The sequence below is a fragment of the Thalassophryne amazonica genome, chromosome 7, assembly GCF_902500255.1.
Source record: "Thalassophryne amazonica chromosome 7, fThaAma1.1, whole genome shotgun sequence".
Lineage (NCBI taxonomy): Eukaryota > Metazoa > Chordata > Actinopteri > Batrachoidiformes > Batrachoididae > Thalassophryne > Thalassophryne amazonica.
This window is the reverse complement of record NC_047109.1, coordinates 86,045,194-86,117,282: the sequence shown is the minus strand read 5'-3', so window position 1 is coordinate 86,117,282 and position 72,089 is coordinate 86,045,194. Positions and strand designations below refer to the sequence as shown.

At 42.0% G+C, this 72,089-nt stretch overlaps 1 protein-coding gene across 2 annotated transcripts; it reads right to left on the bottom strand.

Moving 5' to 3' along the window:
* Positions 1–17,077: 17,077 nt before the first annotated feature.
* Positions 17,078–47,163, bottom strand: steap4 (STEAP family member 4). 2 transcript variants are annotated; one of them, XM_034174923.1, is made up of 11 exons: positions 46,976–47,163; positions 46,662–46,885; positions 43,209–43,316; positions 43,046–43,116; positions 42,832–42,919; positions 32,374–32,652; positions 32,140–32,234; positions 31,941–32,051; positions 25,388–25,430; positions 25,071–25,235; positions 17,078–17,945 (listed from the first exon to the last, which is right to left on the bottom strand). In XM_034174923.1, the coding sequence occupies exons 2-11, from the start codon at positions 46,860–46,862 to the stop codon at positions 17,688–17,690; spliced, it is 1,419 nt and encodes a 472-aa protein (XP_034030814.1). In that variant the 5' UTR covers positions 46,863–46,885; positions 46,976–47,163; the 3' UTR covers positions 17,078–17,687. The 2 variants fall into 2 exon arrangements, with proteins under 2 accessions (XP_034030814.1, XP_034030815.1); XM_034174924.1 differs by having other exon boundaries at positions 46,662–46,882.
* Between the last annotated feature and the right edge of the window lie 24,926 nt (positions 47,164–72,089).

Here is a 72,089-nt window from a genome sequence, read left to right as displayed (position 1 = left end):
AGAGAGAGAGAGATTCCAAGTTAGAAGGAGAGACAGCTCTCTTAAGCGTGTGAGTATTTTTCCTCATGCAGTAGTTTGCCTACAGTGGCCAAAATATATCAAAGGTGAACACCTGGTAACCGGGTCTACAGTGGGACTTGGTTGGTCTCAGCCCCAAAAAAAACAGCATGGTGTCATTTCCATGTGGGCTTACCACCCGCAAGGGGAATGTAAAGAGTCTGGTGCTCTGTGTTACGAGTAGTGGACAGGGACAAATGCCCACATGGACTGACAGACAAAAAAGGGTGAAAACAAAATGTTAATGGTAGGGGGGAAAAGAGAAAAGCGACGGGGAGCACATAAAGATGAAAGTAAGAGAGACACCTGCTCACTGGCCATGTGCCTGCTTCTTTGCCAGGGGTAGATGAATAGCAGAGAAACCACCACAGTGTTCTCAGGAAAACAAACCTGAAAAAACTTGGTAAAACACACACACAAAAAAAACAGAGGATAATGGCAGAGGTGAGTAAACCTGTAAAAACCCCAACATGCCATGTTTTGCAACTCAAACTATGTTTTGCTAGTACTTCTTGTCTTACTGTCTGGCTGTAGAGAGAAACCGAATGATCCGCACAGCCACAGCGCTCCGATACAAAAAAAATGTATTTAACAAAGGATAAATGTAGCGTTTTGGGCAACAGCCCTTCATCAGGGTTTGGTCTGACGAATGGCTATTGCCCAAAACGCTACATTTATCCTTTGTTAAATAAAATTTTTTTGTATCGGAGCGCTGTGGCTGTGCGGATCATTCGGTTTCTCTCTTTGGTATATATTTTTTTGGGCCTGCACGCCTTTTTATGTGTTTTGGATGTGCGTGTCTTTATTGCATTACTGTCTGGCTGTGACACATGGACATTAACCACCATGATAAACCAATGAATGATGTTGCCATTTCATTGTCTCTGAGGTGTGCAGCTGAATTTAATTTGAGTCCACTGAGTATGGATGGATGGATGGATGAGATTTATTGTCATTGTCATTACAAGTGCAACAACAACGAGATTATGTCCACACTCAGATTGCCACAGACAAGATACAACAATTAATCCACAATTATTACTTGTTTACCGTAATAATGGCACACATCGGAATTAAGACAACACATAAACATTTGACATTGTTTATGTGCACTAAACTTGAAACAGTCCATTTTCCAAATTGAGGCGATGTGAGTGTGTGGTAACAACAGCAACACGTAGTTGCGCCGCTGCCAGCTTTGGGGGAACGGGGACCTACCGCTGTTAAAACTGCACAGCCCCCGGAGGGGGAAAGGAGTGGCGTGAGCGGGGGCCAGGATGGGGTCTGTATGATAAACACAGAGAACTTGATGTTACCAGACAAAAATGTAATCTTATGACATTACCTTTTAATATGAGTACTCCTTATTGGAATGATCAGAAAGATCATTTAGGTGATAAAGGTCAATGTATTTTAGGGCCCCTTTGTTGGGAAAGTGTAGTGACACGGACCCACAACAGGGGGGCGTAAATGAACGGACAATGAAAATGCTAAAATATAACAATTTAATGTTGTGAAATGTGCACAACGGAATACAGATGCTGCTTTTAAGTAACAATTAAATAACAGGTGACGTGTGGGCAGGCTCGAGGATAGGAGATGCCTGTCCAGAGAAGAGCCGGGCCCCACACGATTTCCACTGCCAACAGAGACCTGCAACACACCGGAGCCGCCAAGTCCTGAGTCCCCAGGTGGCCACTGCCTCCAGCTGTCAGATCTGGTACTGCTGGCAGGAAGACAAAAAGGTTATGTGGGTGTGTGAACACCCAGCAACAGTCAACAAACTCACAGTTCCTTTCTGAGGGAAAAGTCCTCCACTCCCAGGTAGCAGGAAAACACAGTTCGTGCAGTGCCTACTGTAATACTTAAGAAATTTAGGAGTGGAATCGCCAACTCCTCCAAATTCCTACAAACCAGCTCCAAGCTGAAAGTGACACAAGGTTACGACTGCAAAACGTTCAGAAGCAATGATGTGCGTATGGCACAGAAAACGGCTGAGAGGTTACCTGTCGGGTAAGCTGATTTCTCGGCAGGGAAGTGGAGTCGCTGTCGGGCTTTTATGGGTGGATGATGATGAGGATGACGAGTGACAGCTGTCACAGTCAGTGTTCCAGGGAGGCGGCTGCGCCCTCTGGTGCCTGAAGCCTGCTTTCAGGCAGGGTGCCCTCTGGTGTTGGGCCAGCAGTACCTCCTCTTCAGCGGCCCACACAACAGGACCCCCCCCCCAACGGGCGCCTGCTGGCGCCCGACCAGGCTTGTTGGGGTGGCGGTTGTAGAAGTCGGCCAGGAGGGCTGGGTCCAGGATGAAGCTCCTCTTCACCCAGGAGCGCTCTTCGGGTCCGTAACCCTCCCAGTCCACCAGATACTGGAACCCCCGGCCCTTTCGACGGACGTCCAGGAGCCTGCGAACCATCCATGCAGGCTCCCCGTCGATGATCCGGGCAGGAGGCGGCGCCGGTCCGGGGGTGCAGAGGGATGAAGTGTGGTGAGGTTTGATCCATGACACGTGGAAAACTGGGTGGATCCGCAGTGAAGCTGGCAGCTTCAGCTTCACTGCGGCTGGACTGAGGACTTTCTGGATAGGGAAGGGTCCGATGAACCAGTCTTTCAACTTCTGGGATTCCACTTGAAGGGGTATGTCCTTTGTTGATAGCCACACCACCTGCCCAGGCTGGTATGCAGGGGCCGGGGAACGCCGGCGGTCTGCATGGGCCTTGGCCCTCATCCGGGCCTTCAGCAGGGCAGAGCGGGCAGTGTGCCACACCCGACGGCACCTCCTCAGGTGGGCCTGGACTGAGGGAACCCCGACTCTCCCTCCACGAGTGGGAACAATGGGGGCTGGTACCCCAAATACACCTCAAACGGGGAGAGGCCGGTAGCCGATGATACTTGGCTATTGTGAGCGTACTCGATCCAGGCCAGATGGTTGCTCCAGGCCATCGGGTGCGCGGAGGTCACGCAGCGGAGAGCCTGCTCCATTTCCTGGTTCACCCGCTCTGCCTGTCCGTCGGTCTGGGGATGATACCCAGACGAGAGGCTCACGGTGGCCCCCAGTTCACTACAGAAACTCCTCCAGACTTGCGAAGAGAACTGGGGACCATGGTGGGAGACAATGTCAGTAGGAATCCCATGCAGACGCACGACATGGTGGACCAGGAGGTCTGCTGTCTCCTGGGCCGTCTGGAGCTTCGGGAGGGCCACGAAGTGGGTCGCCTTGGAGAACCGGTCCACTATCGTGAAGATGGTCGTTATGCCCTGGGACGGCGGGAGGCCTGTGATGAAGTCCAGGCCGATGTGGGACCAGGTGTGATGAGGCACAGGCAGCGGCTGGAGGAGTCCTTGTCCTTTTTTATGATCAGCCTTGCCCCTGGCACAGATGGTACAGGCCTGGACATACTCCCGGACGTCGGCTTCCATAGACGCCCATCAGAAGCGCTGCCGGACCACTGCCACGGTTCTTCGCACCCCTGGGTGGCAGGAGAGCTTAGAACCGTGACAGAAGTCTAGGACTGCAGCCCTGGCTTCTGGTGGGACGTACAGTCTGTTCTGGGGTCCAGTCTCCGGGTCCGGGTTCCGTGCCAGGGCCTTCCGGACGGTCTTCTCCACGTCCCAGGTGAGGGTGGCCATGACAGTGGACTCGAGGATGATGGTGTCTGGTGGATCTGACAGCTCTGTTCTGACTTCCTCCTCGCATCCGGGACAGTGCATCGGATCGTTGGTTCTTGGTCCCGGGGCGGTACGTGATCTGGAAGTCAAAACGACCGAAGAACAGAGACCAGCAGGCTTGCCTGGGGTTCAGACGCTTGGCGGTCCGGATGTATTCCAGGTTCAGATGGTCCATGAAAACCGCAAATGGTACCGCAGCTCCCTCCAACAGGTGTCTCCACTCCTCAAGGGCCTCTTTCACCGCCAGAAGTTCCCGATTGCCGACGTCATAGTTCCTTTCAGCCGGGGTCAACCTGCGGGAAAAATAGGCGCAAGGGTGGAGGACCTTGTCGGACTCCCCACTCTGTGACAGCATGGCTCCTATTCCTGAGTCAGAGGCATCCACTTCAACAATAAACTGGAAGTTGGGATCGGGCTGCACCAGAACTGGTGCAGTCGAGAACCGGTGTTTCAACTCCCTAAACGCGGCTTCACACCGATCCGACCAGGTGAAGGGGACTTTAGTGGAGGTTAGGGCCGTCAGGGGGCTAACTACCTGGCTATAGTCCTTTATGAACCTCCGATAGAAATTTGCAAAGCCAAGGAACTGCTGCAATTTCCTACGGCTTGTTGGTTGGGGCCAATCTCTCACCACCGCAACCTTGGCGGGATCAGGGGCGACGGAGTTGGAGGAGATTATGAACCCCAGGAAGGACAAAGAAGTGTGGTGGAACTCACACTTCTCGCCCTTCACAAACAACTGGCTCTCCAATAACCGCTGCAGGACCTGACGTACATGCATGACATGGGTCTCAGGATCCGGAGAGAGGATGAGAATATCGTCTAGGTATACAAAGATGAACCGATGCAGGAAGTCCCGCAAGACGTCATTAACCAAGGCTTGGAACGTCGCGGGCGCATTTGTGAGGCCGAACGGCATGACCAGGTACTCAGAGTGACCTAATGGGGTATTGAATGCCATCTTCCACTCGTCTCCCTTCCAGATCCGAACCAGGTGATACGCATTTCTAAGATCCAACTTTGTGAAAATTTGGGCTCCATGCAAGGGCGTGAACACTGAATCTAACAGAGGTAACGGGTATCAGTTGCGAACCGTGATTTCGTTCAGCCCTCTGTAGTCAATGCATGGACGGAGTCCGCCGTCTTTCTTGCCCACAAAAAAGAAACCAGCACCCATTGGGGAGGTGGAGTTCCGGGTCAGCCCGGCAGCTAAAGAGTCCCGGATGTAGGTCTCCATTGATTCGCACTCAGGACATGAGAGGTTGTACAGCCTGCTGGACAGGTACTCGACGCCAGGGATCAAATCAATGGCACAATCGTACGGATGGTGCAGGGGCAGCGTGAGTGCCAGATCTTTGCTGAAGATGTCAGCAAGATCGTGGTACTTGGCTGGCACCGTTGCAAGATTGGGGGGACTTGAACCTCCTCTTTAGCGGTCACACCGGGTGGAACCGAGGATCCTAAACACTCCCGGTGGCAGTTTTCGCTCCATTGAGTCACAACCCCAGACGGCCAATCAATCCGGCGATTGTGTTTTATTATCCATGGATAACCCAAAATTACTCGGGAGGTAGAAGGTGTTAGAAAAAACACAATCTCCTCCCTGTGATTTCCAGACACAACCAATGTTACGGGCTGTGTCTGGTGTGTGATTTGTGGAAGAGGGGTGCCATCTAGTGCCCGTACCTTCAATGGTGAAGGGAGGGCCACTAGAGGGAGCCCTAATTCCTTTGCCCATCTGCTGTCCAGCAGATTCCCTTCCGACCCCGTGTCTACAAGTGCTGGGGTCTGAAGGGTTAAATCCCCACTCAGGATCATGACTGGGATTCGTTCAGATTTGCGTGCACTCCCCGCGTGCATGTTGTAATCCACCCTTAGCCCAGTCTCTAAGGGCGAGTGTTGTTGTTTTGACCGTTTGGGGCAGTTTTTCTGTGTGTGCTCGTTTGAGCTGCAGTGAAAACACTCCCCATGGGCCAGCCTCCTTTGTCTCTGATCTGATTTTCTTTTGGCCCTCCTCGTTTCCCTAGCAACGTCAGCAGGGGGAGCTGTCGTCACGTGGAGTGCCCTGACTCTGGAGCGTGGGGAAGACGGCTCCCTTTCGGACCTGGAAGGAAGAGGGACGGCTCGTGCCTGACCACGCCCTTCGTCTTGCTCCCATCGGCGTTCTGCTAATTGGTTGTCCAACCGTATTACCAGGTCGATAAGCCTGTCTAAATCCCGCAGCTCGTCCATTGCCACGAGGTGCTCCTTAAGGACCAGAGACAGTCCGTTTACAAAGGTGGTGTGGACCGCAACAGTATTCCAGCCGGCTCTCGCTGCCGCGATGCGGAAGTGGACTGCATACTCCGCTGCGCTCCGACACCCCTGTCTTATCGACAGCAGCACACTTTTTTTTTGCCAGCTTGCACTCGACCGAGACGGACGCACTTTTCTCTTCTCCCTCCCTCCTTATCTTTCCTGCTTCTGTGGCGTGTTGTCTGTGAGGCTGCAGCTTTGCTCTTCTGGAAAACGACAAAAATGGATCTTTTAAAGTGGTCTCTGAACGCAATTGACACTATTTTTTCTACAAGACATTCGGGGGCAGAGGACCAGACCTGTCCTGCCGGGAGGAGATGGCAGGTCATGTGCCATTACATGCTTTCTGTGGAGGACGTCGAAGATGTGTACATGTTCGGCTTGGTGGTGATCGGCTTTTTGCTGTATGGAGCGGGCACTATGCTGGTTTACCGGAAAATCAAGAAAGTGGAAGCAGCTTTGATTGGTCCTTCCAGGCTGCCCTACATGATTGATTCGATTGGGAAGGCAGTGGCTGCGCAGCGTTGGAAAACATCTCATATAGAATTGCAGCCCTGGAAACCTGCTCTGACCGTCTGTGAAGACCACATTCTACATTCAGATGCATTGAGAGCCACTCTGTTCTCAGAAGAAGATCAACACTTACGCCTCGCTCCCTGGTCTTCCCCCCTCCCCTCAGCTTCTCCAGCTCTGAGGTTGACTGTGACTGCTCAGGACTGTTAGGGTTGCCCCTCCCCCTCCAGGATTGTCGGACAAGGCCGTTGACAGCACCAAACAGGCTGCCTCCGGAGTGTTCTGATAAACTGGACCTTTTCAAATCTCGGTTGTCGTCCCGTGTCCTTGTTTTTCTCTGTGTGATTATTGTTTTTCTGTGCTGATGGGGATTTTTTTCCTCATTGCCGCTGTGTAATGCAGCGGCTATGAGGTTTTTTTTTTCTCCTTTTCCCTCGTGTTTTGCTTTCATATATATGTTTATGTACCGGGCCGGCCTATGTGTTGTGTGTTGTGTGTGTGTTGTTTGTTATGGGTCGGTGTTGGTTTGCTCAGCCCTGCTGTTGACCTAAGGCAGGGATGTACATCTGGAGCTGGTCCCCGGGCGCCTAATGGCAACTTCTGCTCCTACTGGCAATTAGGATGGGTTAAATGCAGTAGACACATTTCATTGTGCAGGGAACATGTTCTTCTGTGCATATGACAATAAAATTCCTTTGAATCCTTGAATCCTTGAATCCTTGAAGCGGTCTCGCCTCTATTAGGGTGATCGAACACCTGTCTGAAGTCCCTCACAAACTCAGTGTATGCTGATAGAAGCCTTGAGTTCTGTTCTCAAAGGGCTGTAGCCCAGGCGCGTGCCTCACCTCAAAGCAAATTTATAACATAAGCCACCCGGCTGGAATCTGACGCGTACATGACGGGATGCTGTGCAAAGATGAGCGAACACTGCATCAAGAAGTCTGCGCACGTCTCGACACAACCTCCGTACGGTTCTGGAGGGCTTATGTATGCTTCAGGGGACGGGGGGTTCGTTCCACGACCACTGGAATGTCTGTATTCAGCACCAGGTCAGCAGGAAGAGGTGCTGCAGCTGCGCTCTGCGCGCGCGCTTCCACCTGCGCGGTGAGAGCCTCCATCCTCCGATTGAGTATAACTCTGCTCGGTTACTAAATCCAACCAAGCAGTGAAGGTGGTTAAGATCTGCTGCAGCTCACCTAACATGCCTCCTGCTGGCGCCTGTGCACCTTGCGTTTCCATTGATTGTCCAAACGATGGTTGACGCCCCTCGGGATCCATGACGTGTGGCCGAGAAATCCTGTTGGGAAAGTGTAGTGACATGGACCCACAACAGGGGGGCGTAAATGAACGGACAATGAAAATGCCAAAATATAACAATTTAATGTTGTGAAATGTGCGGAATACAGATGCTGCTTTTAAGTAACAGTCAATTAAATAACAGGTGACGTGTGGGTAGGCTCGAGGATAGGAGACGCCTGTCCAGAGAAGAGCCGGGCCCCACACGATTTCCACTGCCAACAGAGACCTGCAACACACCGGAGCCACCAAGTCCTGAGTCCCCAGGTGGCCACTGCCTTCAGCTGTCAGATCTGGTACTGCTGGCAGGAAGACTAACAGGTTATGTGGGTGTGTGAACACCCAGCAACAGTCAGCAAACTCACAGTTCCTTTCTGAGGGAAAAGTCCTCCACTCCCAGGTAGCAGGAAAACACAGTTCGTGCAGTGCCTACTGTAACACTTAAGAAATTTAGGAGTGGAATTGCCAACTCCTCCACATTCCTACAAACCAGCTCCAAGCTGAAAGTGACAGAAGGTTACGACTGCAAAACGTTCAGAAGCAATGATGTGCGTACGGCACAGAAAATGGCTGAGAGGTTACCTGTCGGGTAAGCTGATTTCTCAGCAGGGAAGTGGAGTCGCTGTCCAGCTTTTATGGGTGGATGATGATGAGGATGACGAGTGACAGCTGTCACAGTCAGTGTTCAAGGGAGGCGGCTGTGCCCTCTGGTGCCTGAAGCCCGCTTTCAGGCAGGGCGCCCGCTGGTGTTGGGCCAGCAGTACCTCATCTTCAGCGGCCCACACAACACCCTTCACACATAGTGCGAATTTGGTCAATTTGCGCATAAAGTGTGCATAAAGCAGGAATCATGCAAAGCGTGTAGAATGGTAGCTGCTTCCAACGGCTCGTACACCTGGTGCTACAACTATTTGCGCACAGCAGTGGCTGAAAGACATTAACTGAAATGCACGAACATATAATACCGCTTGCATGGCACTTAGAAAATTTGTGGCCATATTCATACTATCATAATGAAAACAGTCAGCAGATGATCACTGTCGAGGTGGATGTGAAATTTGATTAAGTGCCCCCATGACTGTGAAGTTGCCGAGTGCACATGTGGCATGCTAGAGTGTCAGCTCCACCCACAACACGTATGCCTGTGTTTTTCACACTCCCCCCCCCCCCCCAAACACATCTGTGGATGTGGTTCGCGATGAGGCCTCTTTCGTCTGATCACAGAGTGACATCTTGGTCTGTGCACTGACAGGACAGGGGGCGTGGCTTCCTGCCCACAGCTGTTGAGACATCGGTTCTGGACATCACAGCTGCAGCACACGTCCCATGTTTTGACGGACATGCGCGTGTGTGTGCTTGTGTGGAAATACATAAAAACATATATCGCTTTTGCGATGGGAGGAGAAACAGACAGTCAGTCTGTTTGGACACACAGCAGGCGATCTGAATGTCACATCTGAGAGGACACGTGTCGGCCATGAGGGCTGTGAGCGGCACGCCGCAGGACCAGAACAAGCCAACAGTAGAACAAATACGCCACTTTCAGTCACATATCAGCAGAAATACACATTACCAAATGCTGTTTGGTCAGTTATCACAGCACTTTTTTTTTTTAGCAAATACGTTTATCTGCTTGTTGATTTTAGCCATTTCACACTCCTATTAGAAGGCAGTGATTATAGTGCAGTGGTAATGTTTCTGTCTGGTAATTAGGGTGTGCAGGTTCAAATCCTGTGGCATTTTTTTTCTTTTTATTTAACCAGGAATATTTAACCATTGGCTTCTGTATTGCATCCCCTTTTATGTATACATATTTGAACACCCTGCGATTTTGCAACTTCTCCCACTTAGAAATCATGGAGGGGTCTGAAATTTTCATTTTAGGTGCATATCCACTGTGAGAGACATAATCTAAAAAGAAATATTCCGGAAATCACAGTGTATGATTTTTTAAATAATTTATTTGTAAGTTACTGCGGCAAATAAGTATTTGAACACCTGTGAAAATCAGTGTTAATGTTTGGTATAGTAGCCTTTGTTTGTTTGTATTACAGAGGTCAAACATTTCCTGTCATTCTTGACCAAGTTTTCACACACTGCAACAGGGATTTTGGTCCACTCCTCCATACAGATCTTCTCCAAATCTTTTAGGTTTGGCGTTTCAGCTCCCTCCAAAGATTTTCTATTGAGTTCAGGTCTGGAGACTGGCCAGGTCACTCCAGGACCTTGAAATGCTTCTTACGGAGCCCCTCCTTAGTTGCCCTGGCTGTGTGTTTGGGGTCATTGTCATGCTGGAAGACCCAGCCATGACCCATCTTCAGTGCTTTTACTGAGGGAAGGAAGTTGTTTGCCAAAGTCTTGCAATACAAGACCCCATACATCCTCCCTTCAATACGGTGCAGTCGTCCTGTACCCTTTGCAGAAGAGCACCCCCAGAGTATGATGTTTCCACCACATGCTACACGGTTGGGATGGTTTTCTTGGGGTTGTTCTCATCCTCTAAACATGGTAAGTGGAGTTGATTCCAAAAAGCTCTATTCTGGTCTCATCTGACCACAGGACCTTCTCCCATGCCTCCTCTGGATCATCCAGATGGTCACTGGTGAACTTCAAACGGGCCTTGACATGTGCTGGCTTGAGCAGGGAGACCTTGCTGCCCTGCAGGATTTTAAACCATGACAGCATCATGTGTTACTAATGTAATCTTTGTGACTGTGGTCCCAGCTCTCTTCAGGTCATTGACCAGGTCCTCCTGTGTAGTTCTGAGCTTTCTCAGAATCATCCTTACCCCACAAAGTGAGATCTTGCATGGAATCCCAGACCGAGGGAGATTGACAGTCATCTTGTGTTTCTTCCAGTTTCTAATAAATAATCATAACAGTTGTTGTCTTCTACCAAGCTGCTTGCCTGTTGTCCTGTAGTCCATCCCAGCCTTGTGCAGGTCTACAGTTTTGTCCCTGGTATCCTTAGACAGCTCTTTGGTCTTGGCTATGGTGGACAGGTTGGAGTGTGACTGAGTGTGTGAACAGGTGTCTTTTATACATGTAACAAGTTCAAACAGGTGAAATTAATACTGGTAAAGAGTGCAGAATAAGAGGCTTCTTAAAGAAAAATTAACAGGTCTGTGTGAGCCAGAATTCTTGCTGGTTGGTAGGTGTTCAAATACTTATTTGCAGCAGTAACATACAAATAAATTAAAAAATCATACATTGTGATTTCCGGAATTTTTTTTTTTTTAGATTATGTCTCTCACAGTGGACCTAAAATGAAAATTTCAGACCCCTCCATGATTTCTAAGTGGGAGAACTTGCAAAGGTGTTCGCAGGGTGTTCAAATACTTATTTTCCTCATTGTACATAATATATATATATTATTATTATTATTATTATTATTATTATTATTATTATTATTATTATTATTATTATTATATATTATATTAACCCAGTGATATTCACTAATTATACATCTGGTTTTTATAGTACAGAAGCTTGAATCTTCGACTGGACTGGGTTGCTTGATGCAAGGACATTTCGCTTCAAATCACAGAAGCTTCCTCAGCTAAAATTCTTGCTCTGGTAGTCTGACTTCTGTCTTGACTCTTGTAGAGAAGAATAAACAGAAGCCACAAAAGCTGGAGTTTTAAACCTAACCAGAACCCTCCTACCGAGAGGCCGACTGCTATAGGCTAGTGACTAAACAATAGCTCTAATTAGCACCTATTGTGCTCTGGTTAGCACCCTCCTAATGACAGGGCAGCTGTCCCTCCTAACGATGGGACTGACGCCTCTCCTGACAACTCTCCTGATGACGTGAATGACTCATTACCATGAACAAAAGTGAAACTGCTTTGACCTGAGTACCCCATTGTAAACAGGGGACAAAGCGTGTCTCAGTCCCCTCCCCGGTTAAGGCTGCGTTTCAACTGTTTCACATAGAATGCCTCCTTGACCCCTCTCTCAAACCATTTCTTCTCTCTGGCTAAGATTTTAACTTCCTTGTCCTCAAATGTGTGGTTAGTGTCTTTAACGTGGAGATGAACTGCAGACTGAGGTCCACTGGCACCCTCTCTGCGGTGCTGGTATCTGATAGAAGACACTACATTGCTCTGTTTGTAACTAGGGATCCTGTCCTCAGGGTGAACTAATTTCTGTCTCAAGGTGTTATGTATCGTATGTATTGGAGTCACTGAGCCAGTTGTTGATCTTGGCCTCGTAGTCCATTGTGTTCAGGAATACATATGAACGTATGAAGAGAGACCCCACGAGCAGCTATAACAAGAAAATCATTAGCTACCTCCAAAACCTGGAGAAAGAGGGACTCATCGACAGCAGGTATACTACAGACTGTATCCTGGGGATGCCACTCCATGCATCTATGGACTGCCCAAAATCCACAAACACAGAAACAGCTGGTTTTTATTATATTTTCCTCCACATCAGTGGTGCGATGTGGTACACCTCATCCCACTGTGTTCCTGCTCGAAAGACACTGTCGTGTGTATGAACTGTTGCACCAGCATCATGCCCACCTGCCCGTCGGCACCCGTGAGTCACCCTGAATTGCATGTTTTCGCACTATCTGAAGGAGCCCTTAGGTGCATTCAAAACAGAATTAGATTCTGCTTAATGTGGTTTGAAACAACCATTTTATACATTATACTCAGTAATCATCAAAAAAAATATTATTTCATTTGAGACTTTAATAAAATAGAATAAAACATCATTTTTTTTTATTTTTGTTGTAATATAGGACTTTTGTTATAGGACATTTCAAATTTAATTGTCATAAACAAAGCAAAACAAAATATATCGATGATTTTTACCAGTGTGAATTATACAATGACAATTAGGAGTCCTCACCAAAGTTTAGTTAGATAATGTTAATATTGCTTACCAAACACACCTAAAGTTAGCTGGTTAATGTTACGTAACTTAAATTGTGACTAAAAGCAAACATTACAAACTAGCTAAAGTTGAAATTCATCTTTAGATACATGATAGGAGTATAAACAAGCTCTGGATTAACCTGAACCACCTACAGTGTCCCTTTGCTTGTGCTACACGCTGGACCAAAGCCGAAGGGACTTACTTAAAGTTAAGAAGGACACAAAATAGAAATGTTTTGAACCCCCAAAGCTATTGTTAGTATCTTTTGTTGGGGGGGGGGGGTCCACATTTCCCACTGTAATCTCTCTAAATCGAAACATGAATTTAACACAAAGTGGTGCAACATTCAGTGACATTATTTACTCTACACAGCCTGTTTAAGCACAAAGCCTGATGTTGGCTGCAATAAGACAATTAAAAGCTTTAAAGCAGTTTCCCAAAAAATTTTGACATTTGAAAACCAATTTAAAGTACCCTGATTTTAAAAACAGCTGAAAGTTTTGTTCAGATCATGTATGACTGAGGTGATTTATATGTCTATAACAACAAATCTATCAGTTTATGGAAAGATTTGTACTTTGCAAACAATACACTATAACTATCTTGTTCAAGTTCTGCTCTTTACCCATTTATGGGATGGCCAGAGGTTAGGTGGGGTTAATGCACTGTCAAGATGACAACATCCAGAGCGGCTCCATTTGAGCTCCAAAAATGTATGGATGATGATACAATGGGACTGTTCAGCATATCTGCAATCTACGGTGCCTGATATTGTGGGAAATGATGCTGAGCAATAAAAATGTTACAAATTCCAAATGAGTTGATCTTAGGTAATTCTTAATTCACAAGCTACAAAAATTGCATCTTTTTTACTGTAATTTTATTTTTGATAAATTTTCATGCGTCATCACTACTATCCACCCTCAATAGGCCAGTTTGGGGAAACGTAGTCTTTCATGATTTTACTAACAATGTGAGGGTTTATGTTCTTTTACCGCTGTACTCCTACCCATATAAACCTCCAAATCCAGGTTCCTCCAGTTGAAAACATTTCCTTGGGTGAAGATGGCATCATTCATGTAATTCTGGATTTCACAGTGTGAAAGAACGTAGTTCCACATGTGGACATCAGAGATCATTCCAACAAAGCACTGCTTTGTGTCGTACCCCCACCATATCTGTCCTGCTCCTGTTGATGTAACATCAATACATTTAAAATCATTTTACCTGCAAAAAGTCAAGTGGCAGAATTTGCAAAAAGAAAAAAGTGTTTAAAAATAAAAGAAGTACCTGTCCTAAGATACTCATTGTCAATCCAGTAATTTTTCTTCCCGCAATGCTAAATTTCTTGATGGGGTTGAGGGATTGAAGGGTTTCCATTGAACCATAGCTGCATTTTGAACCATAAGTTCCATTTGGGCAGGCAGGGTCCCCCATCTCTGATCTTCTTGTACAAAAATGGTGTCAATAGTGTTCAGAGACCAACTGATTAATTCCGTGGTCAGTCCAATATAGTTTGAAGAATTCACAGTCTGGTGAAGTAGGGACTTTGAAGGTTGGAGCAGAGATAGAGGAGAGAGGGGAGATGCGACCACCCTCGCCGGAGTCCCAAGCTGAAGTGTTGGTGCACAGCCAATTTCAGATCTCTCCAGAGATGTTCAATCAAATTCATGTCTGGACTCTGGCTGTACCACTCAGGGACATTCAAAGAGTTGTCCTGAAGCCACTCCTTTGATATCTTGGCTGTGTGCTTAGGGTCATTGTCCTGCTCAAGATGAACCACCACCCCTGTCTGGGGTCAAGAGTGCTCTGGAGCAGGTTTTCATCCAGGATGTCTCTGTACATTGCTTCATTCATCTTTCCTTCAATCATGACTAGTCTCCCAGTTCCTGACACAGATAAACATCCCCACAGCATGATCCTGCCACCACTATGGTTCACTGCAGGGATGGTGTGTGGTTTCCTCCAAACATGACACCTGGCAGTCACCCCAAAGAGTTCAATCTTTATCTTAGACAGATGCCTTTTGGCATACTCCAGGCTGGCTGCCATGTGCCTATTACGATGGCCCATACAGGCCTGATTGGTGGATTGCTGCAGAGATGGTTGTTCTTCTGGAAGGTTCTCTCCTCTCCACAGAGGAATGCTGGAGCTTTGACAGAGTGACCATTGGGTTCTTGATCACCTCTCTGACTAAGGCCCTTCTCCCCCTATCACTCAGTTTAGATGGATGGCCAGCTGTAGGAAGAGTCCTTGTGTGTCTGAACGTCTTCTATTTATTGATGATGGAGGCTACTGTGCTCATTGAGACCTTCAAAGCAGCAGGAATTTTTCTGTACCCTTCCCCAGATTTGTGCTTTGAGATAATCCTGTCTCAGAGGTCTACAGACAATTCCTTTGTCTTCATGCTTGGTTTGTGCTTTGACTTGCACTGTCAACTGTGGGACTCTATATGTAGACAGATGTGTGTCTTTCCAAATCATGTCCAATCAATTGAATTTACCCCAGGTCGACTCGAGTTACTCTGTTGAAACACCTCAAGGATGATCAATGGAAACAGGATCCACCTGAGCTCAATCTGAAGCATCATAGCAAAGGCTGTGAATACTTATGTGCACGTGATTTCTTTGTTTTTTTTATTTGTCATAAACACAGTAAAATCACCAGTGTTGAATTAACACTGACAGTGAACATATGGTCCTGGGACCATATGTACACTGACAGTGTTACACTGGTGATTTTACTGTACACCCGCCTAAGGAAGCCCATTTCAGCCACTTGTACCTGTGATCTAGTTTTTTCAGTCATGACCCAACCCTCATGACCAGGTGAGAGTAGGAACGAAATTGGACCAGTAGATTGAGAGCTTCTCCTTTTGGCTCAGCCCCCTTTTCATCACAACACTACAGTAGAGCGAATGCAACTTCGCCCCTGCTGTGCTGTTTCTCCAGCCAATCTCATGCTCCATTGTTCCCTCATTTGTGACCAAACCCTGAGGTACATGAACTCCTTCACTTGGGGCAAGACCGCATTCCCTACCCGGAGTAGGCAATCCATAGGTTTCCTGCTGAGAACCATGGCCTCAGATTTAGAGGTGCTGATCCTCACCCCAGCTGCTTCACACTCTGCTGTGAACCGATCCAGTGAGTGTTGGAGGTTACAGGCCGATGAAGGCAACAGGACCACATCATCTGCAAAAAGCAGTGATAAGACCCCGAGCCCATCAAACTGGAAACCCTCCTCCCCCCAATGACGCCTCGATATCCTGTCCATGAATATCACAATCAGAGATTGGATGGCCCAGAGAGCTTGGATGGCCCTGAGAAGTAACCCCCTCACTCCATACTCCCACAGCACCTCCCACAGTATCTCCCGGGGTATGCCTTCTCCAAGTTCTCCAAGTCCACAAAGCACATGTAGACTGGATGGGCATACTCTCAGGCCCCCTCCAAGATCCTTGTGAGAGTGAAGAGCTGCTAGACTCATAAACAATGCCAGAGTCCCCCACTTACTCTGCCTCCCTCCCCCACTATCATAAAGTACAGACTGGTCATCCCTGCACTGAAAGGTACTGTACATCTTTACTCCAATCACCTGTTTTTGCACCGTCCCATTCTATTACATTTTATTTATATAACAGTGAATATAGTTTGTCTGTTTGACTGGTAATGCAATCATCGGGAGACATACGTGTCATATGAGTGATTGCTCTTTAAATCTGGGACATTACTGACCTTTGGCAAAAAACATTTGTATGAAAGCACCTGTGTTTATCATTATGAGTTTTCTACACATTAATTCTCTTTCTACATGTACACATAAACAGACAAACAGGGCAAGAACATATTTCTTTAAAAACAATTATTTTGTATTCTGCAGCATTTTGCAATATTAGGTCAAAAATTAAAGGAATTGATGAAAATTCCATTAAACATAAACCATAGCATAAATTATAGATGAAAAAGTAACAAAACACAAGGTTGCTGATAGAAGCATACAGTGTTCAGATCAGAGTCAGACGTCAGGGTAGGAGAAAATACATGATACTGAAGTATTGTAGTGTAACAGGCTGAAAACATGTTACATGAAAGAAATAAAGAGCTGAATGAAATGCATTCTGCACTTAACAAAAATATAAATGTAAAATAAAAAACCCTATAATTTTCATTCCTATTTTTCCATACATTCAAGGAAAAGTTCTATGAGTTCTACTGTACATGCAAAAGTCTTATTTCTCAAAATGTTACCCTCTCTCCCCCCCTCCCTCCCTCCCCCTCTCTCTCTCCCTCTCTCTCTATCTCTATATATATATATATATATATATATATATATATATATATATATAACTGTTAAAATGCATGCTATGACCCTGTCATACCTTGAAATAGCCAGCATATGCCGACTTCTGAAAAATTTGACGAATATGCTGGATACTTTGCATAAGTAGTGTGGACTTTACCTTTGCCAAGAATGTTGTTGTTGTTGTTGACTATTTTCTGTTAAAATGATTGAGAACAGAAAACAGAACACACAATTCAAAAACAACTCTTTCACAGATTATTGCAGTGGGTTGATGCCCCTTTTTAGCGGCCCCCTTGTCTGAGGATGCGCCTAGGCTAAGAAAGATTTTTGGATGACAGCTGGTGAAGGACGAGAACCTCATTTTTTCTTTTGTTCTTGTTTTGCATGTGTGAAAATTCTTTGTTGCAATTTGTTGATTTGATCATTGATTAATGTTAGAATGGCCTAAGCAGCAGTTCACCCCTCTGAGCCTGGTCTGCTTGAGGTTTCTTCATCAAAAAATGCCACAGGGAGTTTTTCCTCACCACTATTGTCTCCATGCTTGCTCTGTGAAGCACTTAGGGGACGACTTGTGTTGTTACTTGGCACTATATAAATGAAGTGAACTGAATTGAAACAATGTGAATGCCTTGTCTCTGTGTCTGATTATCTGGGTGTGCAGTTGTTTCTGTCCTATGTGAGGAGTGGTTTATTCCCGTCGTCTCCTGGCTCAGTCCTCTCCCAGCCTTGTCGAATGCGGGTGAGACTCCGGTCCACGCAGGGTATAAGGAGCAGCAGCTTGAGCAGCAGTACCACAGACGGCACCACCAAAGACAGCATGAAGCCCGGAGGAGTGAACCATCTGTAGGTCGACGGATTTAGGAACCTGTCCCAGCCATACAGGTAGGTGTGCAAGGTGCACAACAGCAGTGTCACATGACCCAACTTGGACTAGAAAAGAGGAAAATGAAAAAAACACAAGCAGAATGGTGACAATATGAAAATACTCAAAAGCAACTGTGCATCCACGGAAACAACCTACTGAATTGTCCTTGCTTCTATACCATGAATATCTGTGCAAAGCTGATGCAACATTTTTACAAAGTTTTGTGAAAACTGGTTTATTCGTTGCTAAGCAATCCTGCCAACAATGAAAAACACGTTCTCCTTGGTAGAGATAATAGCTGTGTAATGGCTTTTTGGTGCAAGTTAATGTGACAGACGTTACAGAGACACATTTTGACCTCCACGAGCACTGCATGCACACGAACATGCTTCTGAATTACAACCTTTGTTGATATGTAAATGCATAGTTACACAGATGCTCATTTACTGATGACTTATATATATGAAAAAACTTTCAGATTGTGGCCAGAAATAATAGATAACCTGAAATTTACATCTGATGAATAACTTAACATTCAAAACGCTGCTCTAATTTGGGGCTGGAATATAGGAGCGGCTGTGCAGAATGAGAAGAAGAGCTTCACATGACCCAGTTGCATTCATGAATGAGTTTATTTCCATGTAGTGAGGCTGAGTTTGTCTTTAAATGGTAGGAGATTAAATAAATTGCAGTGGCAGCAGCTGTAAAACAATTAAAATAAGATACTGACTTTGAATATGACCATCAAGAATGCTGTTGCAGTCAGTCAGCCAGCAGGTTCTCTCAAAAAAACATAAAGGAATTCCAATCAAATCTGGTTGTAACCTTGGGACAAAGAAGAGTGGACAATATTTTGGTGTCAGTCCAGATCAAGGGGTGGATCTTGCCTTTGCCTTGATGATTCCTTATAACTTTGATCTTTAATCTTTGATCATTATTTTATTCTGTAGTCTGGGTTACTGATTATTTCAGACATCAGAATTAAATGTCAGTAGTGTTCCTTGATTCTGCTTCCTTTCATCCTGATTAAAGGATCAAAGTAAAACAGCCAGCCAGACAGAAACATCACAATGAAGCCATTACCTCCTTGGTAAGATCAACGCTCAGAATCAAAGAAGAGTAGTGAAGACCAAGAGTCAGGATCAAATTTTAGCAATTCCGAGCTGTGGTCAGTATTGCAGATATGTGACCAAAATCGACAGTCATGATCATAGCTTGATCAGGATCAAAGGTCAGTGATGAAAGTCAAAGGTGAGTAGTCGGAAACAAATACCGAGTTCAAGGTCAAAGGGAGGTTAAAAAGAGTCATCAGGAGATGACATATGCCCCCGGTCCCTCCAAATCAGTAATACAAAGTGTCGGGGGATCACCCACATACAACCGTATGCTAGATATGTTTGAAATTGGTAAACTGGTTCTTGAGATACTGCACTAACAAGAGTGGCAATGACAATATGATGACGGTCCCGCTGCGACCTTGAAATTTACCCCAAGGTCACTGTAATTGACTGATGTCGGGGGGTCACCCCACTACACGCTTATGCTAAATATGAATGAAATTGGGCAACTGGTTCTTGGCGTGTCATGCTAACAAGTGAAAACAGATGGGTGGACAGATGGACAGATGGACATGCTGATTGCTATAACCCCCTGTGTTTCATGCTGGGGAATAGAAAAAGATGAGGAACAGTGGGGAGAGAGGTGTAACCAAAGGTACAATATGTTAGATGTGGGAAGAGTTGTACTTTCTACATTCTAGTTAAAATACGTATGCTACAAACCTGCTAAAGTAGAATCGCTCCCATCATAGACTACATTTACATGCCGTGAATATTCGGGTTAAGGTCAATATTCCAGTTTCTGAATCATTAGGAATAACCCGTTTACATTCTTAAACAGACAGAGTTACTCCTGTATACATGGTCATTGGTATCATTTGGAATATCCCCATCTAAACAGTGACGCACGTCTTCCACCGGTGCTTGATTTGGTCTGGCGTTCGTGCAAATCCTGCTTCGTGTAAAACCCCTCAATACACACTTTTCTCAAACAGGCATTAACATTTTCTCACGTTTCTTTCCTGTGTAAACACTCTCTTTTTCTTTTGGGCGAGAAGATTATAAACAGACACACGCAGAACACAATGCGCGTGCTGTCCCTTCGCTCACTGCCTCCGGGGGTACGGATGTGGGACCCGCAAAGAATCCAAGTCATGACCACAGAGCTCTGCGGCTGCGATATACCGAGACCCCATGGCGCTGTGGATTTTTTCGCAAGAAATCTATCCTTGCGGGCTGCCTCCATATCAAAACAGCAAGCGTAGTCTCTGGACCTGTTGCCAGAGTTGGCGCAGCTCCGCACAGCAGACAGGGGGGCGGTGTGAGTGGCCCACTGCGGCGTTTACCGAGCCCGCAGACTCAGTAAGCGCATTGGAGGCAGAGCAATCGTGGTAATGCTGACTGGTGCCGCGACCGGCCCGCCTGATAAGGACGCAGAACACAATACGCTGTTTACATCAGCTTATGTGGTGTCTGGTGGGTTGCGCGCGCCGCACTCATAGTTGCCGTACTGAAAAGATCAAGATTCCTTGCAGACAGGACATGCGCAGAACACAAAATAATGTTCCTTTCTATGGGGATATCCCGATGCGCGTTTATATGACCTGATATTCGGGTTAGAAAAGGAGTAACCCAGGGGTCTTATTCAGGTTTTTAAAAACCCGAATATGAGTATATGGGCAATTCTATGGTAACGGAATTACCATCTGAGCTAATCTGTCATGGTTAGATGCCATATGTCCAGATTTTGCTGCAGTTGTAATTCCGTTGCCATTGAATTGCCCATATTCGGGTTTTTGCGGGTGTTTATATGGCCGTGCGCAACCGGGTTATTGCTAATATTCTGGTTATGAAAGAGATATTGGCTGCATGTAAACGTAGTCACTGATGAAATAACGGCTACACATAAGTCTCTAATGACTGATCAGGATCAAAGGTTAGCAACACAAATTAAGCGAAAATCCAAGATGAGTCATTGGTAACAAAGGCTGATGATCAAAGACAGGTAAAAGAGGTTCAAAGAAAAGGTCGACAGGCATAAATAGGAATGTTGGATCATGAGCTGTGTTCTCTGAGTGTCCCAGTTTGTACAGTGCATTTGGAAGCAGTTATCAGTGAAATGCATCCGTAGGATTCATACGTACCCTGCACACTGAAATATAAGTTTATATTTTAGGAATACATGTTGTCAGCAATACATACAGTGATATGTGAGGGTTCACACAGTCAAGTAAGGGTGCTTTTTTTAAAACTTCATATGACTTTGTAGTATGACTCCTTTGGCCTTGATCAAACTGGCAGCCCAAATGTGATTTTTTAGCATAGCATAGCATAGCATAAATAAAAAAAAATAAATAAATAAAATACATGAAATCACATTTTTCCCCATATCTGATTCAGACCACATACAGAGGTGGATTTCTACAGATACTTTTGAGATTTCATCATGAAGTCACTTATATCTGTCAATCACAAATATTTTACTGAGCAACATGAGCTTTTGAACAAAACTCTGACGACATTGGTAGCAGAGATATTATGATAAATGTGTTTTTAAGCTGTCTGCCTGTCCCAAAAATGGATCATCTGGACACATTAACACAAATAATATTTCCATATTTATAAATATATAATATTTTATAAATATCACAATATTCTCTCTCTCTCACACACACACACGCACACACACAGGTGCAATTACAACACCCTGTGGGCGTGTAGGGTAACAAACATGCCAAAACAGAAACGGTCTCTTCATAGGTTCAATCTTAGCTAAAGGAGGTCATGTTTGTTGAAAACAGTTTTGCTCATAAAATCTGTTTTCCTCAAAGGTCCAGTAGAGTCTCAATAAATGTCAACTTAAACTTAAAGTGAGCAGCCTAGAGCAGAAACATGCACTTCACGGAACATTTTTTAATGTATTTCCACTGGCTTCAAGTGGGTACAAGGCAAACCTGTTTAATATTGTAGACACAAATCTCCAGATTAACATAATCATCCATCTGTTTGTAATTTTCAGCGTTCTAAGGCTGCAGTGATGACGTAAGATAATGACTTGTCCAAAATTACATTTCTCAATGAGATCTTTGAAAAGCTGCTTTATCAATCAATCAATCAATTTCAATCAATCATTTTATTTATATAGCGCCAAATCACAACAAACAGTTGCCCCAAAGTGCTTTATATTGTAAGGCAAGGCCATACAATAATTACGTAAAAACCCCAACGGTCAAAACGACCCCCTGTGAGCAAGCACTTAGCGACAGTGGGAAGGAAAAACTCCCTTTTAACAGGAAGAAACCTCCAGCAGAACCAGGCTCAGGGAGGGGCAGTCTTCTGAACCAGGAAAACCAGGAAAAAGACATGCTGTGGAGGGGAGCAGAGATCAATCACTAATGATTAAATGCAGAGTGGTGCATACAGAGCAAAAAGAGAAAGAAACACTCAGTGCATCATGGGAACCCCCCAGCAGTCTAAGTCTATAGCAGCATAACTAAGGGATGGTTCAGGGTCAGCGTCATCAGAAGATGATAATGAAAAGGTGACCTTGAATGTGAGGTGAATGAACCGTGGTCTAGACGGAGCCACTCAGGGTACTCCTGTCCACATACCGTGGTGACCTACTGTGGGTGTTTGAGTGGCTCATTCACACCCTCACGCACACCTACTTTAACAATTTAAAGTTTCCAGTTCAGCTAACCTGCAAGTCTTTGGAAGTGGAAGGAAGCCTGAACACTCAGTGGACAGGTGAATCAGGGACTCTGAACTGACCTTATGTGTGAATGACTTTGTCTGTCTATATGTGGTCCTGCGATGGACTGTGTTCTGTCCAGAGTGCACCCCGCGTCAGTAAGTAAATGGGTTTATAAAATGACTGAATGAATATGAAGAGAGAGAGACAGAGAGTGAGCAGTTATGCATGATGTTCCCTGAAATTAGCAGAGCAGGCATAGGATCTGTCAATGGGACTTCAAAGTTTCTATGACTACCTCTATTAAAACTATATTCAGCCTTAAAACTTTGGGTTCTGACATGGGTGAGGACAAGAGAACCTCACATCTTTACATCTTTAACTTGCACAATGACCATAATATGAAATAATTTCTCCTGATGGTCACTAAGGCCACTGATGCTTGGTTTTAATGGATTTTTAATAGTTTTAATGGAATTTATTTCTTTCCTTTGTTTGTTTGTTTGATTGTTTGTTTTGTTTTTTTGCACTTCACAGTTCACACCTTGTGTGACAGAAATCCCATTTTACCCAAATTAGTTTAGGAGGGAGAACTGACCGATGCTGGCAAAATAAATAACTAAATAAAAACTACTAGCGTGTTGCCTGTGGGGATCCACGGAGTCTAGATTGGGTAGTGTTTATAAAATAGGTAGCTGGCATTTTCAAGGGTTCAAGGGTTTTAAGATAAATTAAGCAAAGTTTGTATAATGAGTTGGAATGGCATGTGACTCCAGAATGTTTTTAAAATGTTAGACCTCAATAGTTTTTAGAGGAAGAACTAAGCCCTTTCGTTTCCTGTTAAGTATTTTTAATGTAAATTTGCTGCCTTAATGTATTGTTAAATTGTTTAGGTTCTTGTTATCATACACACTATTATTATTATTATTATTATTATTATTATTATTATTATTATTATTATTATTATTATATTTTATTATTAGTTCTATTTTGCCATTTGATTTTTAAATGGACCACAGGTTTTCAATTTCTTGTGTCATCCATGTATTTTTAATGTATTTACAATTATATTATGTACTTCCATTGAACTTACTAAATAAAACCATGCATGCATACATGTACACAGATGCCACTTTTAATATATAGATGATTTACCACCCCCTGCTGGAATGGCATGTGAGTCCAGAACGTAATTATCAACATCCATTGTTCACTCTTGTGAACTAATATCCTTAATTTCATCAAAAATGTTTGTCCTATTAACTTTCTGTTTTCGTGGCATTCATCCTTGACCCAAAATACATAAGTATACCAAACGGCAAATGTCAGCCCTCCGCAATTACTCCATGATTGAAGCCATACGCACGCACGCAAACACACACAGAGGGACCACTTGGCTATTAATATATACATGGCTGCTGGGGGTGGGGGGGGCAATAAATGACAAAAATCAATGTTCTGTTCAGTAAAGTGGGTGGTGCTTATGTAACGGAGGCCAGCAGGTGTCGCTGTGCATATGTAGTTAGTAAACCTTACTCCCAACAGCTCAAAAGGATTCTCTGGTCACAAGGACAGAGAATCCTGGTTTTTAGCCTTCTGATTAGAGAATCCGACTCCCACACCGAGGATGGTGAGTTTGATTCCCGAGGGGAGCGAATGGGCAGAGTCATAACAACACAATGCAGAGTGCAGCTGCTACACTTAGAGGTTCTTGGTGATACCAGGTCATGGTGAACTTCAAACTCATGTGAGAGACACCTATTACGAGGGATGTCCAGTTCAAATTTTGAGATAATTTGATGAATATTGTTCGTTGTGGGCATAAGAAAGTGTGACTGACTGATGGAGTGAATGTCTCCCTTGCAGCCTTATGGCCATTGGGGGATCAGAATGCATTCAGTAATGTGTTAGCAATTGAAGTGTTTTCTCCAAACTGAGCTGGAAAATGTCCTTTTCAGTGGCTCATGAAATTTTATCACAATGGCTCTAAAATCACTAGTAATGAGCTCATCTTCCATTCAGTTTGCTTTGTGAATCAACAATGGCAAAACTTAATGGATATCTGAAGCTTCAGCTGTCATTAAAAAAAAAAAAACTCTGAATGACTTATGTGGAATAATAATGTAAACCTTTTGCAAACTCATCAAAAAAAATCATGCATTTACAGTCTGCTTGTTCCTAATGTGTGTATGTGCACACATACACCTGCACACACAAAAAGCAATGTGTCAGAGAGACCACATGGCCAGACCTACTGGAAACTAAAAAAATAATAACAATAATCTGACTCATTTCTCCGTCATAGCAACTGAGTTATTCAGTGCTATGATGCAGAGATTCTGCTAAATGTTGATTGGCTGCGTTGCTAATGTTCAGCCACACGCTGAAGCTCACACACGCAAACACCCACGCACGACGCAAACACAGAAACCATCATCCACCTGTACGAAGCTGAACTCTCTCCAGCTGAGAGCGTTGCTGACTGAGGGGAGGGACGTTATTCCCAGCAGCACGAACAGGCCAAATCCCAGAATTCCCACAGAATAGTAACTGTCAAAACGCCAGGCGGAGATATTCATAAATGGGTCCGTTTTGTTCTCCATGACCTTAAAATGACAACAGGGCAGAGATATGTTAGCTTTAGAAAGTCAGCACAATACTGAAAGTCAGCACAGTACTGATTGTTGCAGCTTAATTGTGATGTGTTGAGCTGTATATTGTGCCATCACCAAACCTTCTCACCATGTGGAGGACTCACCTGTGAAATGATATATGCTCCTCTTTTGTATTGCACGTAATATCTGGAAAAACATATGATAGAATAATTACAGAAAGGAATTGGAGGTAAGTTCAGATGCAAAAAAAAAAATACCCTTTTGCGAACCCAAGCACAAAAACGGCCAAATTATTAATAACTAGAAAAGCACTCAGAAAGGACTTCTGCCAGAAAAATCAGGATAAATGCTCTGATGACCTCTGCCAGTCAACAGAGGAGAGGTTTAAAATCCAGGATATACAGGGAGTTGGCAGAAACTGGAGAATCTATTTGGTGTGTGATATAAATTTTGCCATCAAAGACAGTTCAGGAGATAGCTTTAGGCCACAAAGAGCCAACACAGAGATCTGCAAAACCAGATATTTGTTGCACATTTTCCAGAAAATAATGAGGTATCTGGTGGAAGACATCAACACATATATGTGTGTCATATAATATGGAAAAATATACAGTCCACTCTGCCTTCATGGACAAAATTTTCACAGAATTCGCCCATCATGTAGGGGGCTGCACATGTATCAGGAAAGAAGAAGATATAAGTCCTATATAGGCTCTGAGGGCCGATGATGCCAGTGATTATCTCCAGATTCCATAACGTGAAGTGGATGAGAGTCTATGACTTGCCCTGGTTAGGATGTCACTCCAATGCAGGATACCTCCCAGCCAAGACCCATACCCATTTACAGCTGAGTGGACTGACATAATGCAGATTAAGTGCTGTGTCCAAGGACACAGACAGGTATCATGAGCCAGATTACCAGGTCTTCATATTGGCGGACCAGCTCCTTTTTATCCACTGAGAAGCAACTGGCCTGTGTAGACCTTTGTGAGGTCATAAAAGAGTTCTTGAAATACAGTACCAGTCAAAGGGTTAGGGTTAATTGAATGGGAAAGCGTGTCCAACCCTTTGACTGGTTCTATATATGAGAAAAGACAAACAAGAAAACCTGTCTCAGATTGTTTAAGAGAGAGAGAGAGATAAAAGAACAAGGTTTTCAGTCAGATCCAGATACGCCTCAAAGATTAATCACTTTAGATCCCCAGAGGGGTGCAGAGGTAAAAGAGGTAAAGTTATTAATCTGACTTATTCATCTCATGCGCTGCAGTTATTGAAGCTTTAGAATGACAACTGTACATGCTTGGCATTTTTGGCTGCCCTCTAAGGCATTTCATGTGCTATGCATCAAATATTTTAAAAAGTTTCATTTTATGTCTGTACATTCCAATTAGATTTTGCAAACTATGAAAAATACAGTTAAAGAACTTACAATTTACACATTTTCAGCACACTAATAAAAGTTACCAGCTGTATTAAAAACAAAGAATATAGTCTGTTGCCACAGACACACTGAAGTACACATACGATATGTGTGTGTGTGTGGGGGGGGGGGGGGGGGGGGGGGGTCGTTGCTGTTTTAGCTCGATTAAAAATGTTTTATTATTCAATTAAATTGAAATTGCTTATTTTTACATGACTCATAAACTGAAGTGAGCGTCTCTAAATTTTATGACTACCTGTAGTTTTAACTTCTGCTCTGCTGGATCTGCAGCTCCTGTTAGTCATTTTATGTCTTTTATTATTCCTTGTTATTGTAATATCATTTGCTTATTTTGTATTTTTAAAGAGATCATATTATGGTAAATTATGCACATCTACCCTTTTTACATGTAAATATGATTGGTGTTTTATTTATTTTAATTTTTGAAAGTGTTTTTGATTATTATTATTACAAATTCACTTACATACAATCAATCACCTATAATACTTATCATTCTTCTCATTTATCCTTCTGTAAATCTACATTTTGTAGCCCATAACAAGGCATCACAGATTCAATAAACAATAAAGAAGCATGCAAGGACTCACTGGACATCAATACTGTAATCTAAACCTAACCATATTTTAAAGTAAGATAAAATAAGGTAAGAACCAACTCCAAGTAACCTTATAAAATGATGATAGTAATAAAAGTAACAAGAACAATAAATAAATAAATAATGATAATTGTTGGAGTGAATCTCAAAGACCTAAATATCTATTAAAAGGGGATGTTTAAGAAACCGAAAGGGACACAGAAGTCCACTTCAGATGAATGATGTTCATACAGGTGTAACATACATCAACCATCTTTTAAAAAAAAATTCCTTGTTGCAACCTCAAAGCAAAAGTTATCCTTTCCATCTTAAAAATATCATAGATTATGTCAATCCATTCCTCTGCGGAGGTGGAGGGTTCTCCTGATTTAAACCACCTTCTAGTAATGAGTTTTCTGCTAGTAACGCTTAGGATCCGAAATAAGGACACATTGTTTGAAGGTAATGCGCCAAAATATAAGGATTCTAAAATGGAATGTCCATCTGAAAAACCTTTTGCAAAACCTCATGAACCTTGCGCCAGAAAGGACTCAATGACTGGACTGCAAATGGACTGCATTTATATAGCACTCTTCCATCTGCATCAGACGCTCAAAACACTTTACAAATAATGCCTCACATTCACCCTGATGTGAGGGTGCTGCCATACAATGTACTCACTACACACCGGGAGCAACTAGGGGATTATGGACCTTGCCCAAGTCCAGCGCTTTACCACTAGACCAACACCAGATGAACACTCCATCCAGTAGATGGCAGTGTTCATGGCAGTGTGAATACCAATTGCCAAACATACTATATGTGCTGAATCACACTTAAACATAATTTTCAGTTTCAATTTGCCTTTTTTTAACAAATAAAAAAATAACATATTTACAAATACAGATTTATTTGTAAAAACCAGCACACACATTACAGTAACTTGTACTGTCACCATGAATCCATGAATACAAATCCATGAATTTCCCAATTTAGTTTTTTTTTTTTTTTTTTTTTTTTTTGTCAGGCCCTTATCCCCAGTTACAGTTTAAATTGGAAGTTCCTCTGATATAGCACTTTCAATCTCCTTCCACCGATCACAGTATTCTGGGTTGCACCAGAACATTAACACTCAATTGAGCTGTAACATAGTAATCTTGTATGCATGGGAGAGCAACCTCATCCTTGCTTTTTGCCAGTTGCAAATTCTGATATCCAATTCTTGGTCTTTGTCTCTGCCAAATGTATCTCGATATATGCTTGTCCCATTCCTGAAATTGTTGGTCAGATAGCTCTAGTCTGGAGGGGACTGAAAGAGATACAACAACCTTGGTAAAATAATCAATTTAACTTGTTCCACACATGATCCAAAGTTTAAAAATGTATTAGTTCCCATCTCCTTATGTCTTCCTTTATTGTTTTGTTTAGACAATTGGTGTTTTAATCTTAAATATCCTCAGTGTCCCTCAGTTCCTTGACCTTGCTCGTATAAACTGCCCTGCTATCAATAAAATTTAGACCCGACTCAGTTTAGATACCTGTGACCTATGTCACAGAAATCCATAACTGGAGTCCTGCTTGCTCTATGAGATGCTTTCACATTGACAGTGACAATTATGTATGTGCATCTTTCTCTATCAGGCCTTATAACCATAGTGGCCCAAGGCAGGCCTGTTTGCTCTGGAAGAAGCATTCACAATGTCAGAATGTTTAACAAAATTGTAATATATAAATATATGTCTTACTAGGTTACTTTCTCTGGAACAAAATCAGCCCAAGCAGATGATTATATGATGCTATTTCAAAATAAATCCAATAAGCTCTCAATATAGCCCTTGGGATAAAGAAGGGGTTCGTCACATTCTGATGACATCACTCTGAGGTTTGAAATTTTAAAGTCATGCATCCAAATTTTATAGTTGACTAATAGAGGATTTGTTACCCGAATTTGTGGCCTTATCAGCTTTTGTTTAGCCACAGCAACAGGCAATCTTTCCCATGCATAAAATATGGATCAAATGACAGTTGGTAAAGACGGACTAACAGCTGTTTACAATGTTTAAAACAAAGAGCAGCTGATGACTGAGAAGGAAAATGGTGTGAATTTCCACTTGCTTTTACATTTTTTTGTTTTGTGTGTTTGTGTGTATGTTAGGATCTTACATTCTTACTTCCAACTTGTTCCATTTTAATGCTTAGTTTCCACCCCTTTCTGTCACTATGTGACGAGTTCTTGTCGCATCATTTGGTGATGAGTGGGTAGACGTATTTTTAACAGCTGTGTTATTTCATTCTGAAAGTGCACAGAACTATCTGCTTCACATCAGGGAACATTCATCTATGTTTTGGTTATGGTTATGGTTAATATTATGGTTAAAACTAGTGCTTCCCATAAGTGAAGTAACGGGGCTACGTGACTGGTCACATATTGTCCTTCAGTCAAAATAAACCATTTACATCATAATGTGATGAGTTGGGTTTGAGACTGTACTGTTTTGGCACAAAACAGACACCATGTATATTTTGGGCAAAAGCACAAGGATTAAATTCAATCTATTATGCATGCAAGTTCTTTCGGCTTCTCCCTTCTTTCACTTGTGATCACCACAGCGGATCTGACACAAATCTGAATACTGATTTGGCACAAGTTTTACACCAGATGCCCTTCCCCATGCAACTCTACATTACATAAAGAATGAGCAGTGGAGGTCTTGAACCAGGAACGTTCTGCTTGAGAAACAAGTGCATTAACCATCTGGTGTCTATAGTCAAATCCATGTATTATCCTCCCTGATAATATCCTGCATCCCAGAGGGAGGATAAAGAATTGCATTCCATCTGTCTGTGTGTGTTTTCATCGAACGTTCTTCTATACAAAACCCTGAACAACATCATACATTTTAATATCTGCACCCAAAGCACCCATTATGAAAACCGCTGCCGTAATCCATAAACATACTGTATGTATTAATCAAACACCCAAACCAAAGCTAGTTGGCCTTAGTATACTTGTTTGGTAACTGAGAGAGTGGCATGATGTTCCAGCTTCATTCATCCCGTCCGGTGTCGCCGACCGAACAGTCCCCTCTAAAAATCAGTCCGACTCTCTACACCCAAAGAGATCAAAGGGAATAATGTGATTATTAACCATCAGATGATGAATTAATACCTCTTAAATCTCATTTCGCTACTGACGCTCCAAAATAACTTAGGCGCTGCAGCACGTCCGTCTCAGATGTGCTGCTGTGGTGCTCTGATCAGTCCCCCGTCTTTTATTATGAACTAATGCAGACTTTATGTGGAAATGATTGTTGTACAAAAGCTTCAGATATCTGTGGCTGAGATGGATGATGACTGGAGTGCAGTCTGATGCAGAAACAAGGCGATAATTCACAGTTTTAGAGTATCCCAGAATCCTTTGTGCGCTAGGGAGGGAGGCTTGATAATGGCTCATCTTAATGCTAACTTTAACATTGAAAATGCCACAGGCATGCTAACGTGTTAGCTTCGGTCCCGTTTTTAAGTTAGAAAATACATCTAGCAACTGTTTCAGAAGACCATAACAGCTCGGTTTAACATAAAAGGGTAAATATTACTCACAGACATATGCTCTTTAGGGTTTTAGTAGGGAAAAATTAAGATAAAGAGAAATAAAACAAAGGACCAACGAAGCAGCAGATCGAAAATCAAAGCACTGCTTCATTGGTTCAAGGTTCAAAGCAAAGCCGCGCTGCAGAAACGGTTGATTACAGACCCGCTGCAGGGTCTGTAATCAATGTAGAGAAATGATCATTTTCCTGACAAACACCCCCAAAAACAACAGCCACTCTGAAGGACCGATAAGGGAATCGTTAAACAAAAAGGTAATTGATGCCAATGGATCAAATCATTTCTTAAGGATACCCGAAAAGAACCTATTTCACAACCCTAACAGCAACACACTTTTTTTTTATATAAAACTCACATTAAAGACTCACGATTATCTTAGTTAGACACCTAAATACATATTTTGGTTGAACTCACCACCATAATGATGCAATGTTGCAAACAAGTTGCTGCAAATGCTTGTTTACACTGACAACGAAATCTCGGTCTCCCCAGTGAGAACGTATTTACGCGCGAGATTTGACACCGTAAAGGTGTCTATGGGTGAATGGCTGCCGACGCTCAGAAATAATGCATGCACAGTGAAGGTAGTTCGAACCGATTTTTAGGGGGGGGCCGTTCGGTCGGCAACACCGAGTCAAGTAGGTCTTGCCCGATTTTTAGGGGGGGGCCATTCGGTCGGCAACACCGAGTCAAGTAGGTCTTGCCCGCCCACTTCCACCTGTCGACACATTTGCTGGTTGGCAGGGAGTCACAGTAAGTGTATATGAGCTTCAGAACCACTCTTCAGAAAACTTATGGGTGATGTCACCAAGGCTTTTCCAGCATATATACAATCTGTGCTCGTTACCTATATTAACTTGTGAAAGGCTAAATAATGTGTTTACAGTAAGTACACTTTTATAGTACCTACTTTGATTATTTGATGTGACCCTGTGTAAAATTTATACTGACATAAAGGGACAAAATATCAAGGGTTTAATCATATTACTGTAAGATGTCATATTTAAAATGTATTCCACAGTTCAGAGCTGGAATTAAATGAACATAAGAGGATGTTAGGCCTGTTGCATACCGTATGGGAATGATGAGAGTGTAGAGCACATGTAGAAACGCAAAGCCGAGTGCCAACAGTCCCAGCTGCTTCCTGCACAACATCCAACGATCCAACCAGTCGGGAAAGCGCCTGGAACACACATCCCAACACTTGTGTGAGAAAATATATTTGAAGTGACAGGCCCAGATAATGAATGCATCAAGAACGGATTACTTACCTGTATTTAGTTCCTCTGTACAGCTGGAAGAAGGCAGCTAAAATCCCAGGCAGGTAGCACAGAGCCAACATGATCAGAGACACAATGGGAAACACCTGAAAGAAGTGGAGAAAACAGAGCCCAGATTAGTGCGAGGATTACCACGAGGACAGCAGACATCAGATAAATACAAATGATTGTGACATCATAGAGGTACAAACACAGGATACCCAAAACAAGAAGGTCGTTATCTACCTGGTTTGCCAGTGACACCATGATTCTGAAGGAGGTGTCTTTTTTCTGCACAACATAGGCATAGATAACATCTCTAGTGAGAGTGTAGAAGAAGAAAAAGGCACAGAGGCAAACAGCCAGGTGCAGCGGCAGCCTCCACTCTGGGAAAAACTGCAGGGTCAAATCCTCCAACTCTCCAGCTGCTGTCAGAGAACCTCGATCCACAACACTGAAGCCCAGCCTGGTGGCCACATCTGATACTGCATGCTTTGCCGCACCACTGTTTCCACACAGGTATACCTGCAACATAAACACATCCAACTTTTTTATTGTTTTAAAGCACAGGAAAAGCTCATAAAGTATACTGTATGACTCTGCAGAATGAGAAAGCGACAGTGTGTATGATTTACTGGCATATAGTGGTGAGGTTAGATTACATTTCTGCAGCCTCAAACAATTGCGTTGTTTCTTCTCAAGTTTTTGTTTGTTTAGGTGACAGGGTTCATGCTCCCTGGCCTTCTCTTGTGATAAGCTACGTACATGTATGATGCGCCATTTCACAAAATGATGGGAAAAGTTATTCTGCAAAAGCAAACAGCAACCACATGATTCCTTTTGTTTTTCCTTCAGTCTTCCAGTCTCACTGCAAAATGCAAATGTGCATCCCATCGTACTGGCAAATCTATGACGGGGGGCATTTAGGGGGTTAACCCCCTCCCTCCTTGATCTGTGACAAAAATTAAATGGCTATGTTACAACTTGCCAGCCAAAAGCTTAACCCTCTGGGGTCCAGGGTATAATTCATAATTAGCTATTTTTAACTACTTTTGCTTTTTACCTTCGTACTTTTCCTTAAAAAACTGTTTACTTAGCATTGTTTGGCGTCATTTTTTAGCACAACCTCACCTGCGTGACTTTAGTTTTTCTTTCATTCTGACATACTGTATTAACTAGAGGTGGGAGTAAGTCACTGTCAAGTCATTCTCAAGTCATCAATCTGCAAGTCCCAAGTCAAGTCTCAAGTTAGCTGTCAAACAGTTGGTCATTATGACTTGAGACTTGACTTGGATCTTGCTGATTCATGGCTTGAGAGTAACTTGATGGTGACTTGCTCCCACTTGTATTAACACAGTGAACCTAAATTCTCACAAATACATAAAATCTGAATAGAAAAAAGTTTTTTTTTTACTGTGAAAACCACAAACATGTTTAACAAACCATTTTCATAACATAGAATGCAAATATAAATTGTAAATTTCAAAAACATATGCACCAATGTAGCAAACAACAAACTTATATACAACTACTTACAATAAATTGCAGGAAATGATTCAGGCATTTTTGTTCAACTATTTACCAAACAATGATACAAAACAATGATACCACACAAATTATTTGTGCCACTCAGAAAACAATTCCTGTCAAACACAAAACCAAGTAAACACAGTCCTGACTCACAAGAGGAGTGTCACTCTTCCCGTTGTCCACCTGGAGGTAGTGTTGGTATTTTAGACAATCTTTGGTTGGAACCATTTCAACTTGCTAATAAAATTATACAACCCCTGGCAAAAATTATGGAATCACCGGCCTCGAAGGATGTTCATTCAGTTGTTTAATTTTGTGGAAAAAAAGCAGATCACAGACATGACACAAAACTAAAGTCATTTCAAATGGCAACTTTCTGGCTTTAAGAAACACTATAAGAAATCAAGAAAAAAGATTGTGACAGTCAGTAACGGTTACTTTTTTAGACCAAGCAGAGGAAAAAAATATGGAATCACTCAATTCTGAGGAATAAATTATGGAATCACCCTGTAAATTTCCATCCCCCAAACTAAAACCTGCATCAAATCAGATCTGCTCGTTGACATTGACCCTATGCCATGACATTGATCCTATGTGTCTTTTTGCAAGGAACGTTTTCACAGTTTTTGCTCTATGGCAAGATGCATTATCATCTTGAAAAATGATTTCATCATCCCCAAACATCCTTTCAATTGTCCAAAATATCAACGTAAACTTGTGCATTTATTGATGATGTAATGACAGCCATCTCCCCAGTGCCTTTACCTGACATGCAGCCCCATATCATCAATGACTGTGGAAATTTAGATGTTCTCTTCAGGCAATCATCTTTATAAATCTCATTGGAACGGCACCAAACAAAAGTTCCAGCATCATCACCTTGCCCAATGCAGATTTGAGATTCATCACTGAATATCACTTTCATCCAGTCATCCACAGTCCACGATTGCTTTTCCTTAGCCCATTGTAACCTTGTTTATTCTGTTTAGGTGTTAATGATGGCTTTCGTTTAGCTTTTCTGTATATAAATCCCATTTCCTTTAGGCGGTTTCTTACAGTTCAGTCATAGACGTTGACTCCAGTTTCCTCCCATTCGTTCTTCATTTGTTTTGTTGTGCATTTTTGGATTTTTGAGACATATTGCTTTAAGTTTTCTGTCTTGACGCTTTGATGTCTTCCTTGGTCTACCAGTATGTTTGCCTTTAACAACCCTCCCATGTTTTTTGTATTTGGTCCTGAGTTTAGACACAGCTGACTGTGAACAACCAACATCTTTTGCAACATTGCATGATGATTTACTCTCTTTTAAGAGTTTGATAATCCTCTCCTTTGTTTCAACTGACATCTCTCATGTTGGAGCCATGATTCATGTCAGTCCACTTGGTGCAACAGCTCTCCAAGGTGTGATCACTCCTTTTAGATGCAGACTAATGAGCAGATCTGATATGATGCAGGTGTTAGTTTTGGGAATGAAAATTTACAGGGTGATTCCATAATTTTTTCCCCAGAATTGAGGGAGTCCATATTTTTTTCCTCTGCTTGGTCTAAAAAAGTAACCGTTACTGACTGCCACAATCTTTTTTTCTTGATTTCTTATAGTGTTTCTTAAAGCCAGAAAGTTGCCATTTGAAATGACTTTAGTTTTGTGTCATGTGTATGATCTGCTTTTTTCTACAAAATTAAACATCCTCCGAGGCCGGTGATTCCATAATTTTTGCCAGGGGTTGTAGCAATTAACTGTTCCAAATGCCCAAAATACATGTTTGAATTGCTTGTGATAGCAGAAAAATGCACTCTTAATTTCAAAATTTCCTGGGGGGGTGGAGAGCATGCCCCTCCACCTTCCTAAGAAATGTAGATCTGCCCCTGCCTCTGTGCTTTGCATCAATATGGTGGTGCAACATGGTGGCCTCTATGAGGGGACTTGCACCCATAAAGGGCTCATTCCACCCTATGAAAACAAATTGATTGTTGTCAATACATGCATAGTACATACACTAATGAATGGATATGTTCCACATCTTTTTTAGAAACACCCCTTAATCTTACATACTGTAGTTTCAAAAAACTGAGACAGATCAGGTACTGCTGCACCTTCCATGTAAAATACTACAATTTAGTTGGGACGATCAGGTATAAATAAACATAAAAGCTTGCCAAACGTGATGCTGCCTTCATACAGCATCACATCCAAAAGTACAAATATATTCCCCCACGACACACACACACATTCCTGTGTGGTTTTAATGTCCTCTGGGAACGTAATCCAAAATCAGATCAAAATGAAAGACAAAAACCAACATATGCTTCAGTTTTGCAACACAGTGAAAAAGCGGAGCACCTTATGGGAAGCCTCTGTCTCAGAGGGACTAACTGATTCAAGAATATATCACATTGTTAGCCAAGACATGACTTATCAGAGTTAACTTATTTTACCAAAATTTTCTTAGATTGAAACTTCAAAATAAAGAAACATAATTTTGACTGAAACCCTTTCCATTCTGAAATAAATTATTATTTGTAATTGTTCAACAGAATGTGCATTGAACACATCAGAGAACCTTCACATGCTTGTACTGTAGCGATACAGTGCATGTATGAATTAGCTCAGATACAAGCTGAATACAAACAGGCAGTTTTTACTGTGTCCAAAAAGAAATGGTCAGGCTTGGGGAGTAACAGAATACATGTAACAGCGTTACGTAATTAGGATACAAAAAAGGTAACTGTATTCCGCTCCAGTTACAGAAAAAAAGACATTCAGATTACAGGTATATTTAGTAAAAATGGGGATTAGTTCGCAGGATTACAGTTTTAATGCATTTTATGATATTATCTGTATATAATTTTTTTTTTTCTTTGAAACGAAAACATCCCTTCATGGACAGCGACATGACGTCTCCTAACCGGCAAAATATTGATGAAGTACCCGGATGTTAATGCATTTTCAATGGAGATCCGCGACTGAACACACTCAGACAAATACTCGCAAAATACGTGTTAAATTGCCATTTTGACCTGGATATCAAGTCAGTAAAATTAAATTACATTAAATTATGTCAGGAAAGTATTAAACATACTCTGACACACACACATTCCCAAATATTAGTGTTGAAAGTTACACGGATCTGCGCTGTTCAACCTGCTGAACTGAGGCATTATGCTGCTGCTGCTGTGTTCAACGCAGCGCGGCTCCTAAAACCATTACAATACATTTATGGGTGATTCTTTAACTATGGGCACTATTGGCCTTGTAAATGTAATTTCCACCACACCATTGCCTTACAATATAAAGCGCCTTGGGGCAACTGTTTGTTGTGATTTGGCGCTATATACATGTGCTCTGATGTCACTGTTTATCTCCATAGAAACTACCCACACAATCTTTCATACAAACTTTTTAAAGGGACATTATTGTTGTGGTGGAAATTACGGCAATAGTGTGGGACAACTACATTTCGTTTAAAAAAATCACAACAGTTGTATGACATTGAATACTCCAATTATGTTTTGATTATTTTAGTGATATTTTATTCTGAGATATTTTTAAAACATTAGAAAAAACTTTTTACTATTCATTTTCATCATTGAAGATCATAAGTCTGGGTGTGGGACAAGCACAAGACGGCAATATTTGCATATAATGATGCTGAAAAAATGTGAAAAAGTCATCATAGACTACTAGGACAAATTTCTTAAAACACTTTCATTGTAAAATTAACTATAAAAGTGTGAAATTTCCCCTTTTTTCTTTTTTTCATAAAATATGATCAAGGGACATAAAAGTGCCCGTAGTCTAAGAATCACCCTTATATATATATATATTATATTTTTACACAATTATCCTTTATTGACCGAGTTTCATTCATGAAGTCAGTGGTGTGGGTCCACATCTCTATGTGTGGGTGTGACTGTGAGCCGCACAGTGCGGGTATTTTAAGGTGCAAATTAAAAAAAAAAATTACCAGTCTTGTCGAACAATTTTAATCACTAACGACAAGTATTTTAACTAGACATTGGTCTAGCAGTGGAAAATATCAACTAGACATAAGTGAAGAGTTAATGGTCCGTGTCATCGGGCGACACAGGTACGGCAGGAAACATACAGCTGTTTATCATACAAATATCACGGACAAAGTGACAAGAAGATCCAAACCCACTTACTTATGGAAGGAAATATTGTCTCCCTTGTTCCTCCGTTTGTGGCTGTGCCAACATGCGCAGCTTTCCGGCATATTCCACCTGTTTCTTGAACTTCTATGCACGCAAATCACTAACTTACCCGGAATTAAAATGGCGACCACGCCTCCTTACTGACAGTATTTACTTAATGGTTTTTATTATGCTGCTGTTCTTATTTTGAAAGTTCAATAAGTGGACTGATATGTTAAACATGGTGTGAATGCTATGTGAAAGACTAAAGTAAGATAATTTTATGTTTACTGAACAAGTAGCAGAATTTTTTTGTTGTTGTTCTGCAAGCCACTTTTAATTATAAAATTCATCCGCACGCCACCTGAGTTTTCATTATCTTTCATTTGTTTGCCATTTTTTTGTTTAAACTTTAGCAGGTGAACACTGGGTGTGTTTAAAACAATATTGTGGTGCTCTTAATTCATAATGTGAAGTAAAACAGAGCATGCCATGTAAAAGAAACAGCTTTATTTTTGCTTAATAAACTGTACTATGTAGTCAAGACTATTTCTATTTAGTTTCTTTTGTCTGTATTAGCATATTTGATATTGGAGTAATCCAGAAGTAATTGAAAGTAATCAAATGACATTACTTTAATATTATGGTACTTGGATTACATTACTGACTACATTTTTCAACAGGTAACTAGTAACTGTATTGGAATACGTTTTTAAAGTAACCCTCCCAACCCTGGAAATGGTGGCATAGTTATAGCCATAAATACACGTAAGTTAGGACAAATCAAACATTTGGTTCTCTGAGAAATTTAAACCTAATATCTGTTTTCTTGTCTAAGTGAAGGATGAGATAAAAGATCACATGCGTATTGTGACCCCACCTGTGTAGTATATCTGAATATTGCACTAGGTGACACTGCCCTCAACTTCACACCAGGTATTTGATGGCCTATGTTGCTGCCTCGTGATACCAGTGCACCTTTTAAGATCCATACAGCAACGGGTGCACAAAATGAGCATCTGTGCAATCATGATCGAAAGAGTGAAAATGAGAATGGTATCGAGTGGAAACTAGCAAAGACACTGCGTGCTGCTTCACACTAGGTGTAAGATAGGGCCTTTGGAATCGCTGAGTAATTTCAGATGAAAATATGCACTCAGACCTCAGTCGACATTTAAATATACTTCATATGATTTTGGATCACTATGTAATTTAAGCTCAAGAGCTGCTGTCTTAGAGGTGAATGAGAGACAATGAAGGGTGGTTTAATTGGGGGTCAAAGGTCAAAACAGGTTTTTTTTTAGGTAATTTTCAAGACAACTGGTTTATTTGTAACAAAGGTCACTGCACAATTTAAGCTTAGGATCCACTCAGTATCCTCAGTGGACCCTTAGATATGATCTTAATTTTGTTTTTTGGCCGTTACCATGTTAATGCTTCAATTTGTCACAAAGTGTTCCATCAGATCCTATTGAAACTTGTATCTTGGAAAACATATGACACCAGGTCCATACCACCAGCTGTTCTTAACATACGGCATAATTTCCACAGAAGTATGCAATCATGGACAGAGAGGTGGATTTTAGCAGACAAGGCAAAAATATTTCTCAGGGTTGTGATTTCATTATGTATTAATGTGATGTTGTCTGTTATTTATCTGCTTATGGCCCAGTCACACGGCATATGATGATTCCTGATTGAAGGGAAAAAAGTAAAAAAAGTCACAAATTGTTGAGAAAAGGAGGACGAATGAGCTTTATCACTGAATAGCCTGCGAATCCAAAGCGCAAAAGGGACGAAAGAGAAACAAAACGAAACTGAAGCTAACATTGATCTCCACGCTTTAAACAAAACACATCTGGAGCCACTGCTGGAGTAGTGTGTGTCTGCATCTCTGCGTTCCAGGATTCTGCGCTGGGACGGAGCTCAGCTGCAAACAGAAGCATGTGATCCGACCCACTATGGAGATCTGTGTGCATGTCAGTGGATCCATCTGCTCTGGTTCCTTGTCCAGAACAAAAGAGGGATCATCTCCTTCATTGTCAGAATCCTCACTGTCTGGTTCAGACTCTGATCAATCAATCAATCAATTTTTTTTATATAGCGCCAAATCACAACAAACAGTTGCCCCAAGGCGCTTTATATTGTAAGGCAAGGCCATACAATAATTATGTAAAACCCCAACGGTCAAAACGACCCCCTGTGAGCAAGCACTTGGCTACAGTGGGAAGGAAAAACTCCCTTTTAACAGGAAGAAACCTCCAGCAGAACCAGGCTCAGGGAGGGGCAGTCTTCTGCTGGGACTGGTTGGGGCTGAGGGAGAGAACCAGGAAAAAGACATGCTGTGGAGGGGAGCAGAGATCGATCACTAATGATTAAATGCAGAGTGGTGCATACAGAGCAAAAAGAGAAAGAAACAGTGCATCATGGGAACCCCCCAGCAGTCTACGTCTATAGCAGCATAACTAAGGGATGGTTCAGGGTCACCTGATCCAACCCTAACTATAAGCTTTAGCAAAAAGGAAAGTTTTAAGCCTAATCTTAAAAGTAGAGAGGGTGTCTGTCTCCCTGATCTGAATTGGGAGCTGGTTCCACAGGAGAGGAGCCTGAAAGCTGAAGGCTCTGCCTCCCATTCTACTCTTACAAACCCTAGGAACTACAAGTAAGCCTGCAGTCTGAGAGCGAAGCACTCTATTGGGGTGATATGGCATGCTGCACACTCCATCTTGCTCCAATTAAAAAAAACTGAAGCGCATGCTCAACATTCATAAAACACCTAATTTTTACAAAAAACACCACCACACTAACCACACAACTGATCACACTGGGTTTTCTGTTTTCATATGTCACACCTCTGTGGATCAAAGCTGTTCACACGCGAATGTCCGCTGCTGCTGGAAGTTTTTCCACACTTGATGCTCAAAGTCACACTTCTGTAAACTCCCACCTGGTTTCCACAAACAGAGGCATAGTTCGCTCTGACAGATCACCCCAGATGACAGGAAATATTATTACACCGTGTTGGGCGCTGAGGGCTGCTGATGGCGCTCCTAGAAAGCCCCTTGCTGCTAACAAATACACAGTGATCAACGATCACTTCCTCAAAACTTTTGAACTGTCAGACACTGAAAGCACCAGCAGCACCAATAGCAAGCCCTTCAGAGTTCATGGACAGAATGCTGCCACTCCGGCCGGACTTTTGTGCAGCAAGTCTCTCCTCGTGCGTGCGATCGCGGACTGTTGTGTGCTGGCGGAGGAGGCCGACAAATTCTTCCTGGCCAGCCAGCACCATGGCATGACTGCAGCAGCAGTCGCCACATCACATGCAGCAGCACTGCACACACCAGCTCCCTGGAGGAGGAGCTGCAGCTCCTCCACAAAAACACTCACAAACCGGCTTCTGCGAACTAAATGCTAACATTACAAAAACTAAGCAAAAGGTGCTTCACAAGGTGTGAAGCATCTCATCAAGAATTGGTGCTATATAAATTAGTAAATTTGAATTTGAATACTGTCAAGAACTACAGCAAAACAAAATACAGCCAAATTGAGGTTTTCTGTGGCATTCATTCAAAATTTTCAACAGTTTAAAAATCCTGACAAAACGCCAGCTGCAGGAACAAAGCTGCGCCAAGGTTAAATGACGCCAGTGAGCATCAACGAAAGTCCAGATTTCTTGTTTCGTTTGGGCTTCATTGCCCTTTCATTAAGTGCTATATGACCAGGACTTTAGTCTTTGTTTTATTGCTTTCTCTTGTCTGTCACTTGGGTGCTTGGTGGTGGGCGGTTCTCCTTCTGTTTTCCATGCCCTGTTCTGGATCTTTCCTGTTTCCTATTACCTGCTCATCACACCTTGAACTTAAGCATCTCTTTTCTCTCACTTCCCTGCCAGATCGTTGTGCTTTACGCCTTTGTTTCATAGCCCCTTGTTCTTGTGTATTTCTCGACCTGTTTTCCTTGCTGTGTTTTTTTATTGCCTGCCTGTTTTTCGGACCACGCCTTAGCCTTATGTCTTTGATACTGCTGCTGTTTTTGGACTGCCTCCTTGTGTACTGAACCCAGTTTTGTGACCCAGTAAAACTCTTTAACAGAATCCCGTCAGAGTCCGAGCTTAGCATTTGTGTCCAGTCATTTTGTACCAAGGGTTCTGATAATATTTTAATTGAATAAAATGTGCTGTCTCATTGCTCGTACCAAGTTTCCTTCACCTATCAGTATGGCTTGCTCAGTACTTAATCCTCAAGAACCCGCTCTGCTAAACACAGCTATTGTCTGGATCGATTAGTCCAGATTACAGGATTCCTTGTGCTGGATAGAGAATACACTGTATTCATACTTAAGATAATAAATTAATTTTATTCATGCACTGACTGTTTGAACTCCAGGGAAGGTAGAATTCTACAAGCAGTCGATTATTCGATAGTGTCATTCCAAAAGGAAATATCAGTAATCAGGAAACTGGGTACTTTTAATTTTCAGAGATTTAAAAGGCTGTTTGACTACCACTGGAGCCACAATCTTAAAAATTTAATTTGGAAAGTTTCCATCAGTGTCACTGGCGGTTGGTGGTAAAGGAAAAAAAAATTACCAGGCTGCTTCTTTCATCTGAAAAGCTTCATCTGCAGCCAGAAACAACCAGACTTTTCCATCATTTAAATGAGCTGCTTCAATACAACCATAAGAAGTAGCTAAAATAATTACCATGAAAACACACAAAGCTACAGTATCAATCAAAGAAACACAAAAATGTTACTGGCAATATGGTGCAGCAGATAGATCCAACAGAAATGGAATAACTGCAGGAAAAACAAAAAGATTTGAAGAAATAAGATGTGAAGTGATGCACAGGACCACTCAAACATCATGTGAAGACATTCAGAACCGTCTTTGAGGTAAAACAACATCGCCTCATTGATGTAGCCCCTCGTGAAACCAAAGTCTTGTTGATTCATACGAGGGCCAAACCGACAACCTGTGGCAGCATAACGGTGATGAAAACGACCTGTCAGATGCATTCTGTACCTGTCTACTGGCATCGCAGGGTCCATTCTGTAAGGCCCAGGCAGACAAGGTGTTGAACCCCTTCACCACATAAGCTTCAGGAGTCAGCCTGAACAACAAACATTTGTTTCAGTTTGCATGCCACCTGTTAGTGTAGGAGGCATAATTCAAAGCACATGGTTGTGGATGACTGGATATTCCAGGTAATTATATTAATGCCCGATTTTTCACTTACCTCTGCAGATACTCAGCATTCGTCTCTGGATATAGATTCTTCTTACGGTTGTTGCTGACGTCCACCAGCACCTTCCAATCAATGAGATCAGTGGAGTGGATGAAAGGTTAGAAATAAGCTAACGGCTGTGTTATCTAAAGCAGCTGAATGTGCAACACAATACCTTCCCCTTGAGTACAGGTGCCAGAGGCTCCAGAAACTCATAGTGTTGTCTGTGAAGGCAAATAAAGACCAGACTGGCTGACTGTGCTGCTGAGGCATGGCTCATCACCTGCATACACACATACACAAAATTTGTTCTTGTTAGTTTGGAGCACATAATATTGACTTACTGTAGCCTTTACCATGACCACTACCTAACCTGAAGAAGAGACTACATGTGGCATTTTTTTGTGTTGAGAATCTTCACAAAGGTAAAGGACTTCATTGCAGCAGGTCTGCCAGCAGGCACTAGTGATGTACCTTCCTGGAGCTACTGCACTATGGAATCAGCTCAAGTCCTGGATGGCAACCACAACTCAAATCAAATTATTTAGTTTATATTGCTTCAAATCACAGCAAAGCTGCCTCAAGGCACTTCACGCAAGTAAGGTCTAACCTTATCAACCCCTAGAGCAAGCACACAGGTGGCAGTGGTAAGGAAAAACTCCATCTGATGATACTGAGGAAGAAACCTCAAGCAGACCAAGCTCAAAGGGGTGATCCACTGCTTGGGCCATGCTACCAACAAGGTTTACAATACAGAACACAACACAACAATAATCATAACCACCCATTCAGACAACCAGTCTATCTCCACCTCCCTAACACAGCTGTCTATTTGCCAGCTAGGTGAAACATGGGCAATTTTTCCAGTTCCTGAGGTCCTCAACACAGAAGCACCTGTAAGCTGGAGTATTCCCAGACACTGAGACATGAACATTACTGCTAAGATAAGATCATCTCTGTCACCTCATACAGGCGTACTTCTGGTGGTTGAATCCATGAAGTATTTGAAAGACATGCTTCTCAGTCCTGATTGAGGACAATCTCAAATCCAGACACTCTGACTCTTCACTCAGTTTCCCAAATGTTGCAATCAGGGCATCCATTGATTCATAATTATTATAGTATCATCTGCAAACCCAGGGTCAGTAAAGCTTTCCTCCCTGACAAATGCATGTACAACCCTACCTACCAACCAATCCATGCAAGAATTGAACAGAGTAGGAACCAGAGAACATCTCTGAAAAAAATATGAAAATTCCCATGAAAGAGGTTAGACATTTCCGCCACCACTCTGCACACCAATTGCAGTATCTGTGTATAGGCCAACTATGATGTCCTGCAGCTTACTTAGGATCCTATGAATTCCCAAAATGTTCCACAGTGCAGCCCAATCAATTGAATCAAATCCTTTGCAAATACACAATAAAAAAAATCAATAAAGGCTGTGTAGAAGCATTGCTGATATTCATGCATGCATTCAATGATACTTGCAGAGCTAGAATGCAGTCAGTGATTGACTTCTTGGGTGTAACTGGGAGTGAATCATGTCAAGATAACCCTTGCAAGAACCTTTCTTAGCACAAAGAGTAATGTAACTCCCCTGTAGTTGTTGCCATCCAGATGATCACTCTTTTCCATTCCAGAGAGGGACAACACGTCTTTTCTGGCAGCCAGTAGGGATGAAATCTGTTTCCCAGATTGAAACAAAGACTGTTTCCAAAGCCTGGGAGAACAGGAAATTTACCCGCCTGAAGGAGTTCAGCGCTAGTACTACAAATCCCTGGCTTCTTGTAATTTACTTCAGTACAGTCACAAAATAAAACAATACATAATCTGAACACATACAAGGTTATATTTACTGTCAAATAAGAATTTTTTTTCCTGCTATAAAGGACATTACAAAACCCCTCAAATCTCCAGTCTACCTGGCAAATCAGTCTGATGTCCAAAAGAACACATCTATATATCAATGTTGGGAGTGTAGCACTTGCAAAATAAAATTCTGAGCACCTATTTTCACAAAGGTTAAAGGGAAGAACATCTCATCAACATCAAAGGAAACTATAATGAATTTGAGTAAATATATGCTGCTAAATCCAGCCATGTAATAACTAAAGCCTACATAAATTCAGTGTTTTAGCCATTCAAATGCTAGCTAACTGATGCTAATTTCAATTTCAATTTATTTTCATTTATATAGTGCCAAATCACAACAGAGTTGCATCAAGGCACATCACACAAGTAAAGACTAACCTTACTCACCCCCAGAGCAGCTTTGGTAAGGAAAAACTACCTCTGAGGAAGAAACCTCAAGCAGACCAGACTCAAAGGGGTGACCATCTGCTTGGGCCATGCTACAGAGACAAATTACAGAAACTGTTAACCTGTAGCCTAACTGTTTAAGAGCACTAGCTCATGTTAACCAGTAACATAATTCAGTTATCCATTAAGTTGAAGTTGGTTGATTTATTGCAACACTCGTTGTTCTTGGTTGTACAGTTATTTTAGACAGTAACAGTTTTGTCTCCAAATGGCATGTTTGCTAGTTTACAAATGCTAGTTAGTTGATTTGTTAATGCTGGCTCGATAGCATGTTAGGTGGTTGAACAGGTAGACTAGTTTCAGTCTTAATGAATTTCCCAGTTGCCTTTTTTATGTAAGCTACGGACCCCTTTTAGGACTACTACCTTGATTTTGCACAATTTCTCTGTTTTATTACCTCAGTAAAAGTCAGGTTATGTATCAGCTATTGATTCTTGCCTTTACTTATTCCTTTTGGTTTTTCCTATTTTGTTTGGGGTCACCACAGCAGAACCAATACAGATCCTCATAATGATCTAGCACGAGTTTGACGCAGGACACCCTTCTTGACACAACTCCAGATGTACTTGGAAAATGGAGCACAGGGTGGTTTTTCAATTTCAATTTAATTTAATTCAATTTATTTCATTTATATCGCACCAAATCACAACAAAGCTGTCTCAAGATGCTTCACACAAGTAAGGTCTAACCTTACCAACTACAGCAAGCACACAGGCAACAGTGGTAAGGAAAAACTCCCTCTGATGATTTGAGGAAGAAACCTCAAGCAGACCAGACTCAAAGGGGTGACCCTCTGCTTGGGCCATGCTACCGACACACTTGACAATACAAATATTCAGGAAATTTTGGGAGTCCATGCTGGTGTACAGGATGGGTGGCTTGCAGAAGAAGAAGACACCCACTTCCAACTCTGGATGGAGCCGCACCTCAAATAGAGAAAATAACAGAATCAGGCGGCAGAAAGACAACAAATAAGGAATAAGTTGTCAACATTAAGCAACAAGAAAAAGGTGATCACCGACTACTAGCCCTAAGCTTCACTAAAAGACCCAGACGTTACATAAGTTAAGACCGCAACACGCTCTGTTTACTAATAATATGAAGTCTTTAACTGACAACTTCTGGTTTGGAATCATGCCCTTTAACTGCTTGTGGCAGCCTTGCTGCTGCAATCCAAAAGTAATCAAAAAATTAATGGCACTGAAAAAAAAACTTATTTTTGTCATTCATAAGAGATTAAGTTGCTGACTACAGTTATTAACATCTAATCAGTAACTTTTTTTAATGGCAGTGCAGTGTGTTGTACCTGAGCTCCCTGAGGCAGCGGGCCACAGCTGTGAGGTCTGCGGCTTCCATATACAACCCTGTAGCCACAGTGGAGCAGACGCTGGCCGAGAACACGACCTAGATCCCCTGTTCCAAAGATACACATCAGCTCCTGCTCAGGGGCAGCTGCTGTGCCGAGAGGGTGAAGAGACATGTTCTCCAGCTTCATCTCATTTGACATGCTGCTCAGTGTGTCAGCTGCTGCTGCCACAGAGTGACACAAACAATGAAGAGAATCTCCTGTGGTTTGAGAGGATAAAGTGCTCTGCCAGGCTATCTGTCAGTGGTAGACACCTGTACTGAACTAATACTGAGCAATGGATCCAAATTCAAGGAAGATCTGACAAAGTACAATGATCAAAGAACAAAAAAGTAATCAAAAATCTTCTGGGATCTTCTCCAAAGTGTCAATAAATCACCCGTCTGCCTCTTGAGTGCATATGTCTGTCAGTAATTACTGTCTCAACTGACTGATTTTTCAGTCTTGTGTTAGTTTTATATGAGTGTACCCTCCCATTTTAGAATTGGCTAAAGTCTGTCCAAACGGGGAAAGTCCATGGCTAAACACTCTTAAAAAAGGAACTGCTGTCTCAACTATAAAAATTGATGCAACAATTTGCTGAGATTTTTTTTTAAGTTATTTCAGTTTAGCAATAACTGTATCACTGCCACATGACTTCTCTGCTTAAGTTGAAATAACTTTAAAAAATTGTTACATCAATTTTTGTAGTTGGGACAGTGCTTCATTTTTACAGTGAAGGTGAGAGACGTATGAGTTGGTGCAACATAATGTTTTCTCTGTCCAAACTCTCTCTGTGTTGATTTAGGAAAGTTCCCATATCTGGTAGTATTGACAGTGAGCCCTTCTTCTGGGAACCGAGTAGCTCATGAAAGATTTGTTTGTGCAGCAGTTGTAGGGAGGAGGGGGTGGGGAGGCATGTTGTGCCTGCCAAAAATTCTGTGGTATTTCCAGTGTTACAAAATTACAGCTTTGAAAAGGCAAAAGCCAGGAAAAAAAGGAAATTCCAAAGTTTCACACAACGCAAAATCACAATACCAAATGTACAATCCTTGGCACAGCAAAAGTATTTAATATTAATTGTTCAAAAGTAGAACATGACACCAGCCACTTTATTATGTACACCAGTTCAAATGCTTGTTAAGACAAATAGCTAATAAGCCAATCACATGGCAAGTTCAAACCAAGCATCACAATGGGAAAGAAAGGGGATTGAAGTGACTTTGAACATGACATGGTTGTTGGTGACAGACGGGCTGGTCTGAACATTTCAGAAACTGACGACCTACTGGGATTTTTATGCACAACCACCTCTAGGGTTGACAGAGAATGGTCCAAAAAAGAGACGATATCCAGCAAGCGGCAGTTGTGTGGATGAAAATGCCTTGTTGATGTCAGCGGTCAGAGGAGAATGGGCAGACTGACTGAATGAATGGGTGACTGCATCATACTATCAAATCAATATGGACCAAAATCTCTGAGGAATGTTTCCAACACCTTTTTGAATCTATGCCACAGATGAAGGCAGTTCTGAAGGGTGTCCAACCCAGTACTAGGAAAGTGCACCCAATAAAATGGCCAGTGAGTGTATATGCATTCCCATAACAAAGGTTGGTTTCCCCATGGTGAAATATTCAACCTAAGAACGAAAACAGAATTAGGTGACTTCAACTGCAGTGGGACAAAAAAAGTATTTAGTCAGACCCTGATTGTGCAATTCTCCTACTTAGAAAGATGAGAGAGGTCTGTAATTTTCATCATAGGTAGTACACTTCAACTATGAGAGACAAACTGAGAAAAAAAAAATCCAGGAAATCACATTGTAGGATTTTTAAAGAATTTATTTGTAAATTATGGTGGAAAATCAACTCAGTGCTTTATTATATGGTATGGGATTTTGCCAACTTCTGATTGGCCCATTTGCTACTTTCTGAGCTGTACCACATGCTGAGTTGACCGCTGGTGGAGCCGAGTAGATCGCGCGTGCGAAACGAGTACACCTCGCTTGCAGCGTAGCACTAGCTAATCGAGCTAATCGATAACGACCGATTACATAACGTGATACAACGCCTACTTTGGCTGCCAGTTTGCTGACAAGATGGCAGAAGACAGGTTTGCATCTGTTAGCGACGCTGACTTAAAATTAATTTTACATGAAAAAGATGCGAAGAACACCCGCAGAAATACACAGTCAGCAGCCAACCTGTTTTGCAAGTAAGTCACTGAAAAGGGACACGCGCCCAACTTTGACACTTATGACAGACGGATGCTTGACGGAGTACTCGGTCGATTTTACGCAGAAGCTAGACAGGCGAATGGCAAACTTTATAAGAAAACAAGCCTGATGACTCTTCGTCACGGACTTAACAGGCATCTCCAGTCGATCAATGAGATGTCAGTTGGTGCAGTATGACAGTAATAATAAGAGTTGAAACTTGAGATTGATTTTTCAGTTTTAGTATGTTTGACAAACTCCCAATTTTCTTGTTTACCATATAATAAAGCAGTGAACCCCATCCTGACCAGGTCCGCATAATCACGGGTACACCTCATCAAAAGTCTATAATTGTATATTGTAATATAATCTTTGTTGGCAATGACAGAGGTCAAACGTTTCCTGTAAGTATTCACCAGGTTTGCACACATTGTAGTTGGTCCAAAATGTTCTATTTTGGTTTCATCTGACCACATGATATTCTCCCAATCCTCTTCTGGATCATCCATATGCTCTCTGGCAAACTTCAGACGGGCCTGGACATGTACTGGCTTAACCAGGGGGACACACCTGGCACTGCAGGATTTGAGTCCCTCTCTGCGTAGTGTGTAGCCTTTGTTACTTTGGTCCCAGCTCTCTGCAGGTCATTCATCAGGTCCCTCCATGTAGTTCTGGGATTTTTGTTCACCGTTCTTATGATCATTTTGACCCCACGGGATAGGGAGATTATCAATGGTCTTGTATGTCTTCCATTTTCTTACAATTGCTCCCACAGTTGATTTATTCACACCAACCTGCTTGACTACTGTACCAGCCTGGTGCACATCTACAATTTTCTTCCAGGTGTCCTTCGACAGCTCTTTGGTCTTGGCCATGGTTGAGTTTGGAGTCTGACTGTTTGAGGCTGTGGACAGCTGTCTTTTATACAGATAACGTGTTCCAACAGTTGCCATTAATACAGGTAACAGATGGAGGACAGAAGAGCTTCTTAAAGAAGAAGTTACAGGTCTGTGAGAGCCAGAAATCTTGCTTGTTTGTGGGTGACCCAATACTTATTTTCCACCATAATTTACAATTAAATTCTTTAAAAATCCTACAATGTGATTTTCTGGATTTTTTTTTTTTTTCTCATTTTGTCTGTCATAGTTGAAGTGTACCGATGTTGAAAATTACAGACCTCTCTCATCTTTCTAAGTAGGAGAACTTGCACAATCAGGGACTGACTAAATACTTTTTTGCCGCACTGTACGTATACTCTAGGCATGGTTTACATCTGGCCTTGTAGTGTGCTACAGTGCTCCCAAACCCCGTTCAGTTCTCCATTATACAATCCACTGACATGGCCATAACATTCTTATGTCCTCTAAAATGTATTTTTGTCTTGACATGCAAAAGAAACATTATCCATTTGGATACCACGATGCTGATCCTTATAATCACTCATCCAGTGACCAGTGGAGACTATGGATGATTCACGGTGTTTTCAGACAACCACATTGGTTAAAGAATAATCTGCACTGTTGTTGTTACTCCGATGAGTAATTAATGCTTTTAAATCCATAATTGAAGCTGGATTCTGAGCACAGCTGGCCTACTGACCTGTCCTGTACTATAATTACTCCCTCTGCTCTGGTGCCTTACAAAGTGGACTTTTTCTATGTGTGAAAGTGTCTACATGTGACATACGAGGTCTGTCAATAAAGTATAGGTCCTTTTTATTTTTTTCAAAAACTATATGGATTTCATTCATATGTTTTTACGTCAGACATGCTTGAACCCTCGTGCGCATGCGTGACTTTTTCCACGCCTGTCGGTGACGTCATTCGCCTGTGAGCACTCCTTGTGGGAGGAGTCGTCCAGCCCCTCGTCGGAATTCCTTTGTCTGAGAAGTTGCTGAGAGACTGGAGCTTTGTTTGATCAAAATTTTTTCTAAACCTGTGAGACACATCAAAGTGGACACAGTTCGAAAAATTAAGCTGGTTTTCGGTGAAAATTTTAACGGCTGATGAGAGATTTTGAGGTGATACTGTCGCTTTAAGGACTTCCCATGGAGCGAGACGTCGCGCAGCGCTCTCAGGCGCCGTCGTCAGCCTGTTTCAAGCTGAAAACCTCCACATTTCAGGCTCTATTGATCCAGGACATCGTGAGCGAACAGAGAAGTTTCAGAAGAAGTCGGTTTCAGCATTTTATCCGGATATTCCACTGTTAAAGGAGATTTTTTAATGAAAGACGTGCGGGCGGATTGCAGCGTCGGCTCGCAGCCGCCGCGACGCTCCGCCACAGGAAAAACACCTCTGTTGGAAGCCTTAAGGACACGTTGGAACATGTCCAGCTGTTAAACAATTTCTCATATACTCACTCCACTGAAAGCCATCAAAAGCTGCCTGAATTTTACAAATGGTTATCAACACGGAGGTGTTTTTTCTGTGCCGCCGCACCGCGCCGGCTGCATCCCGGCGCGCGGACCCATCCGCACGTCTTTCATTAAAAAAATCTCCTTTAACAGTGGAATATCTGGATAAAATGCTGAAACCGACTTCTTCTGAAACTTCTCTGTTCTCTCACGACGTCCTGGATCAATAGAGCCTGAAATGTGGAGGTTTTCAGCTTGAAACAGGCTGACGACGGCGCCTGGGAGCGCTGCAGGACGTCTCACTCCGTGGGAAGTCCTTAAAGCAACAGTATCACCTCAAAATCTCTCATCAGCCATTAAAATTTTCACTGAAAACCAGCTTAATTTTTCGAACCGTGTCCACTTCGATGTGTCTCACAGGTTTAGAAAAAAGTTTGATCAAACAAAGCGCCAGTCTCTCAGCAACTTCTCAGACAAAGGAATTCCGACAAGGGGCTGGACGACTCCTCCCACAAGGAGTGCTCACAGGTGAATGACGTCACTGACAGGCGTGGAAAAACTCACGCATGCGCACGAGGGTTCAAGCATGTCTGACGTAAAAACATATGAATGAAATCCATATAGTTTTTGAAAAAAATAAAAAGGACCTATACTTTATTGACAGCCCTCGTACATATAATCTGACTGTTTTACAAAGAAAGGTGAAGTAATTTTGTTGGGCGTGCATTTCTTTTCAAGTAAGCTTACTGTGCTGAATTCCAATGCATGGAGTCAAAAGCAACCTACAGTGAGGCAAATAAGTATTTGATCCACGGTTGATTTTGTAAGTTTTCCCACCTACAACGAATGGAGAGGTCTGTAATTTTTATCATAGGTACACTTCAACTGTGAGAGACAGAATCTGAAAAAAAAAGAAAATCACATTGTATGATTTTTTTTTAATTAATTAATTTGCATTTTATTGCATGAAATAAGTATTTGATCACCTACCAACCAGCAAGAATTTTGGCTCTCATAGACCTGTTAGATATTTCTTTTTTTTAAGAAGCCCTCCTATTCTGCACTCATTACTTTTATTAATCGCACCTGTTTGAATTTGTTACCTGTATAAAAGACACCTGTCCACACACTCAATCAATCACGCTCCAACCTGTCCACCATGGTCAAGACCAAAGTGCTGTCTAAGGACACCAGGGACAAAATTGTAGACCTGCACAAGGCTGGGATGGATTACAGGACAACAGGCAAGCAGCTTGGTAGAAGACAACAACTGTTATGATTATTTATTAGAAAGTGGAAGAAACACAAGATGACTGTCACTCTGCCTCGGTCTAGGGTTCCATGTAAGATCTCGTCTAGTGGGGTAAGGATGATTCTGATAAACGACCAGAACTACATGGAAGGACCTGGTCAATGACCTGAAGAGAGCTGGGACTACAGTCACAAAGATTACATAAGTAACACATGACGTCATCATGGTTTAAAATCCTACAGGGCAGCAAGGTCCCCCTTCTCACACCAGCACATGTCCAGGCCCATTTGAAGTTCACCAGTGACCATCTGGATGATCCAGAGGAGGCACGGGAGAAGGTCATGTGGTCAGATGAGACCAAAATTGAGCTTTTTGGCATCAACTCCACTTGCCGTGTTTGGAGGATGAGAGCAACGCAAGAACACCCTCCCAATTGTGAAGCATGAGGGTGGAAACATCATATTTGGGGGTGCTTTTCTACAAAGGGGACAGAACGGCTGCACTGTATTGAATGGAGGATGGATGGGGTCATGTATCGTGACATTTTGGCAAACAACCTCCTGCCCTCAGCATTGAAGATGGGTCGTGGCTGGGTCTTCCAACGTGACAATGACCTGAAACACACAGTCAGGGCAACTAAGGAGTGACTCAAGTGTTGTGTGGGCTGCTGAAGAGGAGGTACTGCTGGCCCACCACCACCAGATGGCGCCCTGCTTGGAGTGCGGGCTTCAAGCACGAGAGGGCGTCGGAGCCACTGGGAGTGACAGCTGTCACTCATCATCAGCACCAGCTGTCACTCATACAACTCATCACCATCACCATAAAAGCCGGACTGCAACTCCACCTCCTCGCCGAGAAATCAGCTACCATAAGAGGTAATTTCTCTGCGGTATTCAACGCTGACAAATAGTCTGAACTCTTTTTGCAGCCGCTTTCCTGTGGTTTGCCTTACACACTCCAACCAGATAAGTGGTTAGACAGGAGCTGCACGAGTGTGTGACTGGAGGTAGAGGTGCTCCCTCCCAAAAGAACACAGACTGTGGGATTACTGAGTGAGCGAACTCACACTCATCAGCTCTGTTTCTGTTCTCTGCCAGCAGTACCAGGTCTGACAGCTGGAGACGGTGGCCACCTGGGGATCCAGGACTTGGTGGCTCCGGTGTTCTTCAAATCCGTTGGCGGTGAGGGCCATGTGGGATCCGGCTCGGTTCTGGACGGACATCTCCTATCCTCAAGCCTGCCCACACGTCACTCAACATATAATTGTCTGTAGTACCAAAAACTTTATTTGTCTGTATTCCGTTGTGCACTTCACAACATTAAATTGTTACTGTTTGGCTTATCCATTGCCCGTTCATTTAACGCCCCCTGTTGTGGGTCCGTGTTCCTACACTTTCACAACATTAAGAAGCATTTCAAGGTCCTGGAGTGGCTGAGCCAGTATCCAGACCTGAACTCAATAGAAAATCTTTGCAGGGAGCTGAAACTCCAAACCTGAAAGATCTGGAGAAGATCTGTATAGAGGAGTGGACCAAAATCCATGCTGCAGTGTGCAAACTTGGTCAAGAACTACAGGAAACATCTGACCTCTGTAATTACAAAGAAAGGTTTCTGTACCAAATATTAAGGTCTGTTTTTCTATTGTACTTATTTCATGCAATAAAATGCAAATTAATTATTTAAAAAGTCATACAATGTGATTTTGTGATTTATATTTTTTTTAGATTCTGTTTCTCACAGTTGAAGTGTACCTACGATAAAAATTGCAGACCTCTCCATTCTTTGTAGATGGGAAAACTTGCAAAACCAACAGTGGATCAAATATGAGGGTAGGTTGAAAAGTTCTAAGGCTCACCAAGAAGGAGAAATGCCATTTCAATAAAACTTGGCATGCATTAAGTTCAACTCTTCTGATGACTAACTGTGTTATTTTCTTACAGGTTGTGAGGTAGTTTGTGGTTCATAGCCAAGTTTGAAAGTTCATGGTAGAGGGAAATGGCAAAAATGGACAAAATCTGGCATTGCGGTGTGATTAAGTACCTGCAAAAGAAGGGGTTAAAGCCCAAGTACATTCACGCGGATATGGTTGCTACATTAGGGGATGAAGCTCCCTCCATAGCTACAGTGCAGAAGTGTGCAGCTGAATTTAAGAGGGGCAGAGAGAGCCTTGAAGACGACCCAAGGTCTGGGCGGCCTGCAACAGCCACAACCCAGAAAAACATTGAACTTGTTCATGAAATGGTGATGGACGACAGACGATCGACGATTAATCAGCTAGCAGATGCTGTGAGAATATCCTGTGAGAGAATTGAACACATTCTGCATGAAGAACTTGGAATGTCAAAGGTGCCAGCTCGGTGGGTGCCACGTCTTCTGACGCCTGATCAGAAAAGCACCAGGCTAGTCATGTCGAAGGCAAACTTGGCGCAATTTGAAGAGGATCCAGCCAATTACATGGAACGTTTTCTTACCCAGGATGAGTGTTGGGTTCACCACTTTTAACCAGAGACAAAAAAAACAATCAATGCAGTGGAAACACCCAAGGTCACCACATCCAAAGAAGGCCAAGGTCGTTTCATCTGCGGGAAAGGTCATGGTTTCAGTTTTCTGGGATGCCAAGGGCACTGTGTTTGTGGACTATCTTGAAAAGGGACAAACCATAAATGGACAGTACTATTCTAACCTCCTGAGACAGTTACGCAAGGCTATCAAAGAGAAGCGACCAGGAAAGCTGACGAAAGGGGTGCTGTTCCATCAAGACAATGCCCCAGCTCACAAGTCAACAGTGGCCATGGCCACTATCCACGAGTGTGGATTCAAACTGGTAGATCACCCACCATACTCCCCTGACTTGGCACCCTCTGACTTTCATCTGTTCCCATACCTGAAAAAAACTTGGATGGGAAGCACTATCGGAGCAATGATGAGGTGATGGCTGCTGTTGAGGACTATTTTGACTCTCAAGATGAAAGCTTCTATGCCAAGGGAATCGAAGCACTCAAGCACCGCTGGAAGAAGTGTGTGGAGTTACAGGGAGACTAGGTAGAAAAATAACCCTGAATTTGTTCAATTCGACAACTGCATCATAGTCAGCCTTAGAACTTTTCAGCCTACCCTCATACTTATTTGCCTCACTGTATCAAATATGATAAATGAGTGAAAACAGACAAACAATATTGAACATAAATGAGAGATAAAACTCACCCGTTAAAACATAAATGTTAACCCTACATCTAGCCCAAACACAAAAACAACAAGCTTAGGCTCACGTGATCATACAGAGTAGTTAATCATAAACCTGAGAAAACACCAATTTTAAGTTTACTTTTAAAAGTAAACCTGATAGTGAGAGGACTGGGGTCATCAATCAACTTGAGCCAGACATCAGGACCAAATAGTCCATGGACCAAGCAGGTTTTCTGTACCAGTTATGGTGACAAAACAACACTTAGAATCCTGCCTCAGTGTACCATGGCCCACACAAATATGTATTCTGATTCTGTTTTTTCTCTCTCTCTCTGATTGAGGTGCAGCTCCATCCAAAAGTGGGAGCGGGTGTCTTCTTCTGCAAGCCTCCCGTCCTGGACACCAGCATGGAATCCCAAAATTTCCTCTATATTTGTATTGTCAAGTGTGTCGGTCACATGGCCCAAGCAGAGGGTCACCCCTTTGAGTCTGCTCTGTTGAGGTTTCTTCCTCAAATCATCAGATGGAGTTTTTCCTTACTACTGTTGCCTGTGTGCTTGCTCTGGGGGTTGGTAAGGTTAGACCTTAATTGTGTGAAGCGCCTTGAAGCAGCTTTGTTGTTATGTGGTGCTTTATAAATTAAATAAATTTAATTAAATTGAACAGGGGTTTTTTATACACTCATCATACACTCATCATAGAGATGAATGTCACTGCAATACTGGACTTTCAGTGATTTCTCTGAACTGTTCTTTCTCTGAGCCAGAATAATTATGCAATGCATCTGCAATAGGAAAAAACCCCTTGAAATGTGTTGTACATGTTTTAAATTATTTTGGGTTTCCTAAAATCAGCTCAGTCAAAGTTATACAAGCACCAACTTAGATCAGCTTCTCTGTGTCAACATAAAGAGGGTTGGTTTGATAGCACTCAGTGGATTTTCAGAATGAAGGAATTCATTTGGATAAGTGGCAAAACTTGCAGATCACAAAGTCCAGCTGGTGTACAGTAAACTTCTAGATGTCTCTAACATAAATGACTGAGAGTCTGCACTGACATACAAACTGCATCTAGGTGCTGTGGAACCCCAAACTACACCTCATTGACCCCTATCCAAAATTGGATAGGGATCCAGTTTTGGTTGTTTAGTTGCAACTTTTGTTGTGTGTGCGCTGCCCCTGTTTGTGTCCTTTATGTTTTGGATGCATCCTTGTCTGTATGTGTTTTGTCTGTTGCCATGTCCCTGTGCGGTTTTCTGTGTGTATAGTTCACCTGGCTTTTGTGTGTTGTGTGGGCACCGCTGGGCTGTCTGTCTGGTGTATGTGTGATTGTGTGTCTGCCTTCCTGTTTCATGTCTGAGTCTTGTGTGTGTGTGTGTGTGTGTGTGTGTGTGTGTGTGTGTGTGTGTGTGTGTGTGTGTGTGTGTGTGCGTGTGCGTGTGCGTGTGCGTGTGCGTGTGCGTGCGTGCGTGCACCCCTGGGCCGTATGTGGTGTTTGTGTATCTTTGTCGTATGGGTCCAGTATGTGTATCCCTCGTGTGGGTCTGATGTGTGTATAATCTTTCCAGCGTCTTTCACTCATGTGTCCATCTGGATGGATGCATGAGCACCCATCCAGTTAAATCCAGTCCAAAAGGAGTGGGGGGAAGCAAAAAACCCATTTATTCTCACTCCCTATTTCAACCGCTCAATCACTGCAACTCATAGGACACAATCCCAATGTTACCGAACAAACTGCATTCACAATACAACAACTCATACAGCACAAACTCATTTTTCTTCATCAGTCACATATCTAGAGAACATCATTTCTTTATATTGATATTTAAACGTAATAATATTTGGACATCGCTTGAGTTCCTCCAGTTTATTCCATATTTTAGGGCCACAAATGGAGACACAGAAACCTTTCCTGGTCATCTGAGCCCCTGCGATTTTAAAATAATACAAGCCCCTGAGATTATATTTTCCCTCTCTCTCTGAAAAATTCTTGAATTCTAAAGGGTAGTTGCTTATTTTTCACTTTACACATTTATACATTATACAGAGTTTTAATATTTTAGATTTAATGAACAGTGGGTTTGTGTGATCCTGATAACCTGCATTGTGAATTGTTCTTAATGCTCTTTTTTGGAGGATGAATAATAATAATTTCAATGTAGTTTTATAATTGTTGCCCCAAACTTCAGCACAGTAAGTCAGATAGGGTGCAACCATTGAACTATACAGAGTATGTAGTGCTTTGCAATCAAGAACATGCTTTGCTTTATTTAACACTGCAATACTTTTTGATACTTTGTTTTGAATATGTTGAATATGAGCTTTCCAATTCATTCTTTCATCAATAATGACACCTAAAAACTTATTCTCTTTGACCCGTTCTATGTTTACCCCTTGTATATTTAACTGAATTTGTCTTTTTTATAATTTCCAAATAACATTATTTTAGTTTTAGACACATTTAGTGATAATTTATTAATATCAAACCATCTCTTTAACTTTATCATTTCAATTTCTAAATCAGTTAATAATTGTTGCAAATTTTCTCCTGAACAAAACAGATTTGTATCGTCTGCAAAGAGAACTGCTTTAAACAGATCCGAAACGTTGCATAAATTATTGATGTACAAAATTGATGTATAGTCAAGCAGTTGAGTGAGAAGCTGAGTGCTTATGAGCAACACACCAGCCTAAAACATTGTGGTACTTTTTTTAATGATCAAAACAAAATTGAATGGATGCAGCAGTCATATCAAATGTCCAAACTGGAAAAGGTACTTTGAGGTGAGGGTGATGATTACACCAGTGCTCCCAGGCTGCAGACATTACCACGTTTGGCTTTCCACTGTGCAATGTGTAACTGTGTAAGCAGGATGCAGGATGCATTAGAGGCCTTAAGTCTATGCTAATAAATTCTGGCACATGAAATAAGGTTTGTGGACAGAGTAGCATCCTGCTTTATAGATCACAATGATTGATACTTAGTTGTGCTTCTCCAGATTTGAATGCAGTGTGTTGTCTCTGCAAAATATGGTGTTCGGGGCTATTTTTAAGACAACACTAATAAATGTGCAAATCTGGCCTTGGTGGAATTCCCACCTTAGAGAGTCGCGGTGATGAGGTTATCAGAGCAGGTGCTCCACAGGTAATGGATTATCAACTACACGGAGAGCTCCAGCAATTATTCAGCGCAGTGCACAGTCCACGAGATGAATTAATAATATATACAGTGGAAAGATTTGTTGCTGTTTGATGCCAAAAAGAAAGTGGGAGGTGTTGGTTAGAGGGTGTGTTAGAAGGGTTGTGCCTGGCTGTTGGAGTTTGGTGGGCAGAATCAGATCTGCAGTTCGCTCCTGGGCAATAACAGAAGAGTGAGAAACATTCACGTCAGAGGCAGGCTTTTGCTAGTGTGGCTTCTTGTTCGTCCCGCGCCACGTCCTTCTCATGGCTGTGTTTACCTTAAGGCACTAAGAGGACACACACAGCTTTTTGACGTTATGTTGCAGGACTTGACTGGACACTCCTGGAGAAGTCATATGTAAAAAGGAGGCTCAGACAAATAAATAAAAATATCATACTTTCCTGTTGGGAAAGTATAGTTACACGGACCCACAACAGGGGGCGTAAATGAACGGACAATGGATAAGCCAAAATATAACAATTTAATGTTGCAAACTGTGCACAACGGAATACAGACAAATGCAGTTTGAGAATGATAGTCAATTATACGAAAAGTGACATGTGGGCAGGCTTGAGGATAGAAGACGTCCGTCCAGAGAAGAGCCGGGTCCCACACGGCTTCCACCACCAACAGATCTGAAGAACACCGGAGCCGACAAGTCCCGAATCTCCAGGTGGCCACCGTCTCCAGCTGTCAGACCTGGTACTGCTGGCAGGAAGCAGAGACAGTTAATGGTGGGTGTGTGGATACACACCCAGTAAATCCTCATACACAGAAAACAGTTCCTCCGGGAGGGAGCACCTCCACCTCCGAAATAGGAACACGATAGCAGCTCCTGTTACCACTTATCTGGTTGGAGTGAGAGGCGAAGACGTTGGCACTCTCACTGACCGCCAACCCAGCTGACAGGGCACCACAGGACAACGGCTGCAAACAGATCACACGTAAGTCAATGTTCAGACACAGCAGAGAATATTACCTAGTTAGTAGATGATATCTCGGCAGCGAGGTGGAGTTGCTGCCCGGCTTTTATGGTGATGCGGTGATGATGAGTGACAGCTGGTGCTGTTGATGAGTGACAGCTGTCACTCCCGGTTGCTCTAACGCCCTCTCGTGCCTGAAGCCCGCACTTCAGGCAGGGCGCCCTCTGGTGGTGGGCCAGCAGTACCCCCTGTTCAGCGGCCCACACAACACTTTCCACAAAAAAACAGATGTTTTCATGTTTTCATGTGAAAAGAGTTACAGGAAAACATAAAGTCCAACTGGATGGAGATATCATTGGGTGGATCATTTAATTTTATGCCCAGTGTTTCAACTCGCAGTGTTTTGTCACAACATGGGGAAATGGATTTTCCATGTTAGTGGAAATAACCACCCTTTTGTAAATGTGATTAAAAGTAAAATTTAACCTAAATAATTACTACAACTAAACCTTTAACACTATACGGTATTTTTGAGTGCATTGATCCACCAATATGGAAGAGCAAGCAGTAAAAAAAAATGTAATAATACTTCAAGCAAGTCAATCATCGCGCGGGGGGGCTGGAACCTGTCCCAACACACAGAGACAAACACATTCACACTTGCAACATCAGTCAATTAAATTGTCCAATTCACCTAACATGCATATCTTTGATGGTGGGAGGAAGGACATGGAGGGAACCAACACAGACACAAGGAGAACATGCAAACTCCACACAGAAAAGTCCAGGTGGGAAGCAATCCCACATTCTTGCTTTGAGGCAACAGTGCTAACCACTAAGCCACTGTGCCGTCAGTAATAATAATAATCATCATCATTATCATTGTTTTTATAGAATGATAATGGAAGCTGCGGTTGTTAGAATTCTTCTGTATCAAAAAAAAAATTGGATTCCTGTATGTGGGTCACAATAAAAGCATATTGATTATGGTGACTGTGATGGATGTCTACAGGTAAATATTGCACATTAATTAATAATGAATAAATTCCTTCATCATAACCTGTGATACATGTGTCTTAATTACATTATTAAATTATTGTAATTTTTTCACATTAATTATAAATTATCATTATTATATTATATTATATTATCCTTAAACACCTGAACATTGGTGGGTTGATATAGTCGAGAACACTATATGTCTGTCCATATGTCCCAACAATATATCTCCAACGCTCTTGGAGATATACTGTTATGAGGAACTGTCACCATAGCAACAGTTACCTGATTTGAATATTAATAAGGTTATGAGCATACTTGAGCTAGGCATGCATAATAATGATCCAACCTACCACTGATGCCAAGGAAGCCGCTGGGTACCACTTGACCGTACTACTTAGGTCAATAGATCACTGACGGCACATCATTTTAGCCAGAGCTTGGCCTTGGGATTTGCCAGTTCATGGGGTCTTCTGTTACTATGGTGATTGTACCTGTGGGTTTGCTGAAAACGTTTGTTTCATTCTTACTTTGGTCATCTCATCAATTGTTTGAGTGTTAGAATTTAATATCTGTTTCATACTGTTGTAACGTGACTGAGCACCAAATGTATATCAATATCTGATGAGGAGGTGTGTGTCTTTCTTTCAACTCGGAACAGTGTCTGGACCCGTGCTGTGAGTTTTACATTTCCCTCTAATAAAGACAAGAAATACAAATATTCTCTCTCTCTCTCTCTCTCTCTCTCTCTTTCTCTGTCATTGAGATCGTTTTAGAGATTTACAGTGAACTCTCCCTCCTGACCCTGACACTTCTGGTGTTCAAAGAGTGGCCTGTGAAGTTAATGGGTCACATCCAATCTTTCCTTGTAACACATTTCACTCCTTACATGCATTTCTCCACTGTCTATTTTTTTCCAGTAACATATATCCACACCATCTATCTTCGTGTCTCTCTTTCTGTCTCTCAGTATCAGGGCATAGTCTGAAATTTATACGTTTGAATCCTAGTCACAGTGGTTGTAAAACCTGGTGGAATGAGTGAACACAGCCCTTGTGGAGTACAGTGTTCTAACAGATACTGTCAACTGAGATATGAGGTAGACTTCTGACTCGTTCAACTAACTGACCAGGAAATAAATAAATAAAACTACATGCAGGTGTTAAAACCTAAAGAAGTAATATTATATACATTTTGCGAGTGTCTCTCTCTCTCTCTCTGTCTATCAGACAGGATTAGTTTCATATAGGTGGATGTCTGTAATATTTATGGCCGATTCATATAGGATAAGAATGCTCTGTATAAATGACAGCAGTCGGAGTGACTACTCAATAAACAGGCCGTCGCTCCTCAAAATAGAAAAAAAGGACAACAAATTTCCAAGGCTTATACTCTATTTTCTTTTGAGTTACTTTTAATAGTTTGCTTCATGGTTCTTGCTTGCTTGCTGTGTTTGTTTGTTTTGTGGCCACTTGCCATATGTGCAGAAGTGCACGTGCCAAAGCAGAGCAGTGGACCAAAGACTTTTCACTGTTAAGCCAAACACTCAAAATAATGAAATAGATTAAGTTCAGTAAACATAATTTTGAAAATAAAATTCTACTAACAAATATAGGTTGAAAAGAAAACAACAAAAAATTCCTCTATATTTTAAATTACTGTGACTGTTTTATCATTTTCAAATAAATGGACTTGCTTAATAAATCACCTTATGGGCAGCACGGTGGGTTAGTGGTTAGCACTGTTGCCTCACAGCAAGAAGGTCATGGGTTTGATTCCCACCTGTGGTCTTTCTGTGATTCCCACCTGTGGTCTTTCTATGTGGAGTCTGCATGTTCACCCTGTGCATGCCCGGGTTCTCTCCGAGTGCTCCAGCTTTAAACTGACTGTAGGTGTGCGTGCGGGAGTGAATGTGTTGTGAAAGTGTAGTGACACGGACCCACAACGGGGCATAAATGAACGGACAATGAAAGAGTCCAATATGAACGCTTTACTGTTGTGAAAAGCACAACCAAACACAGCAGATTACAGAATGTGTATAATAGTCAATTAACAAAGGTGACGTGTGGGCAGGCTCGAGGATAGAGGACGTCTGTCCTGAGAAGAACCGGAACCACACGATTTCCTCCGCCACCGAACCTGGAGAATACTGGAGCCGCCAAGTCCCGATTACCCCAGGTGGCCACCGTCTCCGCGTGTCGGATCTGGTACTGCTGGCGAGGAACAGAGACAATCAGATGTGGGTGTGTGAACACCCAGTAACAACAATGGTGGAACTCCACCTCCACCTCTCATTCAGAAAGCTGGCACGTGCAGTAGTATGTGTACTTATCAAAGGTTTGGAGTGAAGACGTCAGTCCAAACCCAGCCTCCAGCTGCAAGCACTCACAAAACCTACTGCAAAAATAGCACAAGCAAACACTGTCTGTGGTAGACAAAACAATGGCTGAGAACAAATTACCTCCTAAGGTAGACCATATCTCAGCAGCGAGGTGGAGATGAAGTCCGGTCTTTATGGAGTGGCAAGATGAAGTGCAGATGAGTGACAGCTGTTGTGAGACAATGAGTGACAGCTGTCACTCCCGGCTGTGTCCATGGTGACTGCGCCCTCTCTGCCTGAAGCCCACACTCCAGGCAGGGTGCCATCTGGTGGTGGTGGGCCAGCAGTACCTCCTCTTCTGGCGGCCCACACAACAGAATGTGTTTGTTTGTCTCTCTATATGTCGTCTATATGTCTATATATATCGTCTATAAAACAATGTCGGACTCTGTAGTTTTCTCTGGGCCCCTCCCCAATCGGACCGGCAGTGACATGTTTAGCCGCATATTCTCCTTGAATTGCTGGCTGTCTGAGTGGTGTCCAAAAAATGAGGTGGGCTTCGTAGATAATTGGCAAAGCTTCTGGGGAAACCTGGTCTTGTTAGGAGAGACGGCATCCATCCCACTTTGGATGGAGCAGCTCTCATTTCTAGAAATCTGGCCAATTTCCTTAAGTCCTCCAAACCGTGACTATCCAGGGTTGGGACCAGGAAGCAGAGTTGTAGTCTTACACACCTCTCTGCAGCTTCTCTCCCCCTGCCATCCCCTCATTACCCCATCCCCGTAGAGACGGTGCCTGCTCCCAGACCACCAATAACCAGTAAAAATCTATTTAAGCATAAAAATTCAAAAAGAAAAAAATAATATAGCACCTTCAACTGCACCACAGACTAAAACAGTTAAATGTGGTCTATTAAACATTAGGTCTCTCTCTTCTAAGTCCCTGTTAGTAAATTATATAATAATTGATCAACATATTGATTTATTCTGCCTTACAGAAACCTGGTTACAGCAGGATGAATATGTTAGTTTAAATAAGTCAACACCCCCGAGTCACACTAACTGCCAGAATGCTCGTAGCACGGGCCGAGGCGGAGGATTAGCAGCAATCTTCCATTCCAGCTTATTAATTAATCAAAAACCCAGACAGAGCTTTAATTCATTTGAAAGCTTGACTCTTAGTCTTGTCCATCCAAATTGGAAGTCCCAAAAACCAGTTTTATTTGTTATTATCTATCGTCCACCTGGTCGTTACTGTGAGTTTCTCTGTGAATTTTCAGACCTTTTGTCTGACTTATTGCTTAGCTCAGATAAGATAATTATAGTGGGCGATTTTAACATCCACACAGATGCTGAGAATGACAGCCTCAACACTGCATTTAATCTATTATTAGACTCAATTGGCTTTGCTCAAAAGGTAAATGAGTCCACCCACCACTTTAATCATATCTTAGATCTTGTTCTGACTTATGGTATGGAAATTGAAGACTTAACAGTATTCCCTGAAAACTCCCTTCTGTCTGATCATTTCTTAATAACATTTACATTTACTCTGATGGACTACCCAGCAGTGGGGAATAAGTATCATTACAGTAGAAGTCTTTCAGAAAGCGCTGTAACTAGGTTTAAGGATATGATTCCTTCTTTATGTTCTCTAATGCCATATACCAACACAGTGCAGAGTAGCTACCTAACCTCTGTAAGTGAGATAGAGTATCTCGTCAGTAGTTTTACATCCTCATTGAAGACAACTTTGGATGCTGTAGCTCCTCTGAAAAAGAGAGCTTTAAATCAGAAGTGCCTGACTCCGTGGTATAACTCACAAACTCGCAGCTTAAAGCAGATAACCCGGAAGTTGGAGAGGAAATGGCGTCTCACTAATTTAGAAGATCTTCACTTAGCCTGGAAAAAGAGTCTGTTGCTCTATAAAAAAAAGCCCTCCGTAAAGCTAGGACATCCTACTACTCATCACTAATTGAAGAAAATAAGAACAACCCCAGGTTTCTTTTCAGCACTGTAGCCAGGCTGACAAAGAGTCAGAGCTCTATTGAGCCGAGTATTCCTTTAACTTTAACTAGTAATGACTTCATGACTTTCTTTGCTAATAAAATTTTAACTATTAGAGAAAAAATTACTCATAACCATCCCAAAGACATATCATTATCTTTGGCTGCTTTCAGTGATGCCGGTATTTGGTTAGACTCTTTCTCTCAGATTGTTCTGTCTGAGTTATTTTCATTAGTTACGTCCTCCAAACCATCAACATGTCTATTAGACCCCATTCCTACCAGGCTGCTCAAGGAAGCCCTACCATTAATTAATGCTTCGATCTTAAATATGATCAATCTATCTTTATTAGTTGGCTATGTACCACAGGCTTTTAAGGTGGCAGTAATTAAACCATTACTTAAAAAGCCATCACTTGACCCAGCTATCTTAGCTAATTATAGGCCAATCTCCAACCTTCCTTTTCTCTCAAAAATTCTTGAAAGGGTAGTTGTAAAACAGCTAACTGATCATCTGCAGAGGAATGGTCTATTTGAAGAGTTTCAGTCAGGTTTTAGAATTCATCATAGTACAGAAACAGCATTAGTGAAGGTTACAAACGATCTTCTTATGGCCTCAGACAGTGGACTCATCTCTGTGCTTGTTCTGTTAGACCTCAGTGCTGCTTTTGATACTGTTGACCATAAAATTTTATTACAGTGATTAGAGCATGCCATAGGTATTAAAGGCACTGCGCTGCGGTGGTTTCAATCATATTTATCTAATAGATTACAATTTGTTCATGTAAATGGGGAATCTTCTTCACAGACTAAGGTTAATTATGGAGTTCCACAAGGTTCTGTGCTAGGACCAATTTTATTCACTTTATACATGTTTCCCTTAGGCAGTATTATTAGACGGCATTGCTTAAATTTTCATTGTTACGCAGATGATACCCAGCTTTATCTATCCATGAAGCCAGAGGACACACACCAATTAGCTAAACTGCAGGATTGTCTTACAGACATAAAGACATGGATGACCTCTGATTTCCTGCTTTTAAACTCAGATAAAACTGAAGTTATTGTACTTGGCCCCACAAATCTTAGAAACATGGTGTCTAACCAGATCCTTACTCTGGATGGCATTACCCTGACCTCTAGTAATACTGTGAGAAATCTTGGAGTCATTTTTGATCAGGATATGTCACTCAATGCGCATATTAAACAAATATGTAGGACTGCTTTTTTGCATTTGCGCAATATCTCTAAAATGAGAAAGGTCTTGTCTCAGAGTGATGCTGAAAAACTAATTCATTTATTTATTTCCTCTAGGACTATTGTATTTCATTATTATCAGGTTGTCCTTAAAGTTCCCAGAAAAGCCTTCAGTTCATTCAAAATGCTGCAGCTAGGGTTTGTAAGAGTAGAATGGGAGGCAGAGCCTTCAGCTTTCAGGCTCCTCTCCTGTGGAACCAGCTCCCAATTCAGATCAGGGAGACAGACACCCTCTCTACTTTTAAGATTAAGCTTAAAACTTTCCTTTTTGCTAAAGCTTATAGTTAGGCCTGGATCAGCATCCCTTAGTTATGCTGCTATAGACTTAGACTGCTGGGGGGTTCCCATGATGCACTGAGTGTTTCTTTCTCTTTTTGCTCTGTATGCACCACTCTGCATTTAATCATTAGTGATTGATCTCTGCTCCCCTCCACAGCATGTCTTTTTCCTGGTTCTCTCCCTCAGCCCCAACCAGTCCCAGCAGAAGACTGCCCCTCCCTGAGCCTGGTTCTGCTGGAGGTTTCTTCCTGTTAAAAGGGAGTTTTTCCTTCCCACTGTCACCAAGTGCTTGCTCACAGGGGGTCGTTTTGACCGTTGGGGTTTTTCCGTAATTATTGTATGGCCTTGTCTTACAATATAAGGCGCCTTGGGGCAACTGTTTGTTGTGATTTGGCGCTATATAAATAAAATTGATTTGATTTGATTTGATATGTCTTCCCACTGTCGCCAAGTGCTTGCTTATAGGGGGTCGTTTTGACCGTTGGGGTTTTTCTGTAATTATTGTATGGCTTTTGCCTTACAATATAAAGTGCCTTGGGGCAACTGTTTGTTGTGAATTGGCACTGTATATAAATAAAATTGATTTGATTTGATATGTTGCCCTGTGAGAGACTGGTGTCCTGACCAGGATTTAACCTGCCTCATGCCCAGTGACTCCTGGGATAGGCTCCAGCCCCCCACCCGACCCTTAATTGGAGTAAGTGGGTATAGAAAATGGATGGAAGTCACTCTATTGTTTAATCTGCATGTTACAGAAGAAGCATAGAATGGGTATGCAGAGTTGAGCTGGTAACATGAACATAATTATGATGTCAGAGACTGTAACTGTTTTTTCACAAGATATAACTGAATATTTACAGGCTTGTATGCGTACAGGAAGAGTACAACTGCAGGCCATTTCTATGGATTTTTTTACAGAAGGCAAAAGTCCATAATCTTTGCTCATGTGGTGACACACCGTCTACAAACATGACTAAAATATCATATTCCAAAGAGAGTAAAATCACTGAGACACTTGGGATACAATTACATTAGCCCAGCTATCCATGTGAAACTAATTCTGCCTGAATAGGTTGTTAAAAACAGATATTTAAGATGAATGATATTAAAGCTCAAGCAAGAAATACCACAGTCACTGAAATGACATGTCTTAAAAGTTTGACTCAGTAAGAAGCAGCCTGTTTCTGTTCAGTTGTTATTGTTATTATTACTAGTGCAGTGCCGTAGGAAGTTTGTATTCTTATAGAAAATTGAGCAAAAAAATTTAATTAAAAAAGATCATCACCAGATCAATACCCCATAATACTGCCAAATACCACCACCAGACCAATTGAATTCTAAATAAAGTGTTGTGAAATGCCATCACCAGAATGTAGCACTTTCAAATGCCACCAGTTGTAATATAAATAATAAAAATCATAATCAATGAATATACCTGTACAGTATTTAGAACAGTGCTTTAAGTTTCCCTCAAAATATTTTATTTTACAAACTATATCTCATCATTTTTTAATGATTTACCTATTAAAGAGTAAAAACTAAAGGAAATCAATTGTAAGGCCTGAAAGACGTTCCTGTAAGAAAGTGTGGGCTTTTTAAATATGTGAAAGACACTGGACTTATAAATGGTAAATGGACTGCATTTATACAGCGCTTTCCAGCTGCATCAGACGCTTAAAGCGCTTTACACATCAATACCTCACATTCACCCCGATGTGACGCTCCTGCCATGCAAGGCACCCACTACACACCGGGACCAACGAGGGATTTAAGGACCTTGCCCAAGTGCCCTTAGTGATTTTCCAGTCAGGCTGGGATTTAACCACTAGACCATCATCTAGAGTGCCTTTATTAGAGAAAGTGGCGACATGATGAGTCGAAAAAAATCTGTCACGAGACTCATGGTGCCGTCTTGAGGCAAAAATAATGTTGGCTGTTAATGTGTCTGCATGTAAATCCAGCTATTTTATTTATTTATTCGCGATAAATGAGAGGTTGTTGTGCCTTTGGATGCACAAATAGACACAGCAAGGGCTTCAAGATGTACAGATTCCCTTCAGATCTGAACAGAAGAAAAATTGGGGAAAATAAAGTCAGCCATGTGGGATGGAAGCGACTTCATCATCAAAGCTTTGCAAGGTAGGTAAATTTATTGTTCAGTCCCATGTACAGTAAAACTCAACTAAACTAGATATTTGCAGTCACCGAACAAAAAAGTCCCAACGTTTTTGTATTATTTTTCATATAATAAACACCATATATAACGGATTTTGTACAGCGGATTTTTCGCTCACATCAGATAAAATGTCCCATCCGATCACAATGTATTTCCATTAAAAACCCTGAGCAGTCTGGACGTGCAGAGGTACAAATTAAAGTTCAGCTCTGACACTTGCCGATTTGTGGAAAGTGAGGGAGGAATCATTTCTGTGATTAAAAGTCCGACCGTTTTTCAAACGGTGTTCAGAGTCTGACCCGCAGCCTGACGTGCACCTGTTAAATTGAACACAAAAGGCTGTGATTTGACACTTTTTTGCTTTTAATCCTTCGTCTGCCATCATATTATAACAGTTGTGATAGCGCGCATGCTGATAAATGGATCAGAAAAGTCCGCATCACATTTACAGCACAAAGTCGCTAAAAGATGAAAATGTACAGCTTCCCTTTGATTTGGAGGCGATGATTGTAGAAAGAAAAACTTGTTGATGGTCAAATTAATCCAGAATAATCATAAATCCAGAGATGGAGAACTTTAAAACTGTCACACACGTCATTGTATGACACAAAGTAAAAGAGCAGCAGTTGCATAAATCAGGCATTAAATTCATTAAATAAATCATCATAAATTGTAAATTTATGCAAATTTGATAGCTTAAATATTTTCATATTTATTTTGATAGCACCTGTACCTGGATGTGTTGCTGTATGTGGTTAAATCATTTTAAAAAATGTTGAAAACATAAAAGGTCCATTCAGTAGTTCAGCGCAGTTAGACACAAAATTGCGTCACGTTCTGATTTGATGCCACTCTCAAATCAAATCAACTTTACCATCATCCCCCACCACCACCACCACCTCACTGAGAGGATTTAGTACTGCTATAATGGACCGATGCAGAAGTTGGCACTCAGCAATGCAACAATCAGGAAGCCGGCTGCCATTAAACACCATAGAAGAAGAAAGAGTGAGCTTGTTTTATCCACAGGGTCACATTTTGAGAAGAAGCATGTGTTGTGTCAAAATAACGCCATAAACATATATATATATATATATATATATATATATATATATATATATATATATGTGTGTGTGTGTGTGTGTGTGTGTGTGTGTGTGTGTGTGTGTGTGTGTGTGTGTGTGTGTGTATTTTATTTTTTTAAGTTAGTGGTTTTATATGACAAAAAACGGAACATGGAAACAAATTTTGGCTGAAATCCATACACAATCTGAGGTTTTGCAGGAGAGAGAGACACCATGGAGGGTGCTGTCTTGGAAATGCTAATGTTACAATGTCAAAATAAAGGTTCAGTGTCAAAATAACGGTTTTGAAAATAATCCCCAAAATTTTCATAATAAAGGATGCACATCATCGTGCCGTGTGCAAGCCATATCCAAAAGCTGAGGTCGATCTGACTGTCAGAGAGATATGTGAGCCACATGCCTGCACACAAACATTTCTTGCTTTATAGATAGATTATGATGATGATGATGATGATGATGATTATTAGAAATCTTGCTTAAGTTTGAGACACCAGATAATTACAAAAAATAAAATTGTTTTGCTTATGTAACATATTTTACCTGTCCACCGGTTCGTCATGTCTGGGCTTGATGCCAAGAGTAATGTTCATTATTATTATTACTATCATTATTTGCATTACAGAAATTAGGAGCAGGTGCGGCTGAAGTTTCGTATATCTTGGCATGACCTTATTTGTCAATTTCTTTCATTTCAGCCCATAGGTCTGCTGGGCCTATTTACAGGCTTGTCAGATCAGATTTGCTACATGCCATATTATTACAAATTCTCATTGACTGGTTTAACTTAACTACAAACAATATGCAACAGCTGAAATCAGTTCAAATCAACCTGAAATTTATCTGCTGACTTAAGTATAAAATGATGAAGAAATAACACATGGCTGTGAAACCTTTCAGCAAACAAGCACCAATTACATCTGGTCCATTAAAAGTGGGGACAACACACAATGAGTGTGGTAGTTCTGTAAATCAAATCAAATCAATTTTATTTATATAGCGCCAAATCACAACAAACAGTTGCTCCAAGGTGCTTTATATTGTAAGGCAAAGCCATACAATAATTACGGAAAAACCCCAACGGTCAAAACGACCCCCTGTGAGCAAGCACTTGGCAACAGTGGGAAGGAAAAACTCCCTTTTAACAGGAAGATAAAATGGATAGATAAAGCTGGGTATCATCTGCGTAACAATAAAAATTTAAGCAATGCTGTCTAATAATACTGCCTAAGGGAAGCATGTATAAAGTGAATAAAATTGGTCCTAGCACAGAACCTTGTGGAACTCCATAATTAACCTTAGTCTGTGAAGAAGATTCCCCATTTAAATGAACAAATTGTAATCTATTAGATAAATATGATTCAAACCACCGCAGCGCAGTGCCTTTAATACCTAGGGCAAGTAAAGTGTTTAGTTAAAGTGTTAAAGTGTAAAGTGGTTTACTGTCAGAGTGACAATACTGAGACAAACAGAAAATATACTGACACATACCACTGCTTTTTACACAAAACAAAATAACTCAAACTGTCTGATGACCTTGTGCTCTGTGGCTATTTAGCTGTTCTTCCTGGCAGTTCAGCCAGCCTTTCCAGGCCAAATGATTCCACTCTTGGCAATTTCTGGAGTTTCTGTTCTGGCTGTCATTTTGATCGTGGCATGTCTGACTATCCTGCCTAAACACAGGCAGCAAATGGCAATTGGCTGGTACCATTCCAGAGCACCCATCACCTCCTCACAGACAGGGCTGAGCCACACCCGATAACTACCCTCAAATTAAAGCTGACACTTTGCACTACAAGCCTTCACCTCAAATATGCTGTGCTGCACAGCTAAAGTAACAATATCAGTACAAACTATGTAATTTCCCATAGACATGAAAACAGTGAGGACTATGGCAATCTGACGTTTGATCTTAATGAACTTGACCTTCACTCAAATGATTTTCCTCTGCCTGGCTTTGTCAGGACAGTTGTTGAATCCACCTAAGAGTGCACCACATTTGGTCCAAATCAGGTTGAAAATCAAATTTCTTGAGCTTGTCCTTTGCTAAAACAAATTTTTAAGGGTAATTTTGGGATCAACCTTCATTGACATATCAAGATTGGTAGAACTCAGCAAAAGCACCTGGGAGGAGGAGACTAACAGACAGATACACGCTAAGA

What these genes read in the sequence shown, in the direction of transcription:
- steap4 (XM_034174923.1), bottom strand. Translation starts at nt 46,862, where the DNA reads ATGTCAAATGAGATGAAGCTGGAGAACATGTCTCTTCACCCTCTCGGC. An exon ending in AATGCTGAGTATCTGCAGAG is followed by an intron (nt 42,920 to 43,045) that starts GTAAGTGAAAAA and finishes TTTGTTGTTCAG; the next exon opens with GCTGACTCCTGAAGCTTATG. An exon ending in CCTGCGATGCCAGTAGACAG is followed by an intron (nt 32,653 to 42,831) that starts GTACAGAATGCA and finishes TTTATGTTGCAG; the next exon opens with GTATACCTGTGTGGAAACAG.